Source organism: Crassostrea angulata, chromosome 8 (assembly GCF_025612915.1).
Source record: "Crassostrea angulata isolate pt1a10 chromosome 8, ASM2561291v2, whole genome shotgun sequence".
NCBI classification, from domain to species: domain Eukaryota; kingdom Metazoa; phylum Mollusca; class Bivalvia; order Ostreida; family Ostreidae; genus Magallana; species Magallana angulata.
The window spans coordinates 6,913,527-6,985,615 of NC_069118.1; the positions used below are offsets into that span (position 1 = coordinate 6,913,527).

Genomic DNA, 72,089 nt, shown 5'->3' on the forward strand with positions numbered 1-72,089 from the left:
AGTAGAGGTAAATGAATATATTATTTACATCCACCAAGTATGATTCCCTCTATTTTATTACGAAAATGGATTGTCACTGGCGGATTTAAGGGGGCGGGGGCGTGGAGGGCGCACGTCCCCCCCCCTTTAAAATTTTCAAAATATGCATGACTGTAGATGAGTTGAAAAATTTTACATAGAAAAGTTAACATTTTGTGTTTCACTTTATTTGTAATTATGCCTGACTCAATGTTACACCTAATTGATACACCAGCTGTGCTATGCTGACTGTAATTTTGCTGCTCTATAAACATCTATAAACATCTGATCCTAATGCATGTTGACAGGTTCTGATAACAAACCAATTAATCTGTGTTTTAAACAAGCAGTGTTTGTCATTTCATTATGGTGGTGCATCGAATTCCCCAGGACCCTGAACTTGGGGCTTCGACCAAGAATCGACTGGAAATCCCAGCAGTTTTGTTTCAAGTGTAGACTGCGCTGTCATTTCCCTATTGCGATGCAAGCAAACATTTCTGAATATTTAAAAGCTGGTCGAAGGTAAATATATAATTGCATTTAAAACCAGATGGTCTATGTGCAATCATTAATTAATTACTGTATATTTTTTGAAAATTTTTCTAGGTAAATAGACTATTTTAATATAAGAATATTGAAGATTTGATGCATCAGATATTTCTAACAGCTAATAGGGGGTCGGATACCGTAATGTCATTAGAATATTGTAACTTTGATAACCTGGTTAATTTTAGGAGTTCATAAATACCTAAAATATTTTGTTTTTAATCCAATATATGTATTAGGTATAAGTAACAATAAGGGCCAATTCATCTTTATGATTTATCAAGAGTTACCTGCGCTCTACGATGGGAGGAGAGCGATTTAATGCTCTTATGCTTTTGTTTATACATAAAGACATCAAGGTAGATGTCAGTAAAATCATTGACATATTTGTTTCCAGAAATTTCCGCTAATTAATAATCAACGAAAATTGTTTAAAAAATTCCGGAAATCATCTGCGTTTTTTGGATTTTACAATTTTGCGCATTACGTTCACGCTAAATCACAAGAGTGTCGTATTTTATGTTTCCACAATATCATATTTGCTTGGAATAAACTCAGAAACGATAAATCAAATATGAGTAAACTTTCATTGGAAAGAACAAGGGACGTTATTGGCCAAAAAATGCCGTGTTTTAAAATCTAATGATACCTAAAACCTCAATGGTATATGATTTATTCATATAACTTTAGTGTAAGTATGACACATTTTACGTTAAACACGGCGCCTTTTTAAAACGAAACGTCGACATTTTACGAATCCTTTAACGCGGCATCATAAACATGACGGACAGGCTTAACTAGATTTTAACAAAACCAAACATTTCTCTTTTTTTTGGGGGGGGGGGGGGTGGGGTTAGTATTTATTTCCAAACTTTCAATTCCCTTTGTTTAGAATAAGAATTTCGTATTAACTAACCCGACATAGTTAGGGAATCCGTACTGCAGAGAAATACTCGAAAGCCAGTAGAGGTAAATGAATATATTATTTACATCCACCAAGTATGATTCCCTCTATTTTATTACGAAAATGGATTGTCACTGGCGGATTTAAGGGGGCGGGGGCGTGGAGGGCGCACGTCCCCCCCCCCTTTAAAATTTTCAAAATATGCATGACTGTAGATGAGTTGAAAAATTTTACATAGAAAAGTTAACATTTTGTGTTTCACTTTATTTGTAATTATGCCTGACTCAATGTTACACCTAATTGATACACCAGCTGTGCTATGCTGACTGTAATTTTGCTGCTCTATAAACATCTATAAACATCTGATCCTAATGCATGTTGACAGGTTCTGATAACAAACCAATTAATCTGTGTTTTAAACAAGCAGTGTTTGTCATTTCATTATGGTGGTGTATCGAATTCCCCAGGACCCTGAACTTGGGGCTTCGACCAAGAATCGACTGGAAATCCCAGCAGTTTTGTTTCAAGTGTAGACTGCGCTGTCATTTCCCTATTGCAATGCAAGCAAAAATTTCTGAATATTTAAAAGCTGGTCGAAGGTAAATATATAATTGCATTTAAAACCAGATGGTCCATGTGCAATCATTAATTAATTACTGTATATTTTTTGAAAATTTTTCTAGGTAAATAGACTATTTTAATATAAGAATATTGAAGATTTGATGCATCAGATATTTCTAACAGCTAATAGGGGGTCGGATACCGTAATGTCATTAGAATATTGTAACTTTGATAACCTGGTTAATTTTGGGAGTTCATAAATACCTAAAATATTTTGTTTTTAATCCAATATATGTATTAGGTATAAGTAACAATAAGGGCCAATTCATCTTTACGATTTATCAAGAGTTACCTGCGCTCTACGATGGGAGGAGAGCGATTTAATGCTCTTATGCTTTTGTTTATACATAAAGACATCAAGGTAGATAAAGACATCAAGGTAGATGTCAGTAAAATCATTGACATATTTGTTTCCAGAAATCCAAGACGGATGTTGCTTGAAAATCCAACTGGTTATTAAAAGAAATGAAAACTTTATCTTGTTTGTTTATTTTTATTGATTATTTCATCTTTTAAAAGTGTACATAACTAAAAACATACCATTAATTTGAGCCTGGTTTTGGCTTCAAAATACACGAAAACCCAGGACCCAGACCCCCTGCGTCAATAATTTTATCCACGCCCCCCTAACTACAAATCCTGTATCCGCCCCTGATTGTACATTCACAGCTCTGTTGAAATTGACAGAACTGAAATATAAACGATCCAGTTCTTACTAGTTAATCGATCGGTCGAAACCTTCAGCAACCTAGGAAAAATCCCGGACTACACGAAATAATCATGGTGATGTCAGAATCAAATCCCAATATGAGACGATTTGGCTGTTTCTTATACCTAACGTACTGATGTACGTAACAATAATTTTGTTAATTTTTCTGACTTTTTTCAACCAATTTGTTAATTTGTTGATAGAAAGATGTATATATAAACAATAAATTAGCGATCAATACAGAGAAAAAGAACGTGGGTAATGTCATTTTTTTTCTGCAATGTCGCCACCTTCATTTACCGCATGAATCACCATAAATTTTTTATTGTTTAATATCTTACTTATACTTTGTTAGTTTCTTGATTTTTTCTTATACACACACAACTACATGTAATTTAAGACAATCGACGCGCGTGGATTGAACAATTTAGCAACTTTATAAATGCGGGAATTTCACATAGAAAATCATTTACCAACCGATACAATAATATACAAGAAACTGATTAATTAAACAGATGAATAATATATTTTAACTTCTAGCAAGTATTAAGAACGAGCACAGGTCAATGCACTTTCTTTTCAATCTAATTACGTTTGCTTTGTATAGATAAAACCTATATATAAACCTTGTCATAGATCGTCTGCAAACTTTTAGTCATTGTGTTGCGATCGTTGTTCAAACCGTGAGTCTAGAATAAATAAAATTTATTCAAATAAGACTTTAGTAGTTCAGTCACTGTTAGTATGCACAAACATACATTCAGAGAGAGAGACTAAATTATTTCTCTTATAGAAATACCTGAACTTTAATTTAATGAATTAGATATCATGGACAATTCATATCATGCTTAGATCTTTGTCAATCATGATTTATGCCTATATTTGAAAACAAAAATCTCTTAAGTCTTTTATAATTAAAATAATACAAGACATCAAAAGTTCGGAATTCTCATAACCTAGACATATAAACAATTTTTTCTGTTTTTAATAAAACAGAATTTTAATAGACAAATATCGAACATTTAATATATAGAACTTTGTTCAAGCAACAGATAATTTTCTTCTTTGGTTAACGTTATATGGTGGGTTTGTTTTCTCAAAAACAACTTGTCAACGATTTTAGCTTATGACTTTTGAAAAAAAAACTTCTAATGACATTTCACCTGCTATAATTTTAGTAAAAGTTGAAAACTTTTAAACACCCAAATATCAGGTTTTACTTACTTAAAGAAATAACACCAGTTAACAACCTGCTAACTACTTTATTTGCTTATCATAGAATAGGATTTAAAAATGTCAGCTGGCATGATTGTCAAACTGAAAAAAAAACTTTTTTAGAATGGAGGGACATTAAAATCTCGTGATTTTCGTTCAAGTTAACTCGTATTACTTCCAGAGGTTAATTGTCAAGGTGGAATACAAGACTGTAACGGACCCTTTCTCTTGACATCGAATTATATTTACATTCAGTGTATATTTCCCCATATTTTTCATTGGAAATCTGCGACTTTCAATTTCCTATGAACACACTTTGCTAATTCATGCGCCATGAGCACAGATACAAACGTCTTCACGTGTTTTGGGTATATTTATTTTTGTAATAAACAATTTGATATGAACTTTTGAGATACAATCATTCATATACATCTACTCCCTAATAAAAAAAAATACTTTTCTCCACAAAGTTTCTGGCACTATTATGTTTGTCGAGGAAACTAACTAAACAAGGGCACCACAAAGCGGAGCATCCCCTCGAGAAATGAAAATATTATGCGGGGAAGAAATGCATTATTAAAAAATAAACATGTAATTGAAGAGACTAAATATTTAAGATGTTAAAAACCATTTTGAATTAAAATATATCGTTTATTCCTGTCCCCATGCACGTTCTGGGTGTATCCATGGAGAATGGTCACATTTACATGGTTGTACAATTCCCCCATTACTAGCGCGAAAACACACCACTAACGTGAAAAACGCATTTAGACAATTACTGTAGGCAAGCTTCATATTGAAAATGAAACGTGGCTAAGATCTGGTGATTTATAGTCTGCTCTATGAGAAAATACGAGTTAACATGTCATAATTTCAACCCCGATATTTTAAAAAAAGTAACATATCTTCGGCGATTTACATGAAATGAATTCCCGGTTAATTATGTTGACGATATTCGCCAAAGTCTCTTTTGAATTAAGAACTTGTTCTGTCTTCTGAATTAAGAACTTTTTCTGCTCTAAGTAATTCGTTAAATATAGCCAAAAATTTGGTTAGACGACTGCTTGTTTCGATTAAATTAGGGTGAACTTTATCTCCTGCTTGCTTCAGTTTTTCACTTTGGAAATTGTTTCAACTCCCCAGATAGCATGACTCAATTTGGCCAACTTTGGTTGTAGGTTGTAAGGTTGACGTTGGCTTAACAACATTGGGCCAACATTGGGACAATGTACACTTGACACAATTAACTTGAGTGTCAATGTTAGTTGGGAACACAACATTTGGCCAACATTGGGTCAATGTTGTAAATTTACTATCAATGTTAGTTGAGACATGATATCGGCCCAACAATGATCCAACGTCTGTTAATTGCAATTTTTTATTTCCTGAATAGTTTGTTGGTCGATTACATTTATGAAAACACGCATAACTATTCAACAGTGGTTATATGTTAATACACTTGTTTTAATTATCTTTCTTTTTACCAATTTTAGAGATAGAACTATTACTAAAAGCTAAAAGCTAAAAGTCAATAGTTAAATGTTCATATTCTTTATAAAAGGAAACATGTTAAAATATGCAAGTTTAATTTTTATTCTTTTAAAGAGGTTTAAAATTGTGAAAGCTCAAAATTAAAATGAAGATATTCTGCAAATATATTCAGCTGCATAATTGTTCTAATGTGTAGAATTTAAGTTGCCGATCCTGAGATAAGGGATAGAACATTCACTGACCAAGCAATAAGACAGAGTTTTCACAGCGTGAGACTGGTCAGTTTCCATGGTGGTTATTGTGATATCTGATCTGTTGGGATGGCCAAATCTGCTCCCATTTAGCATTTTGTAGGACAGATCTAGAGTTAAACAGTCTGCTAAATGTATAGCCACAGTCAAGCATTAAAATAGAAATGTAATTATCATTCATCTCAAATAACTGCATATATTAATCAAGCCAATTTCATCAACGTCTAAATAAATACTTTTTTCATATATTGAAAATCTTTTTCTTAAAGGAATGTTCACGCTGCCCCCTCCCAGTTTGACGAACTTTCCACTGACTTTGAAAGTTGATGTTATTGAAAACCAGTGTTTTATTTGGACGACTATGAACAGGTGAAGATATAAATGAAGCAAAACAAACAGAAGAGAGTGAATTATTACTTTATTCTATTTTAGAGGAACTAAGTTTAAAGTGTGGATATATATTTACCCTGTGAACAAATGCTAGCTAAATAAGGAACGGCCGTTATTTAATTTCAAAGATTTTTGCTATCATATGGCTTGTGCACTCTGGATTTAAAATAAATCCATCATTTAAATTGTGTTATGTTGTTGCATTTGTATTATTGCACCTATATTGGAACAACATTGACCCAACATTGGACCAACACTGTCCTAACATTGGGCCAGTGTTGGTCATATGTTACGTACCTTAGTCCACCGTTGGGCCAATGTTGGTCATATGTTACGTACCCTGGCCCACCGTTGGGCCAATGTTGGTCATATGTTACGTACCCTGGCCCACCGTTGGGCCAATGTTGGTCATATATGTTACGTACCATGGCCCGACGTTGGGTCAATGTTGGTCATATATGTTAAGTACCCTGGCCCAACGTTGGGCCAGTGATGGTCATATGTTGCGTACCTTGGCCTACCGTTGGGCCAATATCAGATGACGACAAATGTGACATTGTTCCGATGTCGGCCCAACCTGTTGGGCCAATTAGCAAAATTACATCAGGCCAACATTATTAGCCAACATTGGGCCAATGTAACTGTTTTTGTTGGGCCAACGTTGGCCCAACAAAGTCATGCTATCTTGGGATCCCCATTTCTCAAAAACGTTTGCTTCTTACCTTTACAGGGCTTACATCCAAAAAATATCAAGTTGTTGATTTTAAATATGAGGTGGCACGGGACAGTTTTTTTCATACAATTCATTGTAACCAAGGGATGCATGTCTTCGGAACTCGGTAACTAAAATTTCCTCAGTTTCCATTCAGCACAAATACCTTTAATTCACTCTTTATAAAGCTAATCACCAATTTCTGAAGAAAATTACTAATCAAAACCTGTAAAATTCTCTACATACTGGTTTTTATGAGATTTTGACCCTTTCATATTTTGCTAATTTTTCAGGATTTTCAGCTTTTTAGACCTCCCCCAGCAAATACCCTGCATAGGGTTGTCCTTCCGTACCGCGTGCATGTTGCACTATCACATGTCAGAAACTTACCGGTGTATAGTTTACAATTTCCCATCCACCTAATTTTCGTGTTAATTTACCTCCCGTCTGTAACTTGCAATTTAACTGTGTAAAGTCAACACAACAGTCATAGCCGAAGGTTTCGCATTTTACTTCTGATTCCCATGTACCTAACATATGGGGCCTACATATTGCATATCAATTTCAACAAGAGACAGCCCTCCAACTAATGATTTTCATTAGAAATCATTTCATGAATTTTAACAACACTCATAAGCTTTTAAGTACAGCAACTCTCAATTTTACAGAAATATTGACAGGTACTTTATCCGAAACTGTCCCTTTCTACCTTACTTTTACGAACCGGAAGTCGAACATAAAATTTCTTAGTGTTGTAATTTTCTTATGAGCCCCTATTAGTATGTTTGTATTAGGTTTACTTGGTCAGTGAGATTTGGTTTTGGATAAAAGAAGTGTTATTACGGCAGTCAATTAAGTCGGATTCTGAATCAAGCATTCATAATGTTGAGACACTATCTTTACATTACAACTTCATTGTATATATTAGATTATTTGAAATATGGATATATTCAAAATCGATTATAGAATTAATGTTACATATTTTTAGTGGTGTGGGGATTTGCATACTTGTGCAGTGAAATAGCATATTCACAGAGGAGCATATCTTACTTTTTTGAATGTTGACACAACCATGAATGAAAAATAAGGGAAATATATAAGACATGACTTTACTTTCGCACAGAGAAAATATTTACAGCATAAAAATAATAAATAAGTACAAGTAATATTTGCGTGAAAATGATAAAATCGGTTATAACTACGACAGTTCAAAAAGGACACCATGTGTAAGCTGATCCTAAAATTGAACCAAAAGCAACACTCACTAAGTCATTTACTACCGTCTATAATAGCTGATATTTTACACTGAAATATTTTCCGCTTTACTTTTGTAATCCTATTCAGTCACAACCGTTTGCTCACTATGCTGTTACACTGTATATCCATAGTTTAAAAAAAAACTGTGAACTCATTCTGGTAGCATTAACAATTCTGTGTTTGATCATAAAAAGTTAATGCTCTATCCAAATCGTTTTTTTTTTGGCCATTTTGATTCAATCTCTTTTTAAAAGATGATTGTCTTATATTTCTTCTCTATAACACACGTCTCTTGAAAAGATTTTAGCCAGAATTTTGAAAAAATGTAAAAAAGTTTTTGTTTTTGTTTTTTTTTACATTGATAATTTTATATTTAAAAAATTAAACGTCTTATTGACATTACACGACAGGATTTATTAGATATTAATATCATGTGTTTATTCACACCAAATTTTAAACTCTACATTGTGTTACTTGCAACTAAAACATATTTTTCCGCTTTCTCATAAAAAAATACAAAACAAAAATCGTATTAAATAATTAAGAGCTTATGTCTTTCTTTAAACAACGGAATCATGGTCTAGAAATAATTCTCTAACGACCCATAGGATACAATTTTAGTGTTGTATTCTACCTTAATTTTATAGGACAAAGATGATACTGGTAAATTTCCCCTGCTTACAAATTCTAACAAAATGCGGACAAATCATTGTAGTTTTCCTTGGCACAACTTAAAGAAGCTTTTTCTTGGGTTTGGCTTCTTGACTTGATAATTTTAGGCAAGGGCTTTGTAATGAATAACTACATTTTTCATAGCAATATTTATTGCTTTTTTAAACTAATTGAATTAGGTTCACTATTCAAGTAAAATGTAGTTTTAATCGGAATTATTTCCACTTAATACCATTTATAATATGGAAAAAAACCGCATTGAAATCATTTTGACTTTTGATTTATTCGAATCATTGTTTAACAATCTTGACATCCTGAACTTAAGATGTTACTATTCTTTTATATCTATGTTTTGAAGTCTTTAATTATTTAGTTAGAAAATTATCACTAGTCTATTAATACATAATAAGCAAGGTTGTGTATCAATAATTTGATTATAAACTCAGATTAAGATTAGTGAAAAGCTTCAGTTTGGAAAGGTTATTCGAAATATCATATAAATATTGCGTGATTAATGTTGTAAAATGCTTAGATAAATATAATGTCAAACAGATGGTAAACAAAACCTTGTGGGAAAAAAATATATTGTTATCTAGTACACCATCTACACATATATACATAACAGATGTTTGGTTCTTACACCAATAACAAACATACTTTCTTATACATTTGTTAAAACTAAAAAACTAAGATTTTGTTCCCTTGCAAAGTGTTATTTCTTTCTTTAACGACATTTACCGAGCTGTTTTCTAAATTTTGTATCAGAAACTCCGTAAATGAATGGATTGACAATGTGATTCATAAATACTGCCTGAGAGAAGTAGGACTGCAAAGCCTTATCACTTTTACTCATGGTATGAATTGCAAAATCGTCCAGCGTATACTCAAGAATTAAAATGATAAGTGGTGGTTTGTACAACAACACGTACGCAACAATAAGATAGAAAAACATTATTGAAACCCGTCTCTGTGCAGAGATGCCTCTTGCTTCTGGATTTTTATATTTTTTTTCAGGTTTTGTGTTATCTTTCACATTTTCTTCAACAGTATTTGATACATCATTATGGATAGCCGTAGCCTCTGGTTGTTCACAAGATGTAGCTTAAATGTCAAACTTAGCATTACGTTGGTTGTTTCATCCATCACTTTTTATCTTTCCTGTTTTAAGCTCAATTATGGCCGTTGATTTCATCTTATATTGAGTTGTTACATCAGATGTCCGAGTTGCTTGCGATGTTTCTGTCTTTGAATGAATATTGCTATTTCTGTTAATCTTATACTTGACTTTTCTTGAACGGAATGAAAATTTAACCCGTCTTAGAACAGGAATATACAAACCAGCAGTAACAACAAGATTATCTATCATAATCAGAAACAACAGCATGAAATATATACTTATCAACAATGACCTTTCACCTGAAAATTTGCACATTTCTGATGTAACATTATGGTTCATGTATGTAAACTTGTCGGTAGAAACTCCGGCAGTGGTCAACAGAGGAGCGGAATAAGCGAAAGAAATAAAACAAATAATCCCAAATAAAACTCGTCTCCATAAATGCGTCATTTTCGGCCCAAACGGTTTGCCGACTAGTGTATATCTTTGAATGGATATAAGAAGGAGTGTATGTGCCGATATTCCTGGAATACATATCTGTAGAAACGCCAAGATTCGACAAGCTGCAGTACTTTGGTAAATATACAAGTATTCGTTATACATGATGAAATACGATGGACTGGTTACGCATCCTATTAGATCCAAATTTCCAAGCAGAGGTATGAAGTAGCGCTCGCCTCTCTCCTTAATCCGAAAGAAATAGAACAATATGATGGTTGTATTTCCAATGACGCCAAATACGGCACCGATACTCATGAGAATGGTGCTGCTCAATACAATATCAGAAAATCTGTTAAGATACTGAAACTGGTACAATGTATCGTTTTCCATTCTCCTCAAGTATCCTTATCTTGTTTAAAATATAATTGTTGTAGTCTTCTGATACAAATTATTTCCTTCTCATTGTTATGATAAATTTCCGGTATTATACATATTTTTTTAATAAAATGCAAATTGTCTACATTTCAATGAGTTTGCAGAGGATTATAATAATTCAAACTTTTTATACTTTTAATTTTCTGTGTGTGTGTGTGTGTGTGTGTGTGTGTGTGTGTGTGTGTGTGTGTGTGTAGGGGGCGGGGTGGGTGGGATGGGTACATTTAAGCAAGGTCACATGTTTGAACAATGAGGTCAATTTTATCATGCTGAATATGACATGTATATTATAAATGTAATAAAAACATGTAATAAATAGATAGAAAACATTTTGTTTCCTTTCTCGATACCTAAGAAGAACACAGCTTAGCAGAACTACCCTTGCAGTGTGAATCAATGCATACATTTAAACACTTTTTTCTGATATGATAATTTTCTGAAATTGTTCATCTACCTCACAAAATAAAGACCATATACCTTTTGATATACTTTTAGTAAATAAATGTTAATTAAGATTTACAGGATTGGTGGTATTTCTCTGTCTCATAAGCAGCTTTATTGCCGTTGACTGTTCTGGTCGGAATAAAATTTTAATTTGCTTCAAAACAGGAGGATACATACAAATAGTAATGACTAGGTTTACTGCCATTATCAGAATCAAAAGAAAGGGATATAAAATATTTAAATTTGACTTTATGTCAGAAAACTTGCACACTTCCAAGGTTAAATTTTAGTTTATATAAGTAACATATGCTTAAAGGATTCCGGCAATAGCCAACAGTGGAGCGTAATAAGCGAAAGAAATAAAAAAAAATCCAAATGAAAAGTGTTTCCAAAAATGTCATTTTTGGTCCAAATGGCTTTGAATCGAAATAACAAGAATTGTTTGTGCTGATATTCTTGGAATACAAATCTTAAGGAACGAAGACACGTCATACTTTGATAGACAGACAGGCCAACCGTATTAAATTTAATGGATCCTAAAACCCAAAAAATGTTGATGTCGAATTCACAACTTCAGACAATTTGTGACTAGTTCAAAGGTGTTGTTCGACAAATCGAGTTTTGCATACACTTTTCATTTTCTTCACCTTGCTGAGAATGGGTCTTGCTTTTTATGCTGTTTATTCCATCTAATAAAAAGAAATTAATAGATGTTGGATCATTGATGTGTCACTGTTAAACCAAAAACATTCCTAAAATAGTTAAATTAAATCTTCATTTGAAAAATTAATATTTTCCGGTATGTAATAAACAAAAAACCAGATCTAATATCATGCATATTTTGCAAAAGTTTGTTATATTCTTAGAAAACCTAATTTTAGTTTTAATAAATGTCAACGTACTTTCGCTAAAAGTTAATCATGGTTATGATTATAGGGTTTTTATCTCATGACTCTCTTGTATGAATTGTATTATGTTAGTATGAGTTTAACCTGGTCAATGATATTAATTTAAATACAAACGAAGAGAAACATTGTGAGGCTGTTATTTTTGTAAGATGTCAAACCAAACTTCCTTATTGTAGGGACACTATCTGTACAACACAGTTTCATTGTATTGAGTAGAATATCTGAGATATGGATATATTTTCAATCAATAATGGGGGAAGTTATACATTCCCTTACTGGTAAATGGATTTGTATCGTTTTGCAGTAAAATAGAACGATGAAAATATAAATGACTGAGAAATCTTACTTCTGTTTTTATACTACTACAAATTAAAAAAATGGGGCAATTCTTACATCCTTAATTATATTCCAAATTATTCAAGTGTTTAAAAATTAATTTAGTAATTAATATAAGAAATAATCTAATCATATCTTATTTCGATAAAGTACAATTCAATATATAGAAAAGAACGCATTACAATTAAGTTTTAGTTTATTTAAATTATATTTTGACAATCTTGAACTCATGAATTTTAGAATTACGTAAGCCTTCTTTGTATATTGTAAGTATTTGAGACAATTTCCCTTAGTCGATTAAGTCCATGACAATTCATTTTGCATATCATTACTTCAAGTTTTAACTCATATCAAAATCAACTGATAGGCTTTAGTTAGGAAAGTAAATTGAAATATAAAATGAATATTGTAAAATGTTTAGACAGATGTTACACAATAAGCATTGTGGAAAAGCAAATATCATAGTGTCTAGTTTAATATATGACATTGTTATACAATAAAATAAAAATTTAGTATATAGTTCATTCCAACAAAAAGTCCAACCGAATGAATGTTAACTCAACCTGACAAAAAACATCGAATATTGACCGGTCTGCTTATCCAACATTAAAATTATTAAACCTTTAAGTCACAGCTAAATATCATTTGTCCATTCTTCGTGATGGAAATAACCGAAATGTGAATCATGGTATCGTCCAGCGTTTACTCAAGAATCACAAAGATAAGAGGAGGCGTGCACGACAACAGGTACGCGACAATAAGAAAGAAAAGCATAATTGAAGCCCGTTTCTTTCTGGAACAGACTTTAACCTTTGGGTTATGCCATTTTACTCAGGCGTTTGGAGATCTGCCACCTCAGCAACATCATCTGCTATTAATACTATCCTGGGCTTCTTTGGGTTTTGATTGGTCATCAAATTTGTTTGCAATTTCATACCCATCATCTTTAAGACATATTGTACAAAACCTTGCTGCCTTTGACTCTGTTGATTTACTTGGTTTCCCAGGACATTAATTTTTTTATATCAGGTTTCCATTATGTTTGCGTTGAACCTGTTTTCGATGCGAAATTCCCATATCTGTTAATTTCTTATTTGACTGATTTTCAACGAAATGAAAATTTTAACTTGCCTTAGAACAGGGAAATACAGATAAGCGGTGCTGACAAAATTGGCTCACATTATTGAAAAATAATAGTAAGAACTAGAGACGAGCTCGTTGCAAGCAACGATTAGGTTTTCCGTCGTAGCTGCGTCATACTTGTGACGTATTACAAAAAAATTGATAGCTGACCATAGTACAATATTAGATGTGTAAACACTGAGAAACAAAGTATTATATTTCTGTGACCGCGTAGATTTTACGGTGATAGAGAATTCGTCTGGATCTGCATCGGTCATGTGCAGTACGAACCGGGTGAGGGAATGTTGGCGTAAAGTGTATAAGGTAAAAGGTTGGGGCGTGCTGTGGGCCGTAAGCTAAAACGAAGGGTAGGTTTGCCTTATTCCCGAAGGTCCACCAGTATACAGTTCCAGAGAAATAAACAGGCAATTGATGCAGGATTCCACATTATTGGACGAGACTCAACGATGGCCGCCGTATTCCAGACTGCGCATTGACAATTGTACATAACTATTTATAAGAATCTTAACAATGAGTATAAATTGCAATTGACAGGTAATTATATAAGTAAGCTGAGTGAAAGGTTCACAGATATAAAATAATTAAATAAACTCAATGAGTCTTTGATGTCCAAGAAATGAAAATCTGATAATGTTGTTTTAAAAGGTAAACAGTCGGTTCACCAAACAGTCCTTGAGACATGACACTCTGTCTCTTTGAAATCACATATAAAGTCTGAAAAGTGTCAATCACTAAATAAAAAAGTAACTATGTAAGAAATAAACTGTGAGAAAAAATTACGAAACAGGTGTTGAATTTTACAAGTAAAGTAAAAAAAAATTATAATTGAACAGTGCATTTTGCACGATGATACTACATGTTTATGAGCAAATACAGATCTTAACCCGTTGTCTCTAGTTTGATTCGCCGCATTTTATTCACAGAGTGGGACTGTGGTTATGCCCGGTACGAAGGTAAAAACACCATTGGCAAACGTTTTACACGCATTTTTATCGAACGCAAGCGCCAATTAATCTCTTAGTATATATGCGGAGATCCTGGAAATTTTACAAGGGGTTTTAAGAATAATTTTGTATTTCGAGGAGGGGGAACATGCGCGGATCAGAAAATTTTTCCGGGGTGGGGGTTGAAAAGTCAGACGGTTATTTGAGTTTGCCAAGGGATGTCCGAGGCATATTTGGTAAGTTTATAATGTACACGTAATTGAAAGAAATTTAGCTGGGGGGGGGGGGGGTCTGGAACCCTTCCTCTTCTAGATCCGCGCACGGAGAAGACCGATGCCGGTAATTTTACTGAAATTTTAACCATTTTTATTTAATTATTCATGTTCATAATTATCAGAAAACCAATATTACCTTTCAAAGCAGTTAAAACTTAAAACTTAAGATACGAACCATTTAGTCTCGGTGAGTTTTGCGTCTGCGTACGAAAATAATGGCAATTTTCAAGAAATTCGGATGGACGATCTGTGTCCTAGGTCGTCCATCCGATTCTTTTTCTGACTAAAAGCTACAGACCTGCAGTTAGAGATTGTCAAACTCTTATTGATTATGTCAATTTGTTTGTCTCAAAGAATCATTTTTTAAATCAATAAAGTTTTACCTTAAAAAAAAGAAAGAAATCGGGCACAATTTTCAAAGTTAGCATTTTACAATTTTATGGTCTAATTAAATTTCAAGAAACAACTCTTCATTGATTTATCCGAAATATTGCATGACAAAAATTTACATCGCATTTTTTAAATTACAAAAGGATATTCAAAATGAACTTGGATTAACCGCTAACAAACAGGCATAAAGAGAGACTGAGAACCAATTTCTTCTCTTTTTTTTTTTTACATCAAAAGAAATTCAAAAATAAATCTAATATATTTTTTCTTTGTATGCGTTAATGAAAATGTAGATCAGCAAGGGGTTCTTTTTCGTGCAAGCACCTACTTAACAGATTGTTACACGGGTCTACAACGATGAGAAATATCGTTGTGGCAATATTGTGGGTGAAGGATGAATGTGTAGTTTGTTTTTTAAGTTAATTTTTGATACATGTTATTATATTTATCTGGATCGGTTATGTTTGTTAGTTTGTTTTGTTTATTAAAGAGGGTAATAAAGAAATGAGTAATTTCCAAGCGCGTAGCATCGTTTTTTAAAGTGGGGGGGGGGGGGGCAAACTCATCCAACAAATCTTGACAAAATCCAAAATTTTCAAAATTTCACTCATAATTTCATGATTTTTATAGCATTTTTTTTACATGCTACCAAAATGGGGGGGGGGGGGGGGCAACTCCATGATAATTCAATTTTTTAATGTAAATTTTATAAAAATAGTTGCTTCGAGAAAAAGTGGGGAGAGAACATATTTATGTCATATAACATGTGAAACTGATTTCATTCCACTAACAAGCTTGAAATAATGAAATAATTTTAAGGAAAACAATATAAATAGACGTCATAAATCCCATATCAAACGACATATTACCACTTGATTCTGCGCGTCTTTTAAATGAATTTATAAACAGCGGCAAATACTAAAATGTATTTTTAAAGGTAATGTTACATGTAGCTGCAAGTCTGTAGACCTTGTATGAAAAATTTCGGATGGTAGTCAATTTTTCCGGGATACAGACCGAGCGGTACATATATGCAGCTAAGGTAACTAAGAATAATTACAATAAAATACTTTGTTGAGTAATGCAAGCTTTTAAGAATGCAATACTTATATTTGTTTAAAATATAACACCCAAATATTTCGTCTTACATTCGCTATTTGTAGAACAAGCAGAACCAGTATCAGTCTGACCGGCCTCACCATATACATTGTTGGAATTTTATTGTCCTAGCATTGCATTGCTCTGCATGTACACAATTGGCTACACATAACGTACACACGTGATTCAATATAACCCAGACGGAAAACGGTAAAGAATTCAGTCATTGAGTCTACGTTTTATAGAACTTGTAAGAAAACACATTGCGGGTCTGAATGTTTGTTGATATGTCAATCTATCAATATACAGTTTGTTAATTATTTTCGATTGCTAAGGCTACAGCGTATTTGATGAACATTGAACAACATTTTTTTCATGCCACTTTTTTCCATGGAAGATAGCGAATACAAGTATAAAGCATTTATAAAATTTATTTAATTACCTCTTTAGAATTGTGTATGGAATAAATAATTTATAAGTTGCTGCTGAAGGTTGTTTGGTATTTTCGTTTGTAGATGTTTTGCAAGTAAAAAACCTTAAATGCGGGGCAAGTCATAATTAATATCCCTAATAACCGTAACTTAAAACTAGCGGCTTTGGATTCAAATATTATCGTATACGAATATTAAGTTCACATTTTAAAATCATCTCCCCGATGATAATTATATTATATCCATCGCAAATCAGTATTTTTTTTTTTTTTGCTTTAAAAGAATTGTTCTATCGGGAGCAATCCCGCGTTCGTTTAAATTGCCAGCGTACATTTGTCATGTCAGTAATACACATTGTGCTTTATATGACGGCCGTGTATACGTATTGTAGAAAAGTTGAGTTAAATTACCATGCATTGGAACCATTTTATTAACACATCTCCCAGTACTGAAACAATTCAAAATGTCTCTGTTACAGTATAACACAGTGGGGCGTTAATCGTGTACGTCCAGCTCTACAAGCACATGCACTGTCGTCTAGGCGACGGTCTGAATACTCTCCTATCGATCGGTTACCCGAGTCTCGTAATGCATCTAAATTTAGACAGGGGCACAGTTATGAAACAAACAACAAAAATAAGGTCAAAGAGGTTTATCTATATGAAATGAAAATGTACATATGTATAAAACATTTGGGAATTTTATGTGGAATTATCTTTGCGCGCTACATGTATCAGTTAGTGCATTACAAGAAGCCCTTTCATAACCTCATAAACGTGCGCACCCCCACAAAAATGGACCGAACTGACAACAATTGTTTCTGCAAATACTGACTATAAATTACGAAAACATTAAATTGAATACTATAGAAGGATTCAAAATTAATTTCTTTACAACTTTGCTTCAATAATGCATTAGAAATGTTTATTCCTTTTTAAGTTATTGACAAGGAACTTTGGACGCCTCTAACTCCCTAATTATAAGGGCCAGCCCCTTTTTCTGAATACCGAATGAAAGGTCTCGGTAAGACCAAGAACTTTTAAAATACATGTTATAACAAATTTTTATCAGGTAGAAAACTAACAAGGAAAATACGCGAATTTTTTTGATTTTTTTTCTTACCTTTGTTTCAACATCTATACCACCCCTTTTATTTGCATTTAAATAATAAATAAAATATATCTCGCACAAATTCAATGTATTAGCTTCCAAACCAGCCCATCTTTGAGACTCTGCCAGTCATCGTTAAAGCTAAACCCCCTGGACAAAAGAAGTCGTTAAATTTTACTAAAAGGGGAATAACTCAAAACCGGATAAAGATTTTTCTCAACTAAAATATGCAACGACAACATCACGCGGCATGTTATCAGTCCTGAAAATTTCAAAACAATCAGTGAACAAACGAGCGAGATATTAAGGATCAAAGTTGGCGTCTAGAAGAAAAAAAAATAATAAGAAATTTGAAAATTTTTCAGAATAATAGTAAGGTTTTCAGCTGAGAGCGGAAAACCTGAAATATATGCTCATTGACAAAGACCTTTCGCTGGAAAATTAACACAGGTACACATTGCCACTCGAGGGGATTCAACTCATTGGGGTCACTCCTGGCAGTACCGTGATCGTTAGACAACGCTTTTGTGACGCGCCCACTCAAGTTTAACACTGCTTATTGTCGGCTCTTGCTTATTCAAACTTTCATCTTTTTAAATATTTCTTTGTTTTACAATCCAATGTAGTTTTCAGTAAACGACGACTTGAAATGCTAAAAAAAATAAAATTTAGTGTTTTTATAAATCAGGGCCGTTTTTATCAACGAATGCGCATTAAAAAAAAAGAAAATACAAAATAATAATTTTTTGCAACTTGAATACCTCTGCGTTGCACACTCAAAAACACATAAAACTAAGATCTTGTCCTTTTGTATAACGTTTTATGATTTTTGTCTTCGAAAATATTTTCGGAGCTGCTTTTTGAACTCTGTATCAAAAACGCCGTAGATAAATGGATTGACGATGTGATTTAGAAACACCAGTTGTAATAGATAAGTTTGAACAGCCATCTCAGTGTTGGTCAACTCCTTAGGCTCTAGAGCGTCTGATGTATATATCAAGATAAGAATGATGAGTGGGGGGATGTACGACAGCACGTATGCCACAATAAGAAAGAAAAACATAAATGAAATCCGTTTTTGTGCAGATCCGGTTTTCAACTTAAATTTGTTGTTGTTCCCTAAAGGTTTTTTATGACTCACTACATTATCATCTATATTGCTTGCAGTATGTCCTGCACAACTTGCAACATGTTCTGCAACAGCATTTTGAACGTGTTCGTTAAACCCTACCGCTTTAGGAGATGAGAAAAACTCAAAATTAAGATCCGTTTCTTGTAGTTCATTGAAACTGGCTGGCATCTCAATATTATCAATTTCTAATTTTGAACTCTTTTCTTCCTGCGATGTTGCTAACTGTAAGTCCACGTTTTTATTATTGTATTTTTCATATTTGACTGTTTTAGAAAAGAATGAACTTAGTTGCTTAAGGATAGGAATATAAAGACCAGCAGTTGTTACTAGATTGACCACCATTATCAGAAGCACGAAAATGAAATAATTCCTCATTGAAATCGAACGTTTGAAAGAAAAGTTGCACTTTTTTTGAGTAACATTGTGATTATGGTACAAAATCTCGTGCGAAAAGATGTCTGCTGTGGCCAATACGGGGGCCGAATAAGCGACAGATACAAAACACACGATTCCAAATGAAACACGTTTCCAACGAAGTGTCATTTTTGGACATAATGGTTTACAAACAAGACGATATCTTTGAATTGATATAATAAGGAGCGTATGTGCTGATATTGCCGGAATACAAATTTGTAAAAAAGCAACGATTTTACAGGCAGCAACGTTTTTGAAGTTGAAGACGTAATCATTATCCATGATAGAGAAGGAGGCAAGGAATTAACATCCTAATAAATCCACAATTCCAGGCAAAGGTATAAAGTATCGTTCGCCTCTTTCCTTGATCCGAAAAAAATAGAAAAATATGATATTTGCGTTTCCAATAACTCCAATGCAAGCACCAAACAAAAAAACAATCTTGCTGCTCAGTAAAATATCAGAAAACCTCTTCATATATTGCAACTGATAGTAAGTATTGTTATCCATTTTGTGGACGTGTTCCTCCGACAAGGGAAAACCTTTGTGTGACTAGTAATATGACCTTTTATATTTCCTTATCATTTGTTACATACAAATGTTTTTATGTTCGTAAAGGGGACTTTATATTATAATTTATCCACGAAAGTCTATAAGTTTCACCGAATATAAAATAAAAATAACAATCTGTCAACCATCTTAAAAATCCATAAAACGAAATAAAAAATTCAAAGCAGAGAAACACGGGCCTCTAAAAAGATAGAGGTAGGATCAGGTGCCTAGGAGGAGTGAGCGTCCTTTGCTGACCGGTCACACCCGCCGTGTGCTCTTTGTCGTAATCGGGAATCGGGAAAGTCCGTAGACAATTAGGTGAATAATTATGGTCTAACAATTAGTATGAAAAGTCAGTCAGCATGAACCTTGAAAATGCGATTTCTAGAATTCAAGATAGATTCGGGTTTTTAAATTAAACATATAACTAACTCATCAAATCATGAGAATGATCATTCATGTATTTTATATCTTTTTGTCACATAATTTTCTGAATAGTAATCATACGTTCATATGTTTATTTACATATGCATGCTGCAACATTACCTCTCATGAAATAAATATATTAACTTTGATGAATATCATCCCACTGTTTTTAGTTAGATTCAATATGCCGTATGATGAACTGACCTTTTTTTTTTACTTCTCCTGTGTTATTTTTCTGGCTGTTTGTATTTTTTAAGAGGAACTGTAAATTGTGATCTAGATCAAATGATTAACAAACATACATGTAGGTTTATGGTATGGCAGTCAATTCTTGTAAGAATTTCCTTATTTTAATAGCCAAAATCATTTCATTCAAGCTTTAGACATTTGCTACAAATATGAATCGAAACAATTTGTATATTTTGTACTGGAAAGTTCGGAAAACAAATTTGTAGAAACAACAATACTTTACAAATGACAGTATTTTGGGGATTTTTTGTTATCATCGAACATGACATATAGAAAGCAGGTTAATCCACATTTCCAAGCAGGGGTATAACACAGTCGCTCACCTCTCTCCTTTCTCCGAGAGAAGTGGGAAAATATTGTAGCGGAGTTTTCAATGACTCCAATCCAGCCTCAATCATAATGACAATGACATTGCTCAGGGCAATATCAGAAACATATTTTCGATATTTCAACAGGTACATCTAGTCAGTATTGTTTTTCATGTTGCTGTAGTTTATCTTTTAACAGACAAATGCGCATACTTTAATATTCAATCTGTCTTAATAATGTAGGTTTTTATTATTATTTCCTTTACGTTTGTTACAAGTTATGTATTTCCGTTTCATCTTTTGTTGTGATTTGAAAGTAAATTACAGAATCTTTAATACGGATTTTTTAAATCATTATATTCTTTAAAAAAAAAGGACATAATGATAATTTTTTAATGAAAGAGCTTCAAACTGCAAAAGTTGTTCTTTTAATTTATCACTTTCTTTTTATATAAGTTGATACTATTATAACTTATGACTCCTAAAAGTATTTTTCAAATGATTGGAAAACTTTGATTAGTTTTCGAAAAAGTGATTAATTTTAATACATCCTAAATTTTTTTAATTAAGAACATGTGCTTTTAAAAATAAACAAAGTTTACAGCATTCTTACTATAGTATTTGCTTATAATTGAATGATTATTAAAATGTCTGTTGGCTTGTTTGTCGGACTGGGTGATACATTTTTTTTAAAAGAGGGACATTAAACACCCATATGATTCACTGTTAAAGTTTTGTCTAGTGATTTTTTTTTCAAGGTCGTATAACTTCCAATAGAGCTCACGTGTCAAGTTGTAGAAATACAATACGGTAACTGGACCCCTCTATTTCTATTCACATAAAGCTATGCAATAATAATTTCTCAACTTTTCTATTCATTAAATATGTCTTTTTATCTAAGTTGTTGGGGTAACACTTTCAACTGCAGTTGATATAAAATTTTTGCATGTTTATTTATATAACGTGTGCGTTTGTATTCATTAGGAAAATTCGGGTTATTATTGTTTTGTTTTTTATTAAGTACATAATGTATTTACTAGTTATCAGGCTTGGGGTAATGCTAAATGTAATGGTAATGCATTGCAATGCATTACATGTTTTCAAAGTAATGCTAGTAATGTGTAATGCCACAAAATTAGCATTACAAGTAATGGTAATGTAATTCATTACTTTCCAAAATTTAGTGTAATGCTGGCATTACATGGCATTACTTTGCATTACTATGCTTATTTATGCATGTTCACTTTTAAAAATGTGATGAATAAATGAATAGCTGAAATTGAATTTGAATAATTTTATCATAAAGAAGAAAGAAATAATTCTTGAAATAAAAATGTTTTAGATGTATAATTAAAAAAAGAGTTATAAAATTCATTTTTAAATTGTTCATATTGCTAGATATAACAACACAGTTTCATAACATTTTTATTAGTGTTGTTATTTAGAGTTTTAAATCATTTAAACAATTTACTCCAATTAGTTTGCACTTTAATAAAGATGTGTCAACAACACACTATGCCCCCAGGATAACCTAAGTATCAAAACAATCTATTGTTATAAGAAGTGCTAAACACCCCAATCCCCTTCCCTACGCCATGTCCCAATAGAATAGAGGACAGATACGCACCTTTAAGGGCAAAATGAATGCACTGTCCATCCATGATGAAAATCAAAATCACTTCCAATATTATAACCCATTTGAAAATAATTTTACTCTCTCTCTCTCTCTCTCTCTCTCTCTCTCTCTCTCTCTCTCTCTCTCTCTCTCTGTTGTATATTAAGTACATTAGTTTGGACCGATAGAAAATACAAGATTAATATATTTTTTCTATTTTTGCACTAAATATATACTAAGATAAAGATTGTCAAACAATCTTTCAGTCCCAGCTTCCACTGCTCCAGTAGAACGTTTATTTAATATAGCTGGGAAGATTTTCAAACTAATAAGATGCAGTTAGAAGATGAAAACCTTTGAAACTTTGATCATAAAGTGCAACAGCAATCTTTTGTCTTAAAATGTCCTCAGCATAAAGCAATCCGATTAAAATATATTCAGAAATATAACTGGGAAAAACCCTCTGTTTATAAATTAATACAATTAAGTATCCAAAATTATAAAGAATTGTGTAATCTGGGGAGATATCTCTATTTAGCTTTTTAATAACGGCAACATTATTCCATAAATTGTTTTCTATTATGCATGAATTCTGTGTCATATCTGACATTGTATCATGCCAAATGTCTATAAATATCTTTTTACTTAATATGTAATATATTGTTCATAATGACACAAGATGATATATACTATGCAAATAAAGAATGACTCTTGTATATATAGTCATTGAATTTGAACCTGATACTGAACATGAACCTGTAGATATATGTTAAAGAGTGTTTTATATTTGAAACATTTGCAAAAACTCTTTATTAGCTTTACTTTTTTAAAACAAAGTAATGGTAATGGTAATGCATTACTTTACTCATGTAATGGTAATGGTAATGCATTACTTTACTCATGTAATGGTAATGTAATGCATTACTTCAAGAAAATCAAGTAATGGTAATGGTAATTTAATGCCCAAATTCATGAAGTAATGGTAATGTAATGCATTACTTTACAATGTAATTCGCCCCAAGCCTGCTAGTTATACATATTTAGTATTTATGCTTCCTAAGATACAATCGCAAATGCATTTTTGGACTGAATAGCCTTATTTACATACAAATTCGGTTGAAATAATACCATTAATTTTTTTGGACAATTTACTACTGATATCCATTTACTTTCCTCAGACTTTCTCTTAAACAAGCTAACTGAAAATGAAATATGTTGAATGAACGTGCTGATCGAGAGTCGCCATTTTGACATGTAAACAAATTACTCTTCTTAACTTTATAGGGCTGGTGATAGTTCTTTTAAAGAAACTAGAGGCAAATAAATTGATGATATCTGTATCGTGCCGTTATGTGCTTCGGGTAGTCATGTGTTTCCTATAGTCTATTTTGATCGCCTGAGTTTTCTCTAAAATGACGGCCTTTTCCTTATTACATAGGACACGAGACTAACGAAATCTCCTTTCGACATCATACATAAATACTATCAAAGCAATGCTGTGTTAAATTGTTAAAATTACACAATTACTCAAGGACTCTTAAGAAACTTATTTTCACTATTAATTTAATTAAAGTCTCTAAAATTGCCCAAAATCCCTACTATAATATCACAGTATCTCAAATTACTAATTGTTCTGTAAAATAGACCTCTGATGATGAATTTACATGCTAAAATTATCAAACGACTTTGTAAAGTTTTTCTTAGTTTGCGATTCTAGAAGCAGTATAAATTAAGCTTCTTCAGAAATAAAAGCGTTATTTTAAGAAAAATCATAAAAATGCCGGTATTGTTATGATTTAAGTGATAACATGAAGTTATAGGGAAAATTAAATATTTGGATGATTAAGTTGAAAAAAAAGGCTTAGAAAACGACTGAAAATAGTTAAGATTATATTTAAAAGGTTATTTCACTTATATGTTAAGTATTATTGAAAAAAAATGTCGATGAATATACCATCGGAAGCACATGACGCACATTTTCATTGGTCAAATACAGCATCCAGTTTATTTAAAGCTACAAATTGAATATAATGACGATTAACATTGATTTTGTATTTTTAATGCTTTGTCTGAAGTTGAATATGATATAGTTTCAAAATTTTTAACTAAAAAAGAGAGTCATTAAAGTTAGCGTTTTGTGTTTGACTAACGGATATCCATGACGCCAGGATAGAAAAGTATCCAAGAATTTTTTTAGAATCAAATATTTGTACAAATTCTTTTGCACCGTAAATATTATAATAAACTTTATAAAATGTATAGAACCTGAGCTCCTATGTCGTCTATCCAAATTTTCAGACCGGAAGCTGCAAACCTGCAGCTGTTCAGAAACAAAATACTTTCGAGAACTTGAGTAGTATTTTAGTAAAACACCGAGGTGCATCCTACCGGGGTAAAAACATCTTAATTCTCGATAAAAACTTCAAGCTTAAACTTAAACAGAATTTGTTATAGGAATTCCATAGTCTCTCAGTCTAACATATGATTTACGGAGTGACCGTTTAAAGGGCGAAGCCAATATTGGGGATTGATTTTTTTCTCCTCACTTTTTCATCATCTCTGCTTGGTCTTCTCAAATATTGCCTGTTTTGCTGTGGTTTCTTAATAAGTACATTACGTTATATATGCTTTTCTCTTCTATTATATACCAGTATGACTTTTAATTAAGTAAGATTTTAGCTAGTTAGTTGAGAATTATTTCCGTTGTCTGACGGGAATGACTTTGAAAAAGTCTCAAGTCTCAAAAAAATTGGTCAAAAGGGAAGTTCTCTGTCAAAATCTTTTGCCGTCGGGCCCTTGTCAAACCGTTTCAAGCCCTTGAGCCAGTTTCACTAAAATTAAAGTCGTACGCCCGGCAAACCCTACGCCTGGCGTAAATCCAGACTTATGTCAAATTTTAAGACTAAGGTCCATTTCACTAAAAGGCGTAACTTTAATTTGCAAACAAAATTCTACGCCTGGTTAAGGGTAGTCGTACGTTTGGCGTAAATGTAAAACAATTTCTAATATTGTTGATGAGAATATCGTTGCTTACATGTACCATAACGTGAAATTGTATAATTTGTTTTGTAAAGGAGAAGATCGTACCATGCCCGTCGAATCTCCCACCTAGGATATTTAAAAAAACTTATGTATATATCTTATGTTTAAAAGAATCGTACATTTGAACGTGTTCATCAGTACATTTAATACTTTTTTTATTCTACATTTTCATTTAAAAGGATTTGGAAACATTGAAATGATTACCTTCATTCAAAAGAGGTGCCCGACTGAGTAGATCAATCCAATGACGAATGATCAAGTATCAAATCCTTTTCTTAGTTGAATATTAACATTCACTTTCTTTCCTCCTATCAAATTGCATTGATTTATTTGAGTGATATTTACACATAACACAGAAGATCCAATCACCAAATCTTGTGCGTATGAATACAGTCTTCCTTCAGTATTTCTCGAAGAACATGACCGACTCTCCTCGCGACTTCAAACCGGATCACGACCTAATATTTAATATAAATACTTACGCTGATTAATATTTCATTGATGTAAATATATTTTAACAGTTAAATTAATTCAATTGATTAATTTCTTAGTATACTAAAAGTAAATTCATTAAATTACAGAATGAAAAAAAAATTCTCTTATTAGTTATCAAATCCATGTGCACTATTTTTGTCAGCATGATTCGGCTGTTCCAATGGTTCTTCCGTTATTTGCGCATTACTCGTTGAATAAGGCAGAGATTTTTTGAAAATAAATCATATTTGCGGAAAAAGAATAAATGTTAAAAAACGTAAATATAAGCATTGAATCATTATTTTTGAAAAATGTGGTCTTATAACTGCAACGGTGTGTACAAACAAATTTATTTTCCCATAGTGTGAGAAATCCCTACAAATATTTCTCGAAGACCTATTAGTGTATTAGGCATGCTGCTTAAAATAGGAAAGCTTAATAACAAAAACAGTGTAAGGATATTTGAACATTCTATTAAGGTGTATTGTGGCTCTTTGGCAAAGCGCAGAGGTTCATATATAATAAATGACTAATTTTTTATTCTTGATTGATTGATTGATTGATTGCTTCATTCATTTATTTTCTCTAAAACGACATATGATAACATGCAGACAAAATATCATACTATACAAGCTACGTTAAACAGAATTATTTTAACACATATACACAGCAGCAGAAATATGAAAGAAAAAAGGCACAGACCAAATAGATAATATCTCAATACCGGTAGATTTTATTGCTTGATAATTAATGTAAATCAAAAGAAAACATTCAAAATTGACATTAAAAAGAGATATATATTGAGAAACTTGTAATAGAAAAAAATGGCACATAAATAAAATAGAGAGGATTTTCAAAAACTTAATGTGCTAGCACGTGCATCTCAAAAGAGTATATATCATTAATACAGTTGGCAGAATAATTAAACAATACAATACAATAAAATAAGACAATCATAATTATACAATGTTAATTATCAATGGCCCCTCTATACACTACATTCTAAAGAGTTTTTGCTTGCGTTTTAGTATCCGTCTTCATCAGTCCATTATTTTTTTAAGCCTATGTATTATCCTTATGCAATATAATGTTCCCGAAGTAAAAACCTCCAGTGGATTGACGGTCTTGTAATTGCTTTCTTTGAAAAGATTTTCGGAGCTGCTTTTTGAACTTTGAATCGAAATAGCCGTAGATAAAAGGATTAACGATGTGATTCAGAAACACAAGTCTCGTCAGAAACTTCCAAACAGCCATATTAGCCCTGGTCAAGGTGTAGAACGTGAAGCCGTCCAGCAGATAGAACAGATTCAGAACGATCAATGCGGGGGTGTAGGACACCACGTATGCTGCAAACAGGAACAGAAACATAATCGAAACCCGTCTCTGGGCAGATGCTGATTTAGACTTTGGTTTAATTTTCGCAGTTCTATGGTGATCTGCAACATTCTCTGCAGCATCATTTGCCACATGGCTCGTAGCATCGTTTTGGACAATTGCATCATCTGCTTGCTTGTTAGTTGTGTCAGTAGATGCAAACCTAACTTTCTTTGGAGAGTTTGGTACAACCGTTTTTGTTTCTATTGCTTCCATCTCAAGAGGGGTGTTTGGTTTATCAGGGTTGTCAATTTCTATATCAGATGTCCGAGTGGCTTGCGATGTTTCTGTAGTTGAACCAGCGTTGCTATCTCTGAGAATCTCATATGTTCCAGTTCTTAAACGGAATGAAATTTTAACCTGCCTCAGAACAGGAATATAAAGCCCGGCAGTTAAAATAAGGTTTGCAACCATTATCACGGACAATAAGATGGTATAAATACTCATGGACAGTGACTTCTCGCCAGATAGCTTGCACACTTCCGTTGTAACATTATGGTTCATGTAAACGACCTCATCCCTAAAGACTCCGGCAGTGGCTAGAAGCGGAACAGAATAGGCGAAAGAAAACAAACTCACAATCCCAAATGAAACTCGTTTCCAGAAGTGTGTCATTTTCGGTCCAAATGGTCTGCAGACAAGAAGGTATCTTTGAATAGAAATAACAAGAAGAGTATGTCCGGATATTCCCGGAATTAAAAACTGTACAAAAGTTAAGATTCGACATGCGGCAGTGCTGGGGTAATCAAACATGTATTCATTATCCATTATATAATAGGGTGGACTCGTCAAGCATCCCAACAGGTCAACAATTCCAAGCAAGGGTATGAAGTATCGCTCGCCTCTCTCCTTAATCCGGAAGAAGTAGAAAAATATTATGACTGCATTTCCAGTTGACCCAATCACAGCACCGATAATGATTAAAATTGAGCTGCTCAGAGCAATATCAGAATATCTGTTCAGAAAGTGAAATTGGTAGTTCGTTTCGTTGTCCATCTTGTTTGGCAACAGGGAAATGTACTTGACCCCCCCCCCCCCTTCCAAAAAAAAAAAATTACTCATCTTCATCAGATATTATTTCCTTTCTTTTTGTAAACATAGTTATATCTTCCCGTAATATCTTTCTCTTTCATATAGATAAAAAAACCCACCTCAACGAATATTAATAAAAGCTTATAATATACATACCGATGACTCAGATGCAAAACACTGCACCTTTAGGTTTTCCTAATAATCATTATTTATCGGGGGAGAATGAAAAAATAAAACGTCCATAAAAGCTTGCTTGAACGAATATTTCAAATTCTTATCTTTTTTATATCTTAATGTTTTTCTACCATCGCCTTTTCTTGTAAAAATTGACCCCTTTCAGAATAATCAGTGGGTTATTACCTATCTGTCTATATTTCGAAGTCTTACTTGAGGTTTTGTAAATACATGTACTACTGACAATTTATCATGCTACGGTATTCTAAATTATTTTTATTTTTGATTATTTTACTATATTTCTTGCGAGAAATCACTACAAATATTTCTAGACCTATTAGTGTATTAGTCACGCTACTTGATATATGAATGCTTAACATGCTTAATAACAAGAACAATATCAGGATATTTGAACATTCAATTAAGGTATAATATTGTGGCTCATTGGTAAAGCGGAAAGATTTCTGGACAATTTATGACTCATGTTTTCATCCTTGGTTGATTGATTTAATCATTTTCTCTAAAACAGCATATGAAAACATGAAAATAAAATATCATAACGTTAAACAAAATTATTTTAATACATATTCAGATCAGAAGAAATATGAAAGAAAAAAAGCACAGACACAATAGATAATATCATAGTACCGGTATGTTTTATTGCTTGATAAGTAAATTATGTTTGAAACATAAGATTCATAATTGTAAGTTAAAAACCGATAAATATTAAGGAATTTGTAATGGAAAAAAATATAGTATATAAGAAAACAGAGAGTATTTTCAAAAACTTACTGTGTTAGCACGTCCATCTTAAAAGAGTATATATCATTAATACAGTTTGCAGAATAATTAAACAATACAATACCCTGTAATAAGACAATCAGAATACAATGTTAATTATTAATGGCCAATCTATACACTACATTCTAAAGAGTTTTTGATTGCGTTTTAGTATCCGTTTTCATCAGTCCACTATTTTCTTTAAGCATATGCATTATCCTTATGCAATATAATGTTCCCGAAGTAAAAACCTCCAGTAGATTTACGGTCTTGTAATTGCTTATTATTTCTTTCTTTGAAAAGATTTTCCGAGCTGCTTTTTGAACTTTGAATCGAAATAGCCGTAGATAAAAGGATTAACGATGTGATTCAGAAATACAAGTCTTGTAAGAAATATCCAAACAGCCATCCTAGCCCTGGTCAAGGTGTGGAACGTGAACCCGTCCAGCAGATAGAACAGATTCAGAACGATGAGTGCCGGGGTGTAGGACACCACGTATGCTGCAATCAGGAACAGAAACATAATCGAAACCCGTCTCTGGGCAGATGCTGATTTAGATTTTTGTTTAATTTTCGCAGTTTTATGGTGCTCCGCAACATTCTCTGAAGTACCATTTGCCACATGGTTCGCAGCATCGTTTTGGACAATTGTATCATCTGATTGCTTGTTAGTTGTGTCAGTAGATGCAAACCTAACTTTCTTTGGAGAGTTTGGTACAACCGTTTTTGTTTCTATTGCTTCCATCTCAAGAGGGATGGATGGTTTATCAGGGTTGTCAATTTCTATATCAGATGTCCGAGTGGCTTGCGATGTTTCTGTAGTTGAACCAGCGTTGCTATCTCTGTGAATCTCATATGTTCCAGTTCTTGAACGGAATGAAATTTTAACCTGCCTCAGAACAGGAATATAAAGCCCGGCAGTTAAAAGAAGGTTTGCAACCATTATCACAGACAACAAGATGGTATAAATACTCATGGACAGTGACTTCTCGCCAGATAGCTTGCACACTTCCGTTGTAACATTATGGTTCATGTAAACGACCTCATCCCTAAAGACTCCGGCAGTTGCTAGAAGCGGAACAGAATAGGCGAAAGAAAACAAACACACAATCCCAAATGAAACTCGTTTCCAGAAGTGCGTCATTTTCGGTCCAAATGGTTTGCAGACAAGAAGGTATCTTTGAATAGATATAACAAGAAGAGTATGTCCGGATATTCCCGGAATTAAAAACTGTAGAAAGGTTAAGATTCGACAAGCAGCAGTGCTGGGGTAGTCAAACATGTATTCATTATCCATTATATAATAGGGTGGACTCGTCAAGCATCCCAACAGGTCAACAATTCCAAGCAGGGGTATAAAGTATCGCTCGCCTCTCTCCTTAATCCGGAAGAAGTAGAAAAATATTATAACTACATTTCCAATTGACCCAATCACAGCACCGATAATGATTAAAATTGAGCTGCTCAGAGCAATATCAGAATATCTGTTCAGAAAGTGAAATTGGTAGTTCGTTTCGTTGTCCATCTTGTTTGGCAACAGGGAAATGTACTTGGCCCAAAAAAATTAGTCATCTTCATTAGATATAATTTCCTTTCTTTTTGTTAACATAGTTATATCTTCCCGTGTTATTTTTCTCTTTCAAATAGATGTAATAAAAAAAACCACCTGAACGAATATGAAAGCTTATAATATACTTACAAATGACTCAGATGCAAAAAAAAAAATGAAACTATTTGGTTTCCTCAATAATCATTATTTATCGTGGGGAGGGTGAAAGAATAAAACGTCCGTACAAGCTTGCTTGCACGAATATTTCAAATTCTTATCTTATGTTCATGTTTTTCTCCCATTGGATTTTTTGTGTAAAAATTGACACCTTTCAGAATAATCAGGGGGTTATTATACATGTACAAACTTCTTACGAAAATCAATTTTGACAAAATAAAGCTTCCCTTTTTTCACAGAAATCATTTTTTCCCCTTTATTTCTCTCTTTTTTTTTTAAACCGTCTCTCTTATCCCGCCAATTGTGGTCTTCTAAGCCTATAACATGATTTTTCATGAACATTGTTAGTTTAATACTGGGTAGTTATCCTGATTATAATTATCCATACGAAAATATATGAAAACTCTTTTCTTTTTACTTCGACTTTTTGTTTTAAATTCATTTGCAACCCCATCGCCGATTTGGGTTTCCTAAGGCATGGTTTAAGTTGTCGTATAATTGTATTTGGTCCAACTCACGTCTGAATTATTGGTTCATTAAACCGCTATTTTCAGTTGAAAATCAAGTCGAAGAGAGTTATCTTTCTTCTTCAGAGAGATTTAAGCAATTCTTTATATCTAAAAAAATATTTAAATTGCAAACAAAACAAATCTCAGCAGCCCGCCTCTACCCCTCATATTGATGCTCATTGGCGCCCCTGACATCCATTTAATATAGGACTCATTTATCAACTTCCCCAGACCTGTGAAGATTGTAATCTTTTGTCCTCCTGGTAGATATTTATAAAGCAAGTTCTTGGGCTCTATGTGCAGAAATCTTAGATGAAGCTTTATTAACATTCATGACTTTTACTTTCCCTTGTTATATACAATAAAAACTGAAAAATATTGTGAAAATTTACAAGGAAACCAGAGCAGATTAGTTTTAATAGAATATTTTTTACATGTTTACAGCATATATTACGTAGTTGACAGGCATATTAAGTTCAAAGTGTCAGACAGCATTGAAAAGGATGTTTACACGGGACTATTTATTAAAACTTGATTAAAGTGCAAAAGAGAATTAATGCATGATTTATGCAGCTATCATTACTGGTCGTGCATCTTCTTTCGCAATGGATGGCTGAGTTGTAAATACCTCTGTTACTACTATCATCAGACAGACCAAGTACATCACTAAATAAATAACAATTTAACATGAAAACAGAAAAATTTCGCTTGTATCCTGTTTGATTAGTCACAACTCACTCAAACTCTCACAGACCAAAGTTAACACAGAACTACCAGAAATAATACACCATGGTACTGTCATGTTGTAAATTTTGAATTTACTGGGTGGGTGTAAATACAAAATACAAAATTTACAACATGACAACTAGTTGTCATGTTGTAAATTTTGTATTTACACCCACCCAGTAAATTCAAAATTTACAACATGACAGTGCCTATAAATTCACATCTAGGTCTAATAAAAATAACATGTATCCCGAGAAGCAGGATCGTGAGTAAATTGGGTTTGGTTTATCTGGCCGTCCATTTATCTCTTTGTATGATCACAACTTCAACCTTGACCATCTTTTCTGAACCAGGATAGTAAATTAAGTAGAAGGTCATTGTCAGAGGTTAGAGGTCAATGTCACTACAGTGTAAACGGTCAAGGTTATCGATGGATTTGTTTTAATGGATCTTTGTTGTCATCGTTTTGTTTCTGCCGACTCTATAATTGTTGGTGAGTAAAAAGGCATATTTCAACTGAAAAGGCAAAGCAGGAACAGATTGATATACATGAATGAATTTTATCATAGTTATACAGCTGTGTGAAAATCATCAGACTCAAAATACTGCATTTTTTATTTTTCTTGTCTGAAAAATAAACACAACCAGACACATATCAAACAAAGGCATGAAACTTAACCTGGAATATGTAACGGTGGTCACTAATTAGGTGACATCATTTACCTAGTTAACCAGTCAATTTTAAAATCAAGGAAGCACTTCTTGCCACCGAGAAGTAATGGCGTCATCTAATGCATGTTTTTATCTTGTCACCATATGGTTCATTAAACAAACATTCCCTAAACGACATGCAACGAGAGTAGTGACAGGTTGATTTGATGAACGAGCTACTTTAATCAGAATGAAAGCTTTCTTAATTGACCATTCATTTTCAAGGATAGATAAATTCTCCCTGAGTTTAGGTGACGATGCCACAACAATGGGTTTTACTTTGAGAGAAACCGAATTCCTTAAAAAGCAGTTTGTTTTGTAAAAAAAAGAATGCTTTTCCCTGTAATTTTTTTCTCTTCATTTCTTGCCAGTTTGATTATGTTTTGGGGGTGTAGATCGAGTTTGGGGAGGTGGCTCAGTGGCCAGAGTTTTGCTCCGTCATCGCTCTCTTCAAGTTTGACCGTTGTTGACCGCTACAGTGTATAAACATCTGAGGCCTCTCCGGCAATCTGTAGCTAAACGTCTAATAGAGCAGAGCACAGTATCAGTGCAGGGGCGCTATCAAGTGTTTATGTAGCCGCTCAAACCTTTCTATCATTAAATAAACTCTCAATGACGAGAGAACTTTTGAAAGCTTTATGCTATTATAAATATTTACTCCAGCTTAACTCCCGATCGCCGTAAAATGACAGCATTCTGCAATCAGCTGTGCTGTCGGATAGAAGATTTTATTGTACAGGATCACACTAGGTTGTTACCTTTTGTTATCATAAAGCATAAATAACTCCAGCTACATCCTACGTCATATCTCTCTCTCCGCCGTAGTAAATTATAAATAACAGAACCATGCACGGTGACCGCACACAATTCCCGGATGATTGACAGCCAGGCAATCCAGACACTACATAGACAACATAATTTACTAATAATCAGTTATTTCAATGTAGGTCAATTGACTTTGATATATAAACGTCCTGAGTGCACGATTCTCTAGTGGATAATATTGGTTGAACTCTCGTCTTCTTCCGAGAAGAACTAAAAAGAAAGAGAGGAGAAAACCACATTCCCACGGCTGTACGGTCTTAGCGGAGCTAACAGGGCCCCGGGACGTCCGAAGCTTTTACCTGGGATTTTTTATTTACCTAAATTGGTCTACCCAGTACACCTGAGATCTGTCGGTGTATGCACGTACAGTGAAACACAGGTAGGTGTTGAATTTTATTACATAGGTTTAAAAGTCCGACGAAAACAAAAGTTCTGAATTTAATATCAATGACATTTCAAAATTATTTTACATGCAGTATGCTATGTTTGTTTTGTCTCTTTTAAGAAGTGGTATTCTGGTAGTAGGTGAAATTAGCATTAACGAATGAAATTGATGGCGTATTTTTTACAGGCATAATTATGATAAGAAATATGTGCATAATAAATGCAAATTTAATGTGCAGTAGCATTGTAAAAAAAATCCTAATTAGGACAATTAATCAACTGATTAATTTAGAGCGAGTTTGGACATCTTTATCAAGTGTTCTGAGAGTTGTGGTGATATGGTATGATTTATGACCTTTATTTCGACATATGCACAGTGTTTTACATGGTGTATAAAGAGATCGATTGAAGTTTACGTTTGGCCTGCGCTGTCATCGACATTTGTTCCTGTTGCGTTGTAATGCCTTTTTTTATGTCCAAGAATTAAAGATCTACCTGTGTTGATTAAGGAGTAAAAGAATCTCTCTCTCTCTCTCTCTCTCTCTCTCTCTCATATTAGTACTGTGGGTGGTATATGCACCACTCAGATATATATGTCTCCACACACATTTATACTGTATATGCATCGGGCAATATTTTAAAATGTATTTGTTAATTTCTTCACTCTGTCTGGGATTTCAACCTATTGAAAAATGTGATCTTCCTCAAAGGTGTGATTACGTAAGACAATATTTTGATAACGGGGGAGTGTTATTTGCATGAATGTCATGTTTGCTTCGGAATGCAGAAAAATATCTGGAACTCTCGTTTAAATGCATTGAATTACGACGAGAGGACTCCAGGCCCTAAAGTTAAAGTATCGTATTTTATTTAAGTATACAGTGGTCTGTAGAAAGATAGGTAAAAGAGTCGGTGTGTTTGTGTACAGTAGAGGTTGATATATAAGCATTCCAAAGGCCGTTTGTTAGACCTCAAAAGATTCGGTATCTGAATCCTTGCAGATAAACAAACATTTCAACAGAGCAGGTTTGTCAAGGAACCAAACACGATCAAGTGTAAATACCATGTGTCGAAATATTCCTGGGAAAAAATTCCACTACCGTGCATTGTTTCTCCACGGGGGGTGCCGGTGACATGTCGCTGTTTTATATATCATTTATATATGTACCAATGCTGCGATGCTGACTAATTAATGAAAAGGGAGGGGGGATTCCTTGCGGTCCGTTCCCGATGCGAATGAAATATGTACGTTAATTGTACGACGGTCGTGTGTACAGATATGTACAGGTGTACTCGCTGAAGATCGCAGCGGGGTAGCGTGTGTTGAGAGGGCACTATAAACTGTCACCTGGATGCTAAACATTTGTTAAGTGGCTCAGTGTCAGAAATTCAGATTACTTCCGACTATCGCCCATTTTAATGATTTCCCGGTCGTTCGTTGTCCAAATGATACCAATGCAACTAATCTACTGCGATATGTATACCCGACTGTTATCCTATCAAAAGACGGAAGGTTTAAGAGAAAGGCTTGCAGTTTTGAAACCGTTCGTCTTAATCATGGATCTATTCGAATCTATTCATATTTTGCTCAATATGTTTTACCCTTCTTACCTTTAAATATACGAAGCTTTTATAAAAACATACTTGTAAATGATCTGATGGCGCCTGTACATCGGTCGTCCATTAAAAGACAGAAAAAAGGTTAACGACCCTGATTGAGTGTGGAAAACCTTCGTCTACAATGCGATTTGTGAATTCTACAGAACAGCGATTAAGTCCGAGTCATCACTTGTTCGCTCTTTCTGATACTAGTCGCAGGAGTGTAACAATAAATCTACGGGAAAAATCCTGTTGGCAGACGGCAGCCACAAGACCAGCTGCAGACCCCACTGTCTAAAATCCGCTGCCACTTGATTACGGTTTCCTACAATTTTGTCATCATATAGGTATAAAGGTTGGGGTGATATTTCACTTTCACCCTCACAGGTCATTATTTCAATATATACCATTTAATAGAACGCAAGCAGAAATTTGACCTTCTGTTTAGGTGAATTGCCTGTCATAGACAAGAACAAGGTCAACTATTTTAGGAATTTCTCCGATATAGACAATGTTCACTTATATATCCCTTGCAGAGAATTCAACCTTTTCTCACTTTTCTCTGGTAAACATTGATGGACATTAGCCCTCTAAATATTCCCTATCTATCCATGGAATGTGACAACTTCAATTCTAGCTATTTTTAACTTTCTAAGGTGACGTAAATTCAGGGAAAATGTCCCCTTTGAGAAACATTCAATAAATTATTTCAAGCGCGTAAACCACAAAAATTGATATTCAACGAGTATTGAAAAAAAAATCACAGTATTTTGCGGTCACAACTTCCACTATTTCGCTTCATATTAGCATCATCAGCTCATGCACTCTAGTTTGCAAGAGGACAATTCATTCTAATCAATTATAATTCGAAATGTAAAGCTTTTTGAGATACTAAGATCTTCTCATTTTTACGACATTGAATTTTGAAATTCTGGGATCCTTTGCATCATAGATATGAGAAATGGTGAGAATGGCCTTTTTGGGTATTCTATGGCATTTCGCCTAGGCGGGATGAATTGCATACATGGATTGACATACGCAACCTTTCAAAATTTATTTCTAACAATTTTGAATTACAAATTTTCATAACAAAAGTTGATCTCTGTGTAAACATCACTAAGGTCTGTTGCTTGTATGGAGAATTAATGTAGTGGAAAACTTACTCCGTGACCCTCAAAACTTCCAGTTATATTTTACTTCGAGAATTAATGATGAACATTATTTATAATTTGCATTTGTACCGATCGTAACTAGATTTTTTGTGAATTGTTCTTCAATGAACTCTAGACATCCTTAATACATACTCCAATTTGTCATTTAAAATCCTCTATAAAAATCATCCTTCTAGAACATACAAATCCCATTCATTGTCATAAAGGCCTACTTTTTTTTTTATCGTACTATACCTGAGGACAGAGGTTGAATGATTGCAGGTTTTGATGAGTGAAAGAATATCACCTTATCATTAGAAAACAATTTCAGCCATTTTCTCTATTTTCTCTAACATCTGTGAAAGTTTGATGTAGAACCATTTTAACAAGAGCTTGGACTTTGGGTAGTTGTGTCAAACATTGTGACGTAGGCTTGTCTATTTCATTGCTGGCCATTCAGTCATGGCTCTTTGAAAGCTACACAATTTGTCTAGTAAAAAAGACCATGCAATCAATGTTTATTTCGCTTGAAACCAGCATCATTTTAAACTTTTTTTGACACAAGAAATAGATAGTTACATCCTCCTTAAAGTCCAAGGCCTTGTCAAAATGGTTCTAATTTAGTATAAATCCATTTCCTTTTGACCGTGATTTGGAGTTCACGTATCCCATCTGCCATCAAACTAGATTCTAGTCATTTCTAAAACGAATAATGCATAAAAACCCTTATAATACATGTTCTAAACATGTTATTTTCCTTTAATCATAATTCTCATAGGTTGTTCCTGTTTATCATTCATAGTTCTTAACTATATCATTTTATCATAATTTTATCATCATTATAGCTCGTCTGAGCCGAAAGAAGAACAACCAGTAGAATTACGTGTACATGAGACTTTTTAGAAATTTATTGTTCAAAATGAATATCTGACCGACAAGTTTTTCTCTCTAGATAAACTGGTATTTGAAACGAGATGACACATATAAATAATTTTTGGATTTTTTAAGTTGCACGCAGTTTTGGCAAATAAACATATTAGTAGGTATGAAGCATATTGTGATAAAAATTATTTCTAGCAATGAAATTTGAAATCGCCACGTGGAATTAACGGTTTTTAGTTTTTAGGGTAACTCAAGTGATATGTTACAATGAATATCAGTAATATATATGGAATAGTGCCATTAATTAATAAGTGCTATTCTGATCACATTTTGTCTGTCGTCCGTCTGTCCGTCTGTCCGTAAACTTTTCACATTTTCAACATCTTCTCAAGAACTACTAGGCCAATTTCAACCAAACTTGGCACAAATCATCCTTAGACAAAGGGGATTCAAAGTTGTGAAAATTAAGGGCCACACCCGTTTAAAAGGGGAGATAATTAGAAATTAATGAAAAATTTCGAGAAATTTTCAAAAATCTTCTTCTCAAGAACCAGAAAGCCAGGAAAGCTGAAACTTGTGTGGAAGCATCCTCAGGTAGTGTAGATTCAAAGTTGTGAAATTCATGACCCCCCGGGGTTAGGATGGGGCCACAATGGGGGGTCGAAGTTTTACATAGGAATATATAGAGTAAATCTTTAAAAATCTTCTTCTCAGAAACTAAACAGCAGGAAAGCTGAAACTTGTGTGGAATCATCCTCAGGTAGTGTATATTCAAAGTTGTGAAAATCATGACCCCCGGGGGTAAGGTGGGGCCACAAAGGGGGGTCGAAGTTTTACATAGGAATATATAGAGTAATTCTTTAAAAATCTTCTTCTCAGAAACTAAACAGCCAGGAAAGCTGAAACTTGTGTGGAAGCATTCTCAGGTAGTGCTGATTCAAAGTTGTGAAAATCATGACCCCCGGGGGTAGGGTGGGGCCACAATGGGGGGTCGAAGTTTTACATAGGAATATATAGAGTAAATCTTTAAAAATCTTCTTCTTAGAAACTAATCAGTCAGGAAAGCTGAAACTTGTGTGGAATCATCCTCAGGTAGTGTAGATTCAAAGTTGTGAAAATCATAATCCCCGGGGGTAGGGTGGGGCCACAATGAGGGGTCGAATTTTTACATAGGAATATATAGAGTAAATCTTTAAAAATCTTCTTCTCAGAAACTAATCAGCCAGGAAAGCTGAAACTTGTGTGGAAGCATCCTCAGGTAGTGTAGATTCAAAGTTGTGAAAATCATGATCCCTGGGGGTAGGGTGGGGCCACAATGGGGGGTCGAAATTTTACATAGGAATATAAAGAGTAAATCTTTAAAAATCTTCTTCTCAGAAAGTAATCAGCCAGGAAAGCTGAAACTTGTGTGGAAGCATCCTCAGGTAGTGTAGATTCAAAGTTGTGAAAATCATGATCCCTGGGGGTAGGGTGAGGCCACATTGGGGGGGGGGGGTGTTAACATTTTACATAGAAATATATAGAGTAAATCTTTAAAAATCTTCTTCTCAGAAACTAATCAGCCAGGAAAGCTGAAACTTGTGTGGAAGTATCCTCAGGTAGTGTAGATTCAAAGTTGTGAAAATCATGATCCCTGGGGGTAGGGTGACATGGGGGGGATGTTAAAGTTTTACATAGGAATATAAAGAGTAAATCTTTAAAAATCTTCTTCTCAGAAACTAATCAGCAAGATTCTTTATAATTGTTAAAACTTTGGCTCCAGTACAATTCTTCGGCCTCACAAGAAGGTTCAGAGTTTGATGTAGCTAAATATCCCATACATAAACAATTGTAAAGGATTTTTTTGAGAACTGCAATACTCAACATGTGATATGACTATAAAATTGAAGCAGGCAGCTATTTTTTCATTAGAATCTTTTTGTATTACTGTATTGAGTTGTTGCCCTTGATTTATTGATTCTTGATTATTTTAATTAATGCATCCACTGTTAACCCATTATTGTGATGATTATTTTTATACAATAATAAATATTCAATGTATATAAGTTGTTCTGCATCAGAAGTTTTGGGTTAGGCCGGATTAGTTTGTTTATTTTTGATTTCCAATTTTTAGATACTATGAATTATTTTAGGCCGGCACATATATAGGGACAGTGTCTATTGCATTATGATGAGTGAATGTTTGGGGTTAAACTTGAACAGGTATAGGTAGAGTGAGTGTGTGAACATCCGTGTTTTCTAACCTTCGATACAAAGTGTGCGGTCATTCCTGCTCTATATCGCATTAATATAAGTGTACAGTCATACCTGCTTGTATTGGTGGTGGTTGAGGCGGAGCACTAGTGTATGGTCATCCCTGCAGGTGTTCAGGCCTTTTTAGCGCAAATGTGCCGCACTCCCTGCTTGTGTTAGGTTGAGCTGTTGGCGGAAACGTTGGTACCTGTTGAGTTGCGTAGGTGTGCGGTCATCCCTGCCTGCGTAACGTTGAGTTCCTATATATGTGCAGGAGCGGTGATTAAAGTCTGCTCTTGTAAATATTGGCAGCAATCAGGGCTATCCGAGTTCCAAGGGGGAAAATGGATTTTATTTATACAGGATCTACGTGTATTATTGTACATTGTCCAGATTGTTTGTATTATGACTCCATTAAGCTGACTTTATCATACCTATTGTTCCTCAGGTGAGCGATGTGGCCCATGGGCCTCTTGTTTGCTTCAACTTTATTTTACATATTCGAGTTGGCTTGTACATTGAAGATTTCGATTGGTGATGTTTTGTCAGCCTGTTCACTCGTCTATGCTTTTCGATGTATGATAGAACAGATTAATTGTCATAGTTACCGTACATTACATATAATTAACTTTCCTTACCGCCGATCGACTGGTTACAAAGATAAATCAAATTGATGAATTGTTGATCATGCTTTCCAAAACATTCTGTACCCCCATATACCCCGCCCTATTAACATTTTAAAGAAAAGCTTCAGTATTATCATTGGTTCTTGAAAGACGTTCAGATAGATTAAGTTCTTACTTTGGGATATTCAGTCTGAAACCCACGGATTTTGCGACAATCGGAGACAGGACGATTGTCGTGTTTCCGTTACGACTGCTTTTTACCATCATTATGTCACGGTTGCCCGGCAAACTCTTAACTTTTCTCTCTTCGCCGTCATTTATATCTTTGGTTTTTAATAAAGACGTCTCTAAAAACAAAGTAGGAGTAAAAACGTTGCTATAGTTAGATTGTTATCTCTGCATTTGCAGTTGTTTTCGAGTCAAGACTTGATAATTGTTTTTTATAGGGGCAGTCAGTAAAAGCAATTGTATGGTACATGTGTCTTTGACCCCAACGAATTAAAAACATTTTGTTATAATAAGCAACTATCTTTTGAACGGATTAAATTTATAGAACTTTCTCTACTCGTTTAGTTATAGTTTTGTATCGTGTATATACTAATATATGTAGTGATCTTCTACTAGTCTATCCTAAGTTAAATTTTTGTGCATATGGAGTTGGCGTTGCAATTCATGGTTAGAAATGATAGACATAGTTTTCTATGTAATGTGCACACAGTACACATCAGCAAGACTCCGACAGCTACGTGTAGATTGAATAGTATAAAAATGTGGATTTCGCCATAGCAACTTTTCGGGCCTTTCCGACAGAGCTTGGGAAAATACCTCGAATGTATTAACATTACCGGATGTTATACTCTGTCCCAAGTTTTTTGTTTTCACCACTTTTCGCTTGATATTTTGGTAATCACAAATGAGTTCAAATTACGTTAATCCACTGATATGAAAAATGTCCAGATTATCTGTTTTGAAACACCCCTCTACCGCTTCAGGTTTCAAAACACATCCCAAATTAGAAAGTCTACGGAGATTTTGCATTGCATCAGCCATTAATAAGCCCGGATGATAACGTTGAAAAATTGTGCGAGGTGTCCCGAGTACTTCCGAATGGAGAAAAGATGTAAACATTTCCCATTATAAATCTCCGTAAGAAATTTTGTTTTCGTTCCTGTGAACTTTTATGAGGGAAAAATGATAATCTGTCAATGAAGATATCTTGGATATTTTCCCTTTTATCGATTTCAACAGCATTTCTTTCACAGGTATGTGTATTTTAATTAAAAATCATCAGAAAGGAATGGAAGCAATAACTTGGGACAGACTATAGAATTTTACACAAAATGGAGTCTCTTCCCATTAAAATTAGCATCCGCTAGACAGCATCGTATGTCGCTTGTGTGGTATGTTTTAGGGTATGTCGTTGACTTTAATGATGACATCTCAACAGCTATACAGTGAAATATGGTGTATTCATATAAAGTTTTATTTAAAAAAATGAGGGGGTGTCATGGACGCCTATGTAATACATTTGAGGTGTTTTTCCGAGCTCTGCCGGAAAGGCCCGAGAAGTTGTGATTGGTATATGGGGTTCTAAAAGTCAATTTTATCCGTTTCTGTCTTTCGGAAATCCCTTAAAGTAACGAACAAGGATCTTGAGATGAGATATGATTTATTATATGTTAATTGAGCAGATAAAATTGTTGAAACAAGCTTGTCTGTTAACACAGACTCTATGAGTAAAGGAAAACTAAATCATATCAACGCCTAAAAGCCCAATGATTAAGTAGCTACAAGTGAAGCCAAGAGAAGGACAGGAGTGTCTTCATGATATACTAGGAACTTCCAGTCGTTAAACTAATTTTTGTCAGCAAATTCATTTGCCATTAACGGTTGTTCATGGATAGTGATTAGAGCACTTGAGCACTCCAAGGATAAATGGTTGGCTTGACTTAGTTAACGCGGTTTGGTTCTGATAACAATATAACCTTGATAAGGCCTAATTGGACAGAGTCCATTTCACGCTATAACCTTTTTATCTCTTCGTTTTATCGAGGAGTATTTCTACTTTATTTAAGCAAGTACACATTGCTAATAAGACACAAAAGATGGACTTTCACCATTTCAATGCCGTGTTGTATATCTCAAACAGTGCCATCAATATTTTATAGAAAATCTGTCGAACACAACCTGCCATCATTTGCACTATCATAAATACAAGTATTTTAGACTAAATTTGAAAATTCATATTGCCATGGTACATGCATTATACCAAGGTATTTTTTAAACATCCTTACACCTTACACTGCATAACTGGTTTTAGTCAGTTTGACATTTTTTGCTTAATTTTAATTGAGGAGCATTTTTGTTACCTTATGAGGGACAGCTATTCAGGTTACATTTTTTTTGGAGGGGGGATGTCTATGGTGACCTATATGTCGACAACAAAAACAGCAGTACATGTTTATGAAATACTTGACCAGAAGAAATTTCGGGCACCTGCTTGGATGAGACCTCGGGCACCTGTTGGACATTTATTTGTGTGTCTCGGTTGATTAATACCCTAGTATCAGCACTAATGAGATTCGCTGGCTTGTTGTTATGAGATTCAGATGGTCAGCGAATGACGTTTGGTGCGATGAGGTCTTTTGATAGGCCGTGTTGACAAACACTGTATACGACACTCATTGGCACAAGCATTTCTTCATATCATTCTTCACCATGTCAGATGTCTGTACCTTTTTTAATTTGTTAACAATCTGACGATTCCAGGTAATCTTTATGCAGTCCTAAGATGCTAGAAACGGTATAATTTTTTATCGTCTTGTTTGTTCTGGGCCTAACTTAATTGGAAAAAGAAGCGTCATACACTGAATTACAGGAAAGACGTTCTACCAACATCTACTGGTATTATAGATATACAACGCAAATTGGATAAAAGCATGTGTCAATAAACTATTTATCTTAATTTCAAAGAATATCTAAAGAATACAGACGATTCCGGTCTGTTGAGGTCTTCCTGTTTGGGAGGTGCTGGGATAATGCTCCCGGTCGACGTTGCAAGGATTCTTAGTATGTTTTAAATGATCCATTCAGTGTCGATGTTTTGCTTGTGTTAAAAAAGGGATATGAAATAGAGCCATTTTAGACCTTGGACTTTCAGTAGGGCGTCGCTACCTATTTTTTGCGTCAAAACAATTCAAAAATGACGCGGTTTCAAATATGCACCGTTTGCGTAGTCTTAGCTCAAAAGCCAGACAAATCTTGTTGATTTCAAAGAGCAATGGCTGAGTGGTTAGCAATGAAATAGACAGGCCTACGTCACGTTGCTGTTTGACACAACTATCCAAGCTCCTCTTAAAATGTTCTTTTTTCGTTTAAAGTGAAATTTTATATGCTGGCATTCACCTGAGCAAAGTTTTAAAAAAAGAAGATGGGGGAATAAGATGGCGCAAATGCCCATTCGGTTTAGTGGTGAAATACAATTTTGAATTTATTTTTCCCCAATTAAATCTATTGAAATATATTATAATACAACTTTGCAAACGCAAAATTTCTAACTATAGTCAGTTTTTAATATATAAATTAACAAAAAATAAGAAAGAAAAAAATTGTCGGAAATTTTGGTGGTATCGAACCGGGAACATAAAAACCCTCGATATATAAGGTTAGCTTATGCCAGGTACTCTAACCACTGAGCCATTTCAAACACAACAAAGTGGGCTTTTTAAATATTATGTGTGACTAAGGCCACGAACTACCGGACTTGTATTATTTTTTCAAAACGTTCAATTGTTGGGATACAAAATGATATTTTTTTAGTATAGTGGGTCATCTCTCCACGTTTTTGTTGATTGAAATCGGTTTGTTTTCCAATAGACCTTAATTAGACTATGAGAAAAACATGGAGCACAGACCCACTCTATAAAAGAAAATGCCTTGAAGTTCTAAAAAATGACAGTATTTGCAGGTTTTGATACTTATACGCCTGTTTGAGTCAACATATTCCAAGTATTGAACATATCTTTAGGTTAAAAATCAATGATTCGTTAAATATATATTGTTTTAAATGATTTAAAAAAAACCCATCAGATTTATTGATACTTTAATTTTTCAGTAGCCTGTCCGACCGCGTATGGGCATTTTAGACGCCTTATCCACCCATCGTCTTATATAAAAATCAACAATCAGTATTCATTTCGTTATCCTTGGCGCAGATTTTTTTTTTTCAGTAAGGATGTGACTTTGTTGATATCCATAGGGCAAACGTCTTCTTTTTTTTCTAAAATCGCTTGTTCATATTCAATACCTGTTTACCGCACCTATTGCGCACTTTAATTATTGACTCGACGATCCCAAAGATGATACCCTGAAGACTGTTAAATTTTTAATCATCCTGTTAAATTTTTTATCTAGTCAACAAACAACACCCAGAATTCTGCACACGGCTATACTTGAGCGATTTGTCGGCATCTCTTGTTGGTCTTTTAATGGCGCAGTGACTGCTTTTTGTACAGATGTATGTACTATATGTATTATGGACGAATGAGGCTTTGTTTATTACGTGAACCATCGGAGAAGCGCTGAACTCTTTTACAACCATACAGTTTTCTAACTTTACTCCGGTAAATGACCCATTAGAGGAATATATTCTTATATATATTATAATATATTTATACACTGAAATGCTTTAAAACACAAGAATTAGTTATGTTCGATTCTACATGCATATTTGGTTCAGGTATATACCCTGTAGTATAGCATAGCATAGCAAAACATAACGAAACAAAGTAATGATATTCAATTCTATGATGCGTCTTAAAACGGACCGCTTAAACCTGTTCCCAAGTTTTTGTATTTCCGTTTTAGAGATTTTCTGTACAAGTACATGTATCAATCATAGCGTACAATTTAAATCGAACTAAGAGAAAGATCATCTTCTTCTGGTTATAGAATTGTATAACTAACGAAAACTTTAAAACAAAAATAGAATAGGTGAATTTTGGGATTTGAACCATGGAACATTTTGCCCAACAAATACACATGTTTTTGAGGTCACTGCTGTCATTTGGTTGGTCGGGGAGGACGTTTATTGTCTTTAGATTTACAATGTCCTAGTTTATTATTCCTAATATTAGCCTAAATATGCTTACATAGACTTGTGTTGGAGTTTTCCTATACTAAATATATATAAACGGGTATGAAGTCTGTTTTATTTTCACCTTGCAGTATGCATATACTCTTTCTATTCGTAGCTAGGTTGCCGGGCAAGCATTCAATTGTCAGAAATAGTTTTCAATTACAATTTAATACAAATATTCAATTTATCAAAAGTTCCCATTTCGAACGCATACTCAAACATGTTTGCTTTTATACATTATGACAAGGTTTAGCCGTGGGAGAGATTATCAAGAGCTTCATTATTTTTCAGTGTGACACAAAGAGAATTCTTTTCGACAAGTGATTTCAGTGTATTTCTATGTCAGGGCTTTCAGATTGAAGTAACAGACGGCTCGTTGTAAGGACCAGTTCACCTGTGTGGTCAGATTTGAATGGTCATTCAGGTAAAATGAGGTCAATGCAGTGAAAATTTACTGTCCATGCCATCAACCCATTAACCAACTGAAGATTTAATTAAGATGTTGACAATAAATAAACGCACACGACCGTGGCATATAAAACACCTAAAACCTCCGGAATGAAAAATCTGAATCCTAAATCTATAACCGTTTGGCGGAATAAATAGCGTACATTTTAAATGTCTGTATACACTTTTCGTCTTTAACATGATTACAGACATGTATGCCTTCACAAGGAATCCATGTCCTTGAAATGCTTCAATACGAGGTCTAAATAGAACATTTATTACAACTGTGCAATGTATGGCCTATTGCACAAGTGTGCATGGGATCTGTTCTCTTTGATCAGAATAACAAAGGTCTACGTATTGAACGACACGTAGAGAGGTCATACGAAGGGGGTAAACACGTGTGTAACATTCGGGGGGTGGGGGGGGGGGGTTGTCGTGTGGGGAATGGTATCGTATTGTATCGACCCTTCACCCCTCCAAACACTTCAAAATAATTAATCACAAAAGAATATGAGCTGAATAAATATTTTATCACACAAGAAATAAGTGTTCTGGAATTCACGACATGCATTTATATGTAGGTCGCATTTTATGTACTTTGTACTCTAACAGTATTATTTTTTTTTTTTTACAAAAGTGCCTCGACCACATCTTTCTCTCTCCCTCAGTGTAAAGTTGTCATCAATTAAACAAGCATTAATGAAATGATTTCTTTTAAATTGAGATCGATAGCCCTACACTGGTAAAGTTGATAAGAACTTTATATTCAGTTAACCTTATGAATATCCTCTTATAAAAAGCGAAAGAAAAAAAGTAAAGGTATTTATGAATCAACGCATTTAAATTTTTACTGCAAAGATGCAATTGATTTATGCTGTTAAAAACTTGCATATTCTATAGTGTACATGTATATCAAGCGAAAAAAACATCATATCAAATTATGATATGAAAGAGAGAGAGAGAGAGAGAGAGAGAGAGAGAGAGAGAGAGACGCTTGCCGTGCTTTATCATTCCAATGCTATCATCAATCATCGGAAATGAATTGCACGGCATCTGTGAATCTAGATATTAAAAAAGGAATAAAAATGGAAATAAACAAAGGTAAGAAAGAAATGCAGCATTAGTTTATATTTTCATCTGGCAGAAACAGGGACACGGGATTAGTTTTACCTTGTCAACAAGACGGTAGGTCTAATAGTAAGAAAAGCCTTTTTTATAAACCATGAACATCAAACTTAACAATAAAATTACCAGTAGAGAATATTTTACGCTCTATTGTGCATATATTTAATGGCAAATTTAAATATTACCATTGAATCGTATAAAAACAATGTGCATTTATTCTATTGCAAAAAAAAAGGTAGAAAAAATACCGATATTATGTCAAGAATTGATAAGGTTTTCTGAAAAGAGCTGATGTTTTCCGGGAAAAAAATCACTCTTTAAAATTCAAAAACTAGAACAAGGTATTTAAAAATAATTTTCAAGTGAAATATTTTCAAATAAGGAAAATGTCATTGAAAAAAAAACATGACAAATAAAAAACAGAAAAAGAAAAACTCACCAAAAAAAAAAAAGGTTCAAAACAACTGACAGTCTTGTTGACTACTCTCGCCTACATGCATCAATTGATTCCGGAATTTTCAATAATATATGATCGCAAAAATTATCTAGGGAATAACATAGAGATATTTAAAAATTACATAACATCGTCTACTGTTTAGAACCGAAAAATGAAATGATTTTGAGAGAAATTTAACAGGTGTACATTCTAATTTATTTCATGGATTGAACACATTTTTCAAATGCCAGGAAAGTTTTCCTTCTTTAAGAGTTTCTGTAAAATTCCAAATATTATCGAGTTTAGCGATAACATTACGAAATGTTAAAATATTTTTCATAGATTTACTTCCGAATATGGCTTTTCTTGACCTTTCGTTTACAATTTTCTTTACATACTTGACAATTGTTGGTCCCTTTCATCTGCTACATGTGTCTGTGTATGTGCTTTATGTTTATATAAAGTCTCTTAGGTGAATTAAAAATTAAATGGAATTTTGACATTCGAGATATTATTAGGCTGTTTTTAATTTACAATGCACGTTCTAAGTTCGTTCTAAATTGTCACCCTGGCTATTATAAATGGTATTATGATGCATATGTTCTTGGTATTGCATCTAGTGGAAAATCAGTTTTATTTTAATTATAATTATGTGTGGCATTATAAAAAGAGCGCAAGAGATGAGTGTGAATCAGAATGAATGCTAACATGAGTAGCGAACAAAAGGTAGGTCAGAACTTAATCACAGGAAATCAGCGAAAGTTATACTTATGATCGTCCATTCCTAAGGTAGTCTATGTATGTAGTATATTCTAAAAGCCTCAGCAGTTAAAACTAAGTGTTTAAAACGGCCCTTATTATAATATCATTGGTCGTACTGTTCACGTAAATGGCCTTCAGAGTAAATTCAAAACGAGCCGGATAGGGTTACGTACCAACCTCCGACGAATTGCCTCCTTAATTACCCTCAGAAAACCGTAAACGTGACCTGGGTCACGTGAGTTCAGTTATCCGTGTCCCCGCAGATATAACTGTTATCCATTTAGTCCTTGTTACATCTCTCCCCAAGAGGCCCGCTTACCTATTACAACAGCTAAAGGATTTTTATCTTCCGTAAGGTTATCGGTAAGAACAGGTTCTTTATAAAATAACGATCTTTTGTAAAACGTTTCTACGAAATAGGCAACACTGAAAAAAACCCGGAATAATTTCACCAATTTCTGTTTTTATTTTTGATATAAAAATCCTACTTGTTGGATATAAAAGAAAATAGGTCATTGAATGAGATTAAGATTAGAAGATAGCTACGCGTTACGCGTATTAACGTTTGTCAAAATAAGTCCATGATACAGTTCTGTTCTAGTAAATGCTGCGTTACGATATATGCATGTCTTTAAACAGTTAGGATTTCGACACACCAGTTTTTAATAATCAGTCGCGTTGTAAAATTCCCGTTTTTAAGTAATGTACATGACCAGTAAACAAATGCATTAGTAAACTTAAGCTGTAACTGTACTATTTAAGTTTTTTGATAATTTTTGGGTGCTTTTAATTTCTTTTTTCCACAAACCGTTTTTTGCTCTTTTTCCCACCTAAATATATATTCTTTTGCTACATCATACTATTTTATAAAAAGGTATATTATTTAATTTGTCGTGCATTTTGTATGTATTACCTTGCATCTCATGGAGAAGGCTTACATAGGCATTGCCTACTGCCTAATCCATTTATGCAAATATACATTTGCGTAATAAAATGTATGTTCAAATCAAATCAACAAATGCATCACTTTTATCTTTATTACTATATTTAAGCAAAATACATGAGTAAAGATTATTATAAAAAATCACCATGAGATATCATTTAATATTTTTTTTTTGGTTAAAATATGTTAGAAACATTTTAAAAGTTTATTACATCTGTGTACTACATGGTTTTAGATGGAGCGATAGTATACATAATTATACTTCTGGGCGGTCGTGACGTTTTTAGCTTGAATTTTAGATGATTTGAGTATTGATATTTATTAAAAGATTCTCATTGTTGCACGCGGTGAGAGAGATAATTATGAAAAAAGAAAGAGAGAAAATATCTGGATTTGATTTTCCAACTTTATAGTGAAAAGATTATAAAAATTTACAATTTTTTCACAGATAGAGAAAATGACCGAAAACAACAACACAAAAGACCCGGTTACTGGGTTAACGGAAGAGGAAGTGATTGCAGTCGAAGACAGCTGGAGCATGCTCTATCGCAGAGAGCACCGGAAGGAGAACGGCGTCAAACTCTTTATGAAGTAGGTTCAGATCTAGAGTCCACAGTTACTGTAGTATACAAAACTGAATGCAATTGCACTCATCAAATATCTGACGACAATCAATATTTTTACAGTTTGTATTCACTTCATCCAGCAACAATAGCGAAATTCCCACTGTTCAAGGGTAAAACACTAGAGGAAATTTCTAAGCATCCGAAACTTCCAGCGCATGCGATGTCCGTCATGTACGCCTTGGCCTCGTACATTGATAACTTACACGATACCGATCTTCTAGTGGAGCTCGTCAAGAAAACAGCGGTCAGCCATATTGGACGTGGAGTGGGCTCGGAATACTTTAAGGTAGTGTCATGTAATTTTTGTATTAACTGCCACCCGGTTAATTCAACACTATTAGTCATATTTTACTTTATAAATTCAAATGCTTAAGGAAAACATCTTGCTTTAACATTTTTGGTTCCTCGTTGTTCTTATTCTTTACTTTTAAATTAGTTGATTTAGTTTGGTTTAAATTAACAAGGAAGATTCTGTAAACAAGGTTGCAACTCATTTTAGCAATTTTATGGTCATTTGGTCGAATAATGTTACTTCATTAAGACTGCTTATTTGCTAAAATTAATAGGTGGTGACATTGTGAACCATTTAGACTCAGGTGGATATGTCTTTTTTGTGTACATTTCCTTAATACGAAATAATTAATAAAGCTTTTGGGAAAATTTTGTACTTATTGTTTGTTATCACATGACTCAAATGATGTATTTTGCTTGGATACATGCTGGCTATTTGGAATTTGATTTGCAAACTCGCGTCCAAATTTGACTCATTTTGTATCTTTTGCATCTAGTGCATCAAGATTGACATGTTGTTAAATTTGTGTTTACGTTTACTACTACATATGATGTTTTAACTTATTACATTAATTGGTCTGTCAAAAACCAGAAAATGTTTCTATTTGATATAAAATATTTTTGAATAAACACCATTTTTTTTCTCTTATTCAGCTGCTTTCTGACGTAGTTCCGGCGTGGATGAAAGAGGTTCTGGAGGAGGAATGCACCCCCTTAATGCTGTCCTCCTGGGGAAAACTTCTCGGTATTGTCGTGGCAGTAGTGAGCGGGGAGGAGCAAAACATGACGTCATAATGGTTCCTGTGACGCGTTTCCGTCGTAAAAAAAGGGTATAAAAACTTGGCACAAATTCAGGGATCCTGAACCTCAGGATATGTCCGTATCTATTAAAAGTAACACGCGTTTGATTTGAAACTTCTGAGAGTCCCACGTGTTCATTTGATTGTACATGTACAAAGATATAAACATGTCAGTATGATATGTAATCATCGTTCTAGACATATTTCTGTATAATAGTCTAGTGATGACTTATTCATTTGCCTGTGTTGTACTACTGTATATTGATTTACAAGGTATTTGAATGGGAAGAGTATTCTACGTATTTCTTTGACGCATTAATATGTATCTCTTCACCTGATAACCAGTCTTGAACAATACGTCATTATCTATAATATGACATGTCTTGCATCAAATTTCCACCAACATTAGATCATTTTTAAGAAAGTATTTTTCAGAACTCGTTGTTGGTTTTAATTTTTGTTATGTTATGTGTCTTTAGTTTTTGAGTGTATATCAGTTTTTGTAGATTGAACGATGAATTGAGTTTTATATAATGATAAACTTCCAGTCTTGTTAACCAAGTGTAGACTGGTTTACTGTACATTTACGAGTAATAAACGTATAATGGTTATGCAGTTGTTAGTATTTACCGCCATATCCGTGAGAGGCGTGCGAAAGATGGATGGATTTAATTCTGACTCATAAAAAAAACTTCATAAATCAGAGGTTAATAAGATTTATCACTGGTATTTTATTTGTATACATCGTTTCTGATTTGAAAATTCTAGATTTTCAAATAACCACACATTTATCTCTTTAACCTCTTTAAGAACATTTTACATGACGTCGCCCTGTTTTGTATGATAAACTATATCTCTTGATGTTTATTCATGTTTTCAAACTATATCTTCAAACTCAACAAACTATTCTTTATATAAAGATCAGGCCATCTCTCTCTCTCTCTCTCTCTCTCTCTCTCTCTCTCTCTCTCTCTCTCTCTCTCTCTCTCTCTCTCTCTCTCACACACACACAATTATTACTTCTTTAGTGCAATAGACTTCAAACTTTGAATACTCGATTCAATTTATAAGTTTAAATTAAACAACATACACTCAATCAATCAATCAAACAAGAAACAAACAAGCAATCAATCAATAAGAACAAACTAAACAAAAACAAACAAACAAAAAACCCAGTCAACACCTCGCAAAGCACTTGTCTCAAAGCCAAAATGAGATGAATTAGTGCTTCCGATTCGGCATTAAAGCAAACATGTGTGTTCGTTAATGTTGATCAAAAGAATGCTCCATTGACAAAATTTTATCTAACTTTCTGTATCCCTTAAATCCGCAGTAAAACTCAAACCACACGTATTCTTCTTCATACTGGGACCAATAGTTTAAATTTCCATTTTCATACTTGACAGAAAGTGTAGATATATGCGTTTTGTGATCTCGTGTAATCTCGGGTGGCCAAGGTCTTTGATAAGTAAGAACAAAATCAGAATTCAGACATAGATAAACTGGTACTTCGGCTTAACCTTTGATGTCTACAACACCCAAGCGGGCGGACCCCCGCAGCGCCTGACTACGGAGTCTGTCACAAAAGTACAGGTGTGAGAGGGGGACAGGTATACAGGTATGTAGATAACGAGGGGAATCACCCACGTGTTCTCCCAGGATTGTCGTTCGGTGGCATTGCGTAATATGTGAACGTCCTGGTTTTTGAAAGCTTCCGTTCTTGGGAGTGATTGTGCAAATTGTTAGTCATTGTTCTAAATGCTTTTAAAATTAAGGGTTACCTGCAGAATTGATTTTAGGAGTGGTTTGACCTAAAGGCGATTGGAAATAGGAGGAAATACCAAGAGGTGCATTATAGAATTTGATGCATTGGACAATGATAATAGCATATGCTCTTTTTATTAAAAATATAATAATGAAAAGATTAAAAACAAATCTCCTATAAACTATTGATACATTACTTGAAAAAAAATTAAGGGTACAAAATCAAATTGTGATTTTTTTTGTTGTTGAAAGAAATATCCATCCCAGTTTTACTCAAACTGTTTAGAGTATGAACTGCTGACGGAATTTCGAGTGACAACCAAAATTCGTTAGAAGATGTTGTTCTTTGGAAAGAAGATCTATAAAACAATGGAAAATGTTCATTTTAGATTATTTTCATTTAATTCTAGGAAAACCTTGTGGATTATTTTCACATAATGATTGTTGATGGCCAGAAAATAATCACATTTAAAATCTTTCGCTTACCATCCACCATTTTAAAGCATTGATCTCCATTAGTGCTGTTTACTCAAGATATCGTTCATTTTTTCCCCGAAAAATGTCTCTGAGGGTATTTCTCTAGAATAAGATGAATATCATCGACCAGATAAGACATTTCTCCGAGATAAATTTGTTTTCAAGGGAAAACGCAGCTGCATAAATTCCAGTAGTCGATGCTGATGTTGTCCCGATACACCAGTGAGTAAATGTGAAAAATGCCAATAATCCACTGGTGTTTTATATTTGAAAAAGAATTTTTTTTCATTTCGTACAAAAATATTGTTGTTTTAAAATAAGAGTCGATGATTATTTTATCAACCTCAATTTGTTTTTTTTTTTTTTGGTCTCCATTTGACGAGAAACACTCATGGAACGACGTTCAGTTTTTCCCCATTCTTAGAATTCTTAAACTTTTTTCGTAATCCTTGTTGAACTTCTTCTTTGTTAATTAGGTCTTTCCACCTTTCAGGTGAAAGACCTTTTGTATTTCTTATGTTTTTAGGTCTTTCCACCTTTCAGGTGAAAGACCTTTTGTTTTCTTTATGTTTTTTATTCTTATTATTTTTCTTTTCTATTTTCCAAGGGACACCTTTTTTATTATAAGACATATTGAAACAATTTTTTCTTCATGTAATTGACCATTTAAAGTTATAATACCAAATGACCCTGATCCTGATAACCCCCAGAACTTACAAAGTTATAGCCCTTGTTTACGAAATGCTTGTTATCGCTACTCCTCTGAAACCATAAGAGATAGATACTTAAAACTTTTACCAATGTCTTCAGTACACTTAGAGGGTTCTTCAATCTACTAATACCGAATGGATCTGAGACCCCCTTCTATCAGTTATTGCCCCTGAAAGTATTTGAATTTCCATAAGACCACTTCCAACTTTTTTATTACTTATCATAGAGACTTCGGACCACTTGGGATGGAAGCGTCTACCTTGGCCGAACAAAATAACATAAAAGTCATAGGTCAAGGTCATTTAGAAATCTGTTAATTAATGAGTTTTTAGATCTCTTTTGTTAAGGGTGGTAGAGAAAAACTTTTTCATGGATATATTAGGACATCTTAAAACATTTTAAAATATAGCCCCTTGGCTCATACCTTTGAATAAACACAAAGTTATTGCCCCTATTGTACGAAATGTTTGTTATCACTACTCCTCTGAAACCATAAGAGATAGAGACTTGAAACTTTTACTGATGTCTTCAGTACACATAGACGGTTCTTCAATCTATTCATACCGAAAGGATCTGAGGTCCACATCTAGAAGTTATTGCCCCTGAAAGTATTTACATTTCCATAAAATCACTTCAAAATGTTTTATTACTTATCATAGAGACTTCGAACCACTTGGGATGGAAGCATCTACCTTGACCAAACAAAATAACATAAAGGTCAAGGTCATTTGAAAATCTCTTAATTAATGAGTTTTTGTATCTCTTTTGTTTAGGATGGTAGAGAAAAACTTTTTCATGGATGTAGAAGGACATCTTAAGAAATTTCAAAATATAACCCTTTGACCCTTACCATGTAATAATTATAGAGTTATTGCCCCTATTGTACAAAATGCTTGTTATCGCAACTCCTCATTAACCATTAGAGATAGAGACTTGAAACTTTTACTAATGTATTCAGTATACTTAGACGCTTCTCCAATCTATTCATACCAACAGGGTCCACAGTCCCTTTCTAGCAGTTATTGCCCCTGAAGGTTTCGAACATTCAATAAAGAAACACAAATAACTTTTGAATCAATAATCATAGATACATCGGACCATTTGGTTTTGAAGCGTCTACCTTGTCAGATGAAAATGACATGAAGGTCAAAGGTCAAGGTCAAGCATTAAAAAATTGCAAACTTAATCGTATGACACTTTTTTTTATGAAGTAACGCAGAAAAAATAATTTATTCTATTGAAGCAATCTTATTTCAAACATAGAGAACAAAGAGGTGGAAAGACCTCTAATTGTTCGAGAACAATTAGTCTACTAGTTTATTATTATTATTTTTCTTCTCTTTTTTTCCAGGGGCAGCTTTTTTATTTCAAGGGATATTGAAACAATTTTTTCTTTATGTTATTGGCCATTAAAAGTTATAGTACCAAATGACCCTTTGCTCGATAACTCCCAGAACTTACAAAGTTATTGCCCTTGTGTACGAAAAGCTTGTTATCGCTACTCCTCTGAAACCATAAGAGATATAAACTTGGAACTTTTACCAATGTCTTCAGTACACTTAGAGGGTTCTTCAAGCTATTCATACCGAAAGGATCTGAGCCCTGCTTCTAGTAGTTATTGTCCCTGAAAGTATTTACATATCTATAAAATCACTTCCAACTTTTTTATTATTTGTCATAGAGACTTCGGACTACCTGGGATGGAAGCGTCTACCTCGGCCGAACAAAATGAAATAAAGGTCAAAGGTCAAGGTCATCTGAAAATCTCTTGATTAATGAGTTTTTAGATCTCTTTTGTTTAGTGTAGTAAAGAAAAACTTTTTCATGGATGTAATAGGACATCTTAAGACATTTTTAAATATATTTCCTTGGCTCCTTTTTTTAAATAGTTACAGAGTTCAAAATATAACCCTTTGACCCTTACCATGTAATAATTATAGAGTTATTGCCCCTATTGTACAAAATGCTTGTTATCGCAACTCCTCATTAACCATTAGAGATAGAGACTTGAAACTTTTACTAATGTATTCAGTATACTTAGACGCTTCTCCAATCTATTCATACCAACAGGGTCCACAGTCCCTTTCTAGCAGTTATTGCCCCTGAAGGTTTCGAACATTCAATAAAGAAACACAAATAACTTTTGAATCAATAATCATAGATACATCGGACCATTTGGTTTTGAAGCGTCTACCTTGTCAGATGAAAATGACATGAAGGTCAAAGGTCAAGGTCAAGCATTAAAAAATTGCAAACTTAATCGTATGACACTTTTTTTTATGAAGTAACGCAGAAAAAATAATTTATTCTATTGAAGCAATCTTATTTCAAACATAGAGAACAAAGAGGTGGAAAGACCTCTAATTGTTCGAGAACAATTAGTCTACTAGTTTATTATTATTATTTTTCTTCTCTTTTTTTCCAGGGGCAGCTTTTTTATTTCAAGGGATATTGAAACAATTTTTTCTTTATGTTATTGGCCATTAAAAGTTATAGTACCAAATGACCCTTTGCTCGATAACTCCCAGAACTTACAAAGTTATTGCCCTTGTGTACGAAAAGCTTGTTATCGCTACTCCTCTGCAACCATAAGAGATAGAAACTTGGAACTTTTACCAATGTCTTAAGTACACTTAGAGGGTTCTTCAATCTATTCATACCGAAAGGATCTGAGCCCCCCTTCTAGTAGTTATTGCCCCTGAAAGTATTTACATATCTATAAAATCACTTCCAACTTTTGTATTACTTATCATAGAGACTTCGGACCACTTGGGATGGAAGAGTCTACCTTGGCCGAACAAAATGACGTAAAGGTCAAAGGTAAAGGTCATTTGGAAATCTCTTAATTAATGAGTTTTTGTATCTCTTTTGTTTAGGATGGTAGAGAAAAACTTTTTCATGGATGTAGTAGGACATCTTAAGACCTTTCAAAATATGATCCTTTAACCCTTACCATGTAACAATTATAGAGTTATTGCCCCTATTGTACAAAATGCTTGTTATCGCTACTCCTCATTAACCGTCAGAGATAGAGACTTGAAACTTTTACTAATGCATTCAGTATACTTAAGCGCTTATTCAATCTAGTCATACCAACAGGGTCCAAAGTCCCTTTCTAGCAGTTATTGTCCCTGAAAGTTTCGAACATTCAATAAAAACACAAATAACTTTTGAATCAAAAATCATAGATGCATCGGATCACTTGGTATTGAAGCGTATACCATGTCAAATCAAAATGACATAAAGGTCAAAGGTCAAGGTCAAGCAATAAAAAATTGCAAACTTAATCGTTTGACACTTTTTTTATGAAGTAACGCAGAAAAAATTCTTTATTCTATTGAAGCAATCTTATTTTAAACATAAAAAACAATGAGGTGGAAAGACCTCTAATTGTTCGAGAACAATTAGTCTACTAGTTATTAGATGCTGTTTATTATGACGAAGTATTGTCAAAAGAGAGACAACCCAATCATTATCGCTCGGTAACTGTACAGGTATCCATATTCGTGAAATAGGTCAAATTATGAAAATAGGTTTAATAGAGAAAACATCTCTTTCATAAATCAAAAACTCACATAGTAGGAAAAGCTTTTTATTGATAAAGATAGTACATGAGTATATATGAACACAGAGTAACAAAACTCGTGTGTACAATGTGTAATAAATGTATGTAGTATTCACAACGTCCAGCGAAACAAGACAAAACATAGCAGTTTAAATACACAGAAAATTCTGGCAATAAATCGATGGTAATACTCTATATATTGTGGCGAGATTCCATATGGTCGTTGCAGAAAGAATTTGTCGATAAAATGTGAATAATTCATTTTTCTAAAATGCGATGTAATTTTACAAGAAAAATAACAATCTACATTGATGTTGTTTTTAATGTGATAAAAATGAAAAAAATTGATTTTAATTAAATTGTTGAAACAAAAAGTTTCTTCTCTAGCCCAAAGAGAAGATTGTATTTCAATGTACTTTTCTAAAAACCTAAGTTTGTTATATTACAGCTGTGTTCCATGAAAAATTTGTCAACTAAAAATGACTAAAACACACCGAAGTAAAGAGGATTTACATTCAGCGTTTATGATTTTGATCTAATCTTTGAACATACTGTTCCTCTGATGGCATAGTGATGTGGTTGGTTTAAATTATCTGTTGATGTTTATTTTTTGGATATCAAAAAATCATTATTGGTGAAATTCACAAGATCTTTGTTAAATTTTCTGAGAAATTCTACTCTTCTGGTTATTAAAAAAACAACTTTTAAAGAGCAATTTGCAAACTTTGGTAGATACGTCGATAAAAAAAATTATACCTTGTTGTCAATTTTTTTATTTTCAACAAAATGTCTAAATATCATGATAATTCTCTGATACCAACACATTTATTGTTAATATTTTTAAGCAATGCGTAAGCTAGCTTTAATGAAAAAGAATCAATTATTAAAACTTTAAATGAAATGTTATGCCAATACTAAAAGCATTTAAGCTACTAGCTTAAGATATAAAAAGGCATTAAACAATATTGACAGTCTTTTTGTCCTAACACGTAACACATGGTCATTTAGAAATCTTTAAAACAATGTAAAGTATAATAATGTTCGTTTTCTCTAAAACAATCCACTATAAACAATAGCAGCAAATACCAACAATAAACGACAACAACAAAAAATAACATTAACAGCGCCAATGACTCCTATCCTCCTTGACTTGGCTTGTCTATGTAAATGTACAATTAAAGCTTGTAAACCTATCGCAAACAAAAGAAGCGTTTAAAGAACTTCTTCATTGTAAAATATCAATTTTGGTTTTCTCCAATACTAATACCTTTAGCAACAACTCATATCCTCCTTGATGCGGTCATATCGTATCTAAGTTTACAAATACTTTTAACAGTTGTTGTAAAACAATTCTAATCTGCATTTAACTAGCGTTTGTTTACTTTTGTAAGTTCAGCTTTTCATGATCTTTTTCATAAGAAGATGATGTAAATATTATACAATTAGTGTCCGTGACCTTGATGCATATTAACAAAATGTAAATTAAATTATTTTGTCATACAATCATTCCAGTGTATTTGGAATATGATATTATAAAGTACAGAATACATCATAATCTTATGTCCGGTTGCCAGGCGTCTAGTTTACAATAATATCAAATCAAATCAGATGGCAACAATCCAGATCTCGCCTTTCAGTAAGTCAGAGAAGATAGAGCCTTAGGGTAAGAATGCACTCATAACTCTATACACTTATACCAATTTTAAGAAGGCTCGATGGCTGTGGCCATTGTAAGACTATAATGATCTCTTTTTGAAGAAGATCTCTTTATAAAAATATAGAAAATTGCTCAAATTTTAAAAATCTTATACATGTCTATGGAAGCTTTCCCGAAAGAACTCAATTTTTTCGAACAATAATAGAAAAAGTATCTGCAGGTAAATAATATCTGCATTGAAAATTACTCGCACACTTTTTCTTCTAAACCTTTTCTTCTTGTGTCGCTCTTTTTATATTATTCCAACGTTTTAAGATGGTTTTCCAGCAGAAGTTAATCACCCGAGTGAGATCACTCAGGGCGATAAAACCGACGAATGTTGCGATGATAACGACGCTTATTGTACCGCCGACGATGGAGGCGGACGGTCGCGGATCTACGGCGGAAGTCCTCTTCCGGATGGAGCTAGACAACAATGATTTATTGACGGTGAGTTCCTTTTTCATGTTGTCAATCTTCGTTAGTAACTCTGCCTCGTTTTTGATAATGACCCGATTCTTCATTATTGCACAGGGACACTTACACTCTACAAAAGATGAAGTCAAAAGAATTAACCTGCAAGTAAAGGCGATGAGATGTTAACGATTCAGTTCACATGACTATCAAATATTTAAATTTAGATATGATACATATATGTGTAAGCATGGTTTGAATTTATATGTTAAGTACTTATTCGCTGTCAGAATATGACACCCTCATCTGTGTTGTTTTATGTAATAGCACATTTGCATTTATGTAATTAGCACTTTTGAAGGAAATATTTCTTTCATTATTTTTTTGGTTTATTCAGTATCTTAAGAATATATAACAGATCATAAACCAAACAATTAAATCATTTTTATAACTTTTATGCATGAAATTGAGACTCACATGTATGTTTCGAATGAATACATGTTTAAAACAGTAAGACCATCAAAAACTTTTGGAAATCTTTAACTGTTTTTTTTTTGATGATATTGTTTCGAAAATTTTTTTTCATATACAACAGAATAATTTTTTTTGAAATCCCCAATAATCATAAAGATTAAAACACGCATATTAAAAGGTTAAAAGTAGCATGATTATTAACGTCGCTGAGTAGATTATTTTAGAGATGAACAAACTCTAAAATTTGATTTAAGGTGGCTCACTTCATCTTGATATAGTTTCTTAAATCAATAAAATTACTTTTTATGATTGATAGCTTAATTCAAAAGGGTATACATGTAAGTCAAACAGGCAATAAATAGGCTTATTTTAGTAAATACATGTATTATAAACAAAAAGCGGATTCGAACTCGTAATATGCGGTTCAGAGACCCGACACTTTATACACTGGGCTATGATAATATTCATAGAATGATACAAACAATTTAAACATTGAAATTGCCATCTTGTGACGTATCATCTTAAAAATAATGTCTTGATACAGTAAGGTACCTTAACTTGAAAATGTTAAAAAAGGTAGATATATACAGAAGAAAATAAATATGTGAATACTAATACCTCGCTGTTGACTAACATATTCAGTTGTTTTCTCTGTTCGTTGTACTCTGGAAGAAGTTTGCATACTAGTTTGAAGTATACTTGAAGGATCCGTTGTTGTAGATCGGGAAGAAGTTAGATCACTGCCATAAGACACTGATGTTTTTTCTAATGTTGGTTGGTCAGTAATTGTTGATAGAGATGTAGATTGTTGACTAGTCTTAGATACAATGTTTTGAGTCTTTGTCGTTGATTGGTAAGTGGTTTGGTCCTTGGTCTGAGATATTTTTGGTTGATCTGTTATTATTGAGTCGGCTGTAGATTGTTCACCAGTATGAGACATTGTTGTTAGATCCGTTGTTGTTGACTTGTCAGAGAAATGTTCATTAGACTGCAATGCAGTTGGATAATTCTTTGTTGTTGATTGAGATATCAACTGTTCGCCAGTCTGAGATATAGCTTGTTGATTCTTCGTTGTTGATTGAAATGTCGGTTGTTCACTCATTTGAGACACAGTTTGTTGATTCTTTGTTGTTGATTGACATGTAGGCTGTTCACTAGTCTGGGATACAGTTTGTTGATTCTTTGTCGTTGATTGAGGTGTCGACTGTTCACTATTGAGAGATACAGTTTGTTGATTCTTTGTTGTTGTTGATTGGATTGTCGGCTGTTCACTGGTCTGAGATACAGTTTGTTGATTCTTTGATGTTGATTGTTCAGTGATTTGGTCATTAGTCTGAGATATTTTTGGTTGATCTGTTATTATTGAGTCGGCTGTAGATTGTTCACCAGGATGAGACACTGTTGTTAGATCCGTTGTTGTTGACTTGTCAGAGAAATGTTCATTAGACTGCGATGCAGTTGGATAATTCTTTGTTGTTGATTGAGATATCAACTGTTCACCAGTCTGAGATATAGCTTGTTGATTCTTTGTTGTTGATTGAAATGTCGGCTGTTCATTCATTTGAGACACAGTTTGTTGATTCTTTGTTGTTGATTGATATGTAGGCTGTTCACTAGTCTGAGATACAGTTTGTTGATTCTTTGCTGTTGTTGATTGGATTGTCGGCTGTTCACTAGTCTGAGATACAGTTTGTTGATTCTTCCGTGTTGATTGGGATTTTGGCTGGTCACTAGTTTGAGATACAGTTTGTTGATTCTTTGTCGTTGATTGAGGTGTCGACTGTTCACTGGTCTGAGATACAGTTTGCTGACTCTTTGTTGTTGATTGAGATGTCGGCTGTTCACTGGTCCAAGACACAGTTTGTTGATCCTTTGTTGTTGATTGAGGTGTCGACTGTTCACTTGTTTGAGATACATTTTGTTGATTCTTTGTTGTTGATTGAGGTGTCGACTGTTCACTAGTTTGAAATACATTATGTTGATTCTTTGTTGTTGATTGAGATGTCGGCTGTTCACTGGTCCGAGATACAGTTTGTTGATTCTTTGATGTTGATTGTTCAGTGGTTTGGTCCTTGGTCTGAGATATTTTTGGTTGATCTGTTATTATTGAGTGGGCTGTAGAGTGTTCACCAGTATGAGACACAGTTGTTAGATCCGTTGTTGTTGACTTGTCAGAGAAATGTTCATTAGACTGCGATGCAGTTGGATAATTATTTGTTGTTGATTGAGATATCAACTGTTCGCTAGTCTGAGATATAGTTTGTTGATTCTTTGTTGTTGATTGAGATGTAGATTGTTTACTCATTTCAGATACAGTTTGTTGATTCTTTGTTGTTAATTGAGATGTCGGCTGTTCACTAATCTGAAATACATTTTGTTGATTCTTTGTTGTTAATTGAGGTGTCGACTGTTCACTAATCTGAAATACATTTTGTTGATTCTTTGTTGTTGATTGAGATGTCGGCCATTCACTCTTCTGAGATACAGTTTGTTGATTCTTCCGTGTTGATTGAGATTTTGGCTGGTCACTAGTTTGAGATAGAGTTTGTTGATTCTTTGATGTTGATTGTTCAGTGGTTTGGTCCTTGGTCTGAGATATTTTTGGTTGATCTGTTATTATTGAGTGGGCTGTAGATTGTTCACCAGTATGAGACACAGTTGTTAGATCCGTTGTTGTTGACTTGTCAGAGAAATGTTCATTAGACTGCGATGCAGTTGGATAATTATTTGTTGTTGATTGAGATATCAACTGTTCGCTAGTCTGAGATATAGTTTGTTGATTCTTTGTTGCTGATTGAAATGTCGGCTGTTCACTATTTAGAGATACAATTTGTTGATTCTTTGTTGTTGATTGAGATGTAGATTGTTCACTCATTTGAGATACAGTTTGTTGATTCTTTGTTATTAATTGAGATGCCGGCTGTTCACTGGTCTGAGATACAGTTTGCTGATCCTTTGTTGTTGATTGGGGTGTCGACTGTTCACTAGTCTGAGATACATTTTGTTGATTCTTTGTTGTTGATTGAGATGTCGGCCATTCACTATTAAGAGATACAGTTTGTTGATTCTTTGTTGTTGATTGAGATGTCGATTGTTCACTCATCTGAGATACAGTTTGTTGATTCTTTGTTGTTGATTGAGATGTCGGTTGTTCACTAGTCTTAGATACAGTTTGTTGATTCTTCGTTGTTGATTGAGATGTCAACTGTGCACTGGTCTGAGATACAGTTTGTTGATTCTTTGTTGTTAATTGAGGTGTCGACTGTTCACTGGTCTGAGATACAGTTTGTTGATTCTTTGTTGTTGTTGATTGGATTATCGACTGTTCACTGGTCTGAGATACAGTTTGATGATTCTTTGATGTTGATTGTTCAGTGATTTGGTCCTTGGTCCGAGATATTTTTGGTTGATCTGTTATTATTGAGTCGGCTGCAGATTGTTCACCAGTACGAAACACTGTTGTTAGATCCGTTGTTGTTGACTTGTCAGTGAATTGTTCATTAGACTTAGATGCAGTTGGATAATTATTTGTTGTTGATTGAGATATCAACTGTTTGCTAGTCTGAGATATAGTTTGTTGATTCTTTGTTGTTGATTGAGATGTAGATTGTTTACTCATTTCAGATACAGTTTGTTGATTCTTTGTTGTTAATTGAGATGTCGGCTGTTCACTGGTCTGAGATACAGTTTGCTGACTCTTTGTTGTTAATTGAGGTGTCGACTGTTCACTAATCTGAAATACATTTTGTTGATTCTTTGTTGTTGATTGGGATGTCGGCCATTCACTCTTCTGAGATACAGTTTGTTGATTCTTCCGTGTTGATTGAGATTTTGGCTGGTCACTAGTTTGAGATAGAGTTTGTTGATTCTTTGTTGTTAATTGAGGTGTCGACTGTTCACTGGTCTGAGATACAGTTTGTTGATTCTTTGATGTTGATTGTTCAGCGGTTTGGTCCTTGGTCTGAGATATTTTTGGTTGATCTGTTATTGTTGAGTGGGATGTAGATTGTTCACCAGTATGAGACACTGTTGTTTGATCCGTTGTTGTTGACTTGTCAGAGAAATATTCATTAGACTGGGATGCAGTTGGATAATTCTTTGTTGTTGATTGAGATATCAACTGTTCGGTAGACTGAGATATAGCTTGTTGATTCTTTGTTGTTGATTGAAATGTCGGCTGTTCACTCATCTGAGATACAGTTTGTTGATTTGTTGTTGTTGATTGAGATGTTGGCTGTTCACTAGTTGATGTTAATTTGGTAGTGGTTTGTTTGCTAGTCTGCGATACTATTGGTAGATCCGTTGTTGTAGAATACGGATTGGCTTCTTCGTAAGTCTGAGAGACTTTTGTTTGATCCGTTGTTCTTAAATTATTAGAATTTGGTACACTTAGGTGAGTTGCTGACGTTTCATCCGATGTTTTTGTTTGCGTATCAGTTAGTTCAGTTTTGTGGGATACCGATAGCTGATCTGATGTTGCTGACGGAGAAGACATTTGTTTACTCCTATCGGAAAGTGGTGGTTCTAACGTTGATGTTAATTGTGATGTGTTCGTTATTCTGTTAATTTGTTCATTAGTCTGAGATGATTTGGGTAGATCCTTTGTAGTTGATTGGGTGGTGTTTTGTATTGTTTGCTTAGACACTATTAAGTTATCCGTTGGTAATGAATCGGTAGAAGTTTGTTTATTAGTACCCAATACTGCTGGTAGATTTGTTTTTGTTGATTGGACAGTGTTTTGTTCATAACTATGGGAAATTATTAGTGGATTTGTTTTTGATGAAAAAGTAGTTTGTTGTTCACTTGTTTGCGGAACTGTTGGTAGTACAATAGTTTTCGATGACAGAGTAAGTTCCATACCTGTCTGAGACAATGTCTGTTTATCATTTATTAATGGTTTGGTGGTGGTTTGTGTAAATGCACTTGTTTGCGACATTGTGGATTGATTTGATGTTGTTGATTGAGAAAATGTTTGATAATTTGACTTAAAATCTCCTAGCTGATCCATTTTTGTTGATTGCACTGTTGTCTGAGCTGGGCGATTTCTTGTAGTTGGCTGAGCAATACTTTGTACACTGGTCTGAGACAACGTTGTTTTATCCATCGCCGTTGGTACGGAGAAGGTGTGTGTCTTTTCCTGAGGTTCTGCTGGTTGATTTTGAAATGTTGTTCGTTGATCCGTTGTTGGTAAATTGGGAGTGGTTCGTGAATTAGTTTTCGATACTGTTTGAATATCCGTTGTTATTGGTCCGGTGGTTGGGGCATTTGTCAGAGATACTGTTGGTAGATCAATTGTAACTGGTTGATCATTGGTTTGTTTACTTGTCAGAGATAATGCTGGTTCGCTCGTTATTACTATATGAGTAGTGGATTGTTTACTGGTTTGAGATACAGTTGCTTGTTCTGTTGCTGTTTGTAAACTAGTAGTTTGCGCACTGGCACGTGATGCATTTGGCTGATTAATTGTTGTTGAAAAGGTATTGGTTGGTTTAATGATTTTAGACAAACTTGTCAGGTCCGATGTTAATGTTGGTGTAGTAATGGTTTGCTCACGAGTCTCAGCTACTGTTGGTAGATTTCTGGTGTTTGGTTTAGTAGTGGTTTGTATGTTGGTATAAGATGTTGATGTCGAGGCCGTTTCTTGTAATGATGCTGAAATTTTTAAGAAAATAAGTCGCTATTTTACGTTTGTAATTAGCTATTCCTCAAGTGATTGAAAAGGAACAAAAGAAAAAAAAACACCAAAGTAAGTCAATTTTTAAAAACACGAGTAATTTTCAAACTTCTATCTTTTGTAATAGAAAAATACAAATGAGAAATTTCATTCTAGGGATACAAATTCATAGATTTTAAAAGTGTATCAAACTACCTGTCAATTTTTTTTCACGTCACCTAAAATTACTTTTATTAAATTAGAATTTTAGGATAATATTTCAAAGATCACTCTTTGAAATTTGCAAGCAACATTTTATTTGCTAATCAGTCTGACATACTCCCAGTCCAGAGTAAATAACACAATTACTAAAATGATTTCTTTGATGATTCATGTAGGATATGAAGGTGGCTTTATTGAAGAAAAATGCATTGCCCGCGGGTTCATATGTAAACCTTTTCTGCAATGATCGCTTACCTTCATTACCAGCATGAATAATTAAAGATAGCATTTTATTGTTAATATTTACATCCTTCTTTTTACAATCAATAAATTGATTCTAAAAAAAGTAAGTAAAATTCACTAAACTACTGTTGATGTACATCAGTACGTTAACAAAAAAAGAAACAGCCAAATCGTGTCCTGTGGTAATATGATTCTGACACCACCATGATTATTTCGTGCAGTTCGTGTTTTTTATAGATTGCTGTAGGTTCGACCGATTGATAAACTTGCCGTTAATAATTTAGTTCTGTCAGGGGGCAGGGAACAGTTTTTTTGAGTGCCTAACATGTACCGAGGGGGTAGACATATACTTGAGGTCAATGTAAATAAATAAGGGGGGACAGTTTCATGAGGGCTGGTTAATTACACTTCATATACCCCTAGCTTAAATAATAGACCCATCCAGAGCATGTAATCTACATATTGCAGTGCAGATGCACTAAAAACACACTGGGGACCCTGCAAGATTTTGGCTTGATTTTTCAAAATTTGGGCCTCATCCGCACCCCTACAGCCCCTCCCAGTCCCGAGCGAGGGAGATAAATTACAAAGCATTTGGTAGATAATTGTATGCCCTAATGAAATTTCACCAATTGATCTGGGGTCAATCACCTTCGTTCTGAGATACAGACCTTCTCCTAAACCCTACTGCTTACCAGCGGAATTTCCTCAGCATCTCACAGCATGTATTAGTTTCGCATTTGCATCTATGTCTATCCTAAGCATCATAGTGACACCTACATATTGCACATCATTTTACTCAGCAAGCACTCTGCTATACAGGAAATGTATCTGATAATTACTTCATTCATTTTTATTCATAAAATATCTCATCAAACAGCACCTATCACTAATTTTTAAGAAATTTGACCGGGTCTTTAGTACGAAACTATCCCCTGCCACCTCAGATTCCTGTCAGTTTTTGTAGCTATAGGTTTCGAGCAATCAAAGAACGGGGGGTGTAGATTTCAGTCTGGCAATTTTTATAGAGCTATGAATTAACTTTGAGTGTCCGTAAGAAATAGAGAGAATCATACTCGGTAGATACAAATATTATATGATAAATTCTTTACATCGAGTCTTTACATAATATTCAACAGATGGCATTTGTGCTTTATATAGCCGCTCCACTTTTATATTCATGCAGTATTCAAGACCCTAGTTAATCCTTTATAACAAGTATGTATCCAAAGTGCACTTATTAAGGAGTATATATATCTATAGGGATAGCATTCAAACTTTCTGGAAAAGAAAAGATTTGTACAAAGTTATGGTGAAGTATTTATTTCCTTAAGCTAACACATAGTCATTGTACTTTTTCTTAAGTGAATAATGGTTTATAATCAGATATATAATACTGTAAATTTCTAATTAAACGAGATAAATAAATGCCCGTGTGAAAACACAAATAACCACATCTTGCAGATTTTAAAATCTCGCTTTTATTACTATGATAAGAATTCTGTGTTTGCGGTATTTTTTCGAGAGTTGATGCAAAATTGCGGAATTGAGTGCTCATGTAAAATCAGAAATCTACATTATTCAATTTTTTTGGTAGATGGGATAAGTAATTTGTTGACCATCCAGCCTTTTTTAAAATTAAAGCTCTGTATAAGGATATAGTGGATTATTCTTTTCCTTAAAGGTATATATGGCGTATTTTAGTAAATAATATAATAAGACATGATAATTTGGTTCATTTCATTACTACAAGATAGGGGTTTCACATAAATTACGCTTTATAAGTCGATTGCATAACAAAAATATAAGAAATCAAACAAATATTTTCAATTTTTACAAGCACGGTAAAAAATACCGAACATTTGAATAGCCCCGTTAAATGGGTCACGTGACATCCACCTCAACAACAATGGTGACGACGAGAAAGATAGATATACCGTTAAGTTTGACAGATTTAGCAATGAGAGAAAAAAGAGACAGATTGACAAGGATAGGAATAAAGGGAAGATTGTAATCGGAGATCATGTACATGTAGATTGATGGAATAGGAATTAAAGCCGAATTAAACTGAAGCTTCCATTAAGTTGTAGGGTGTTTGCAAGTCAGGTTCGTGCTCCATGTAATCTTTACTTTATAAGTTATAAACCACAAGTGGATTTTCGTATAGAGATATTTTTAAATAAAAAATAAATAATTAAACACTCTTAGTATATGCATCTCTCAAGGAGAGGGGGTATTTACTCAGTTTACCGTGTCGATGATCTTAAATCGTGTTTCATCCTTATTACACATGATTAACAATTCATATCATTTTACATTAACGAATATCGGAATAATAATGCTTCAAGTATCATCTGACATAAGAATTATCTAATTTAAGACATGAAAAACATGATTCTAATTTGTAAACAAACTGTTCTTCCATCGTGTTTTCAATGCTAGGTTTTGCCGCACTCATGCGCAGTGTTATAAATGGCGGATCACATTAATATTCATCAGACGTATAACAAAGTTTAGAGACAAATAACTAAAGACAGAACATGATTTATGGGCATAGAGTTTTGGAAACCTCTAATTATAAGAAGCATGATGTACTAGTATATGTTTACTCAAACTAATGTCAAAAATTTTACTCCAAATACACCACATATACTTTTAATCAAATCCATAGTAATTTATATTTATCTGTTACTTTAATTAGGTCGAAAATATGATATCCAATTTGTTTTGATACATATCGATGTGATTTGTTAATCACTCAGCCTCCTACCGAGACTCTAAACACTTACCGATGTTGTGTCTTTGTGAACAAAGCGCATGAAATGTCCTAAAACACCCTGTGTCAAACCATCTTCCGTGTGAAATTCTTACACAATCACCAACATCAGCAGCCACAGGGTCTTTATTGTTTGGTTCACCCGAAGTCCAATCCCAATTTGTATAGCTGACTGTTTCATTTAGCATGTTTACGAACTTCCCTTCTTCTTTGATGTCATTCACACCGATCCAAATATCCCGTGGCAAGTAGAAAAAAACCCTTTAGTAATATAAATGTTATAATTTATTATATTTAAAACAACATATGATAAGCCACATCAGTAAACCCTACAATGGCTGGCGATTTCTAATAATTGTTGGAGCGAGTTAGCTATGATTAACACAGTTTAACCAAACAAAAGGAATGTTTGTAGCAATTTTTTTTACTAAAAGCTGAGCGTCTGGCCATATTGAGGTTGTGCGTCCATATAAGGTGGAGAACAAAATACCAATTTTTGGAAGGTTTCCTAAAAAGCTTTCATTTGATAATTGTGTTTTATACATAACGAAAGTGGTGTTTTATTTATCAAATAAAAATCAACGTTAACACGATTTTCTTAAATAACGTAAAAATTTAATTCACATTATTTCTGTCTGTGCCTCTTGATCCGGAATCTCGGCCAGTATCCCACCCTCAGCTTGACAGCGTTTGTGTGCATTGAAAAAATTTAGGTATTCGGTTATCTTCCAATAACATCGGCCGCTCACATGTAGGGCATTTTTATCACACAAGCTATCTGTTTAAGATAAATAACATTATGAGCATCAACTGAAAATAAGCGTTTGTAATTCTTTCATAAGAGATACCAAGTGCACTAGTTGAGCTGTAATTAATTAATTACGTAAATGATAAATTTTGGTTGTTTAATTTGCCAAAACTGTTAAATGCTTTAACCAAAAATATGCTGTCAACATAACATGAAAAACATTTTCAGTTAATTAAACATTCATACCAATGATTAAAAGACTTTTATAGAGAAAAGCATTGCCTAGAATCCTTTTCAAAGTGTGTGTCTCTGTGTGTGTGTGTGTGTGAGAGAGAGAGAGAGTGAAAATGAGAGAAAGAGAGACAGACAGACAAACAGACAGACAGGTATAAATAGGCATCATTTTACCTGATGTTTCCTCGGAATAAGCCAAAAAAGTTAATGATAGAACAATGTAGAAGGACATTTAGATATCTTACAAGTTCCACATTTTCACACACATTTAAAAAAGTCGAAGAACCTGTCTCTTTTATATACGTTTTTAATTTTTTAATTTTTTATTTTTAATAACAACCACTTGTCAATGCGAATAGAAATATGGATGATTTATCACCTGTTTAAATATCTCGATTCCTGCTAATGCATAATGTAGGTCTTTTTTATCGTTTGTTGAGGTTCTGCGAATGGGTGTATGCAGCAGCATATCAATGAGAGAGAGAGAGAGAGAGAGAGAGAGAGAGAGAGATTATTTAAGTCAGTTTTTTGTCAAGATTACTTTTATTATTTGAAAAAAAATCATTCTGAAACATTCATTTATGTTATTTTGTCCCTATAAGTATTATATTTTATGCTGAATTTCACGAATTAAAAAATCATTAAGCACGTCATCAAAATAACAATTGTATGTTGTATGTTTTACTGTGTCTGGTCATGGTTTGCTGAATTCGGGTTATGTGATGATGTAAAGCTTTATTTGTTTTCCGTTACAATGTTCTACAGGCAAATATAATGTGGAAAAAGGAGAAAGATGCTCCAAATTTCTACATCATAAATTTATAAGTGATTTGTTTTCATCACTGTCAATGTAAACGAGCAAAACGAGAGAAAAGGACGAAGGGCGAATTGGACGAGAAAAGGACGAAACGGTTTTTGATTTTTAAATAGACGAGGATGTGAAATATCATTTATCAAATCCCGATAACTTTGTGTTATTTTTGGCAATTATTAAACAGCTTGATTTATTATATATTCAAACATTTACGAGGCAGGTATTTGATATAGATCTTTCTCATCTCAGATGGAAGAATACCTTTATACTTAGTATTGATAAAACGTTCCATTAGTTTCTTAATTACATGTTTAATATTAATGAATGTTGCACGTTTTTTATGCAACATTAGTATGAATTTTGAAGTATGAACCATTTTTTTCTCTAGTTTTCAAAACAAGTGTCAATCACCTTCTGAAGAATAGGATATACAAATTGTAGTATCTTTGAGCACTGGATTACTATGATTAACATAGATTGTCAATGACTTATCACAGACTATGTATTTCAGAGTCTTTTTAATCAAGGGCAATAATCAAAACATACATTACAAACAGAGCTTTTGTTCTTAAATATGATCATTACATTCCTCTTTTCTTAAACATAATTCACATTTATTTGAAATTTAGACTGAAATATTTTGTCTCAAAGGCGGGTGAAAGTTTGTTTTCTTTTGGCTGCTGAACCAACACTTTGTTTCCAACCTGTACTTGACTGTATTTTGCATTTCTTATTTTGTCTGCATATTTTTTTCTTTTTTTTCAGTCTTTAAGTCGGGTATCTTCCTCTATGGAAGGCTGGGAATCTTAGTCTTCACTGGATATCGGAAAATTAGTTCGTTTAATGCAACTCCAGTTACATGTAGTGTATGCGGTGTGCTGCTGTGGGCTGATAAGAATTTTGGCAACTCCTTTATTCAATTCTTTC

General features: G+C 33.7%; 4 protein-coding genes across 7 annotated transcripts in view; 1 reads left to right on the top strand and 3 right to left on the bottom strand.

The window, feature by feature from the left end:
• Nucleotides 1–26,681: 26,681 nt before the first annotated feature.
• Nucleotides 26,682–28,441, bottom strand: LOC128160679 (uncharacterized). Its single transcript, XM_052824043.1, has one exon. It carries the CDS (start codon nt 28,438–28,440, stop codon nt 27,133–27,135), a length of 1,308 nt encoding a protein of 435 aa, XP_052680003.1. The 5' UTR covers nt 28,441; the 3' UTR covers nt 26,682–27,132.
• Nucleotides 28,442–29,211: 770 nt separating this feature from the next.
• On the bottom strand, nt 29,212–30,995 carry LOC128160141 (G-protein coupled receptor moody-like). The gene has a single exon (XM_052823417.1). It carries the CDS (start codon nt 30,953–30,955, stop codon nt 29,714–29,716), a length of 1,242 nt encoding a protein of 413 aa, XP_052679377.1. The 5' UTR covers nt 30,956–30,995; the 3' UTR covers nt 29,212–29,713.
• A 2,969-nt stretch (nt 30,996–33,964) lies between these two features.
• LOC128161175 (globin-like) lies at nt 33,965–51,982 on the top strand. Of its 4 annotated transcripts, none has more exons than XM_052824403.1 (4): nt 33,965–34,306; nt 50,103–50,245; nt 50,341–50,566; nt 51,226–51,982. In XM_052824403.1, the coding sequence occupies exons 2-4, from the start codon at nt 50,112–50,114 to the stop codon at nt 51,364–51,366; spliced, it is 501 nt and encodes a 166-aa protein (XP_052680363.1). In that variant the 5' UTR covers nt 33,965–34,306; nt 50,103–50,111; the 3' UTR covers nt 51,367–51,982. The 4 variants fall into 4 exon arrangements, with proteins under 4 accessions (XP_052680363.1, XP_052680361.1, XP_052680364.1 ...); XM_052824401.1 differs by lacking the exon at nt 33,965–34,306 and adding an exon at nt 46,285–46,362; XM_052824404.1 differs by lacking the exon at nt 33,965–34,306 and adding an exon at nt 47,550–47,573.
• A 7,734-nt stretch (nt 51,983–59,716) lies between these two features.
• LOC128159228 (uncharacterized) overlaps nt 59,717–72,089 on the bottom strand; it is a 14,329-nt gene continuing 1,956 nt past the window's right edge. Inside the window, exons 2-4 of the mRNA XM_052822295.1 lie at nt 69,991–70,144; nt 69,380–69,627; nt 59,717–60,131 (exon numbers count right to left, since the gene is read on the bottom strand). Coding sequence (XP_052678255.1) covers nt 59,809–60,131; nt 69,380–69,627; nt 69,991–70,144 — 725 coding nt within the window. The 3' untranslated portion in view covers nt 59,717–59,808. The remainder of the gene's footprint in view (nt 60,132–69,379; nt 69,628–69,990; nt 70,145–72,089) is intronic.

Bases quoted from the DNA above. Each gene is read 5' to 3' on its own strand.
- LOC128160141 (XM_052823417.1), bottom strand. From the start codon at position 30,955: ATGGACAACGAAACGAACTACCAATTTCACTTTCTGAACAGATATTCT.
- LOC128161175 (XM_052824401.1), top strand. The intron at 50,246-50,340 runs GTAGGTTCAGAT...ATATTTTTACAG, and splicing joins GGCGTCAAACTCTTTATGAA to TTTGTATTCACTTCATCCAG. The intron at 50,567-51,225 runs GTAGTGTCATGT...TCTCTTATTCAG, and splicing joins TGGGCTCGGAATACTTTAAG to CTGCTTTCTGACGTAGTTCC.
- LOC128160679 (XM_052824043.1), bottom strand. From the start codon at position 28,440: ATGGACAACGAAACGAACTACCAATTTCACTTTCTGAACAGATATTCT.